A 72,089-nucleotide genomic window follows, 5' to 3' on the forward strand; every position below is an offset into this window, starting at 1 on the left:
TGAATAGGAAGTAGATTATGAGTTGCAAGATGAGCGTGCATGCGGCGGACTAGAATCCGTTCCAATATTTTGCAAAGGCAACTGGTGAGGTGAATAGGGCGATAAGACTGTACGTCAGATGGAGGATTTTTATGTTTGGGAAAAAGCAGAACTTTTGAGAATTTCCAATCGATTGGAAAAAATCCACTGCGCAAGATGAAAGTATATATGGTGCTGAAAAAAAGTAGAAAAGCAGGTGATGCATGCTTGATGAGAACATAGGTAACAGAATCAAAGCCTGGGGCAGTGTTCCGTTTACCGAGCAATGTTTGGCGAATATCGTCTGGTTGAATCGGAGTAGTAAGTTGATTATTGGCTTGTAAAGAGTGAGTGATAGATGGGCGCAGAGAAGCAGAGGTTGGATCTGTACGTCGGTTTATTGAATTTTGTAGGCGCTGCGGTGTATGCTAACCTGGGAGAGATGTAAAAATATCTTGAAAAAATGAAGCAAACGTATTAGCTTTGTCCATATCAGTAATGAATGCCTAATTATTTTGGACAATGGGGTATGGTGTGCGGAATACTGTTCCGGTGAGTTGATGGAATTTGCGCCAATACTTACTGGGGTGTGATTCACTTGCAAGTGTACTGCAAGTTTGAATCCAATGTCGTTTCTTATATGCAACAATATAATTGTGCGTAATTCTAAGATATTATCGATTAAGTCGACCGTCTCCTTTAGTCTAACCGGCATAACGGTGGGACGTAAAACTCAAACATTCCGTTCCATTCCATTCGATGTAGTCGAAGCGCTTCAAGATTACCAGTAGCGAGATACTAACGATGTGCTCGATGAGAAGCAGATATGAAAGGTAAATAGTGCGGAGGCAATTTTGGTTTATGTAATTGTATTTCTGTTGTTGGAATGGAACGGTGTGCTGCATCTTGAATAGATTCAGTAAGCGCAGCTATTGTGTTATCAAGATCATATTGTGTAGTAGGCATGAGTAGGGTTTTAGTAGCATTGTCCAGATCGGTGGATATTGTTCCCAATTAGCTCGTTTGTAGCAGAATACTTTCTGAGGAGGTAGCTTAGGTTAAGAGCGAGGACAGCAGTAAAGTGCAAGTTTGATAGGCACATGATCGCTACCAATGGAATGAAGCACATCGATTTGTATACCCTGAGAAAGAGATGTTAATGTGATTACAACATCAGGAGTAGTATTGCTGGTGGGGCGTGTAGGTTTCGGTAACACATGGAACTTCGCAACTGTTTGAATGTGAAGAAAGTCAAGAAAGTTAGTTTGTCCCGCTGTGACCGGCTGTGAATGTTTAGATCCGCCATGATAATGTAGTGCCGAAAGGTAGAATCGATGTATTGAAAGAAGTCGTAGTTGATTGTTTTGCTTGGATGAAAATATATATGGTGACGAAGGTGACCGTGCGGCCTCGAAAATAAATAGTCGTAACATTATGCTCAGGAAAGTAGAGTGTGAGCGGAAGTGGAACCGTGACTGCTCTATAAGGAAGGCGTTGGCTAACACCTATAGCTGTACCTCCGTAAACTCTTGGACCAGATGAAGCATTATCTCGAAGTAAGTGATATTTCGGAAAGTAACAGTTCAGGTGTGGTGCGAGGTACATTTCGTTAAGTGCAAAGGCTGCAATTTGTTCTTCTTGAAGAAGTTGTGTAAAGAGCACATGATGTGTTAAGAATGATCGAATTAAGGAAAAGTAAGTTATAAGCCATAATGATACGTATTATACTAGTGTATGTAGAAGTACCCATATTAAACTTAGACTTCGAGTGGTTGAATTTGAAAGTGAACTGTAGGCCCGGAATATGTAGCATGAAGTTGTAAGTTAAACAATAATTTGCATACATGATATGATTCAGGATATGATTGCGATCAAAAGGATGAATATTTTGTAGGGAAATAGTGAAGAAGCGTAATAGGTCTTCAACAGTTATTGGATGGCGCAGCGAATTTGCTGGTGGTGTTGGAGTGTCAACAGAGCGTATGGGTACAAATTCTGGTTTCGCTGGATCAGGTTTAGGCTTAGCTTTACACTTGTAACTATCGGTAGGGTGTTCCTCAGAACATCGAACGTAATGTGGTGGTTCCTTAAGATTAGGGCAGCTTTTTGTAGGATGTTCAAGTGAACAATAGCCACATTTGATGGTGTTCTGACACTCAAATGTCGAATGGAAATAGTATTGTTGGCATTTCACGCATCTAACAGACAGAGGTGCTGGTGTGCGAGATGGTTCCACCTTGTAACGACGCCGGTATATATGTGCACCGTGGAGAAGTTGGTCGATCAGTCGTTTTTGACCAGTAAGAACGCGGACTAAGTATGTTGGACCCTGGTTATTCTTGATACGTATACAATGCTTGACAGGTAGTCCTTCTTGATGTAATTCGGAGTAAATTTCCTCGTCAGTGAATTCAGGTTTCACGCCATGTATGACGACTGATAACATTGGAGAACGCCGTGGTGAGGGTGGTGTTTTTCGTCTGCTTGAACTTAAAGTTGATATTTTTGCTTTCAATCCAAAAATTTCGAAAATAGCCTTGTTGCGGACATGTATGGCAAAGTTCGGATTTGTCAATTTCAGGATGATGCCCCGGCGCGTCTTAATGATTTCTCGTATTTCTGGACGATGAACATACTTTACTAGTTGAAAGACAGCGCGCACTCTGTCGTAATTTTAATCGTAATGAATTAATAGGAAGTTATAGATTGTTTCTTGGTGTAATATTGATAGATTTCAAGTGGAAGTGGATGCCCAATCCATATTGGTGCTGACATTAGCAGCAATAGGATCTGCTGTTGGTGTAAGCCGTTGTTTCTTCGGATCTAATGTTTGTTCGCCGTTAGAAAGAGATCTGGATCGAATTCGTTGTCCAGTAGTTACACAGTTTAATAAGTGCTAGGAAAGAGATGGTAGTTTGTACTAGCCGTGTAGTGCCGGTAGCAACACGTGGTTGCGTTTTTGGGGACCGTGTGGGCCAATGTTCAATGGAGTCGCTTGAACAAGATTCGATAGTCCGGAAGCATTGCTAGGGTCCACCATAGGGATGAGAAGTCCTAGGGCCAAAGCACAAACGAATATGAGAGAAAATGAAAAGATGATTACTTTAATGAAGTTAAAGACAAGATGTAAATGAAGAAGATGAAAAAGATGTTAGATGAAGTTCAGAAAACAAGACATTCTCCGAAAGTGAAATCTTTCGTCAGACCCCTAAGTGTCGTAATTGTGCTATGCTCGCAAGTACGTATGTTATACGTAGTCCTCGCTGGCACAGTAACTGGCTCAAGAGAGGTTAGGTTTCTTAGTAACGTGTGTAACACCAAAGACATCTCCTTTCAAGCATATCAGAAGTAACTCGTAATTGTCAGTGAGAATTTTAATTTTGGAGTTTATTGTTTGCAATGAGCAAAGCTTAAGACAGTATATTTGACATTTTTACCAAGTAATAAATAACGTAACATGTTCTGCTTTAATCGGTCACGAAAATAGTTTTGTAAGCCTACGAACTGTCTGACAATAGTTACATGAGTATAGTGCTGCCACCTGTTAGTCTTTTATCGTAGCTCAGCGGACGTTGCCGAGTTCTCACAATCATTAAGCGATTATTCGTCGAAAAGTCTCTATAACACCGCCTGGTGGAAAAGACGACAAACAATAGTTTAAACATATGAGAGTAATCGTAGTTTTACTTGAACGTATAAATTTGTACCCACTTGTTACTCGCCTAGGTTACACCTCGCTTCGGGTCATATGATAACCACAACAAATGACGTTCACCACGAGAAGAGTGAAGAATTGTGGGTAATGCAAAGCCGATCCGTTCCCGCCACACGACCATAAGCAGGGACATCTGCCACGATCAGCGTATGGTCTGAAGGCCGCATCCGTCGCAGTACCGCGTTCGCGGCTACCCCGGCAAAACCGTAATCGGTCCGCCAGTGGTGCAGTTACTCACCCGACTAGATGTCTCACGCCTCGTTCCCACTCGAAATCCGATTATATACAGCCATAGCAGCGATCGGCTCGACGATATGCGTCAGACAATTGCTCATGGGGATGGTGTGGTCACGGTTTTCGTGGTATGGTCTTGGTCCTCTTGTTTTAGTGCCGGGAAACATGAATGCCGATGCATACCAAACGGTCCTGGACAATTACGTGCTATCGACACTGTGGGCACAATTCAGTATTGGTCCATATCTGTTTCAGCAAGACATCACGTCCACGTCATACTGCAGGTGTTATAAACACGTGGTTCGAGGACATGTCTGTGCAAAAACTTGTTTGGCCACCCGAAGTCCTAATATTCTTCCCCTTTGGACAATATTATCAGTTACTTCTTTCCTTCTTCTAATCCTAATATCATTAGATAGCTATTCGATAATGTTGCATCGTTTGGCCTAATCCTCGTTTCGCCTAAACGATTATCTGACACTTTTATGACAGATAAAAGATGATGTATGACCGCCATTTTAGCGAAATAAGGATACACGTTTGGCCTAATCCTCGTTTTTCCTAAAATGGCGAGCTATAAAAAAGTCGTGGAGATAAAACCGGAGGGAAATTTTTCGAAAAAAAAAATATTCCCTACTGTGTGAAGAACTGAGAAGTACAAATTCTCGTTATTCGATATACTTTTAACGAAGGCGTCACACACCATGTGCGTGGGTTTTCTCGGGGTTTTCCCGTTTCCTTGCACTTTCTTCATTCCCCGTTTCCTTGCACTTTCTTCATTCCCCGTTTCCTTGATTTCTCATTATCATCGTCTCCTTTAGCCTAGTCGACATACCCGTGGGACGTAAAACTTAAAGATTTCATTTCATTTCATTTAGCGAAGATATTGAGTCCTCTGGACTTTCTTCATTAAATTCTCAAGTTTATTGATAGATGCTATGACTATGTGTAGTACGAATCTTTTCTTCTGCATATCAGAAATGCAAATTTGATAATTGTATATATATCTATATATATCTATCTATATTAGTGGTGGGCACAAAAACCGGTTTTTCGGTTTTCGGTTTTTAGAAAAACCGAAACCGGTTTTTGAAAATTTTCAAAAAACCGAAACCGGTTTCGGTTTTCTCCAAAACCGGTTCGGTTTTTTACCTGGTCCGGTTTCGGTTTTCTTCAAAACCGATTCCGTTTTCTTTTCAAAATGTGTTCTATTTCTGACCAGAATGGTGTTTCGTTGTTCTCCGGAAACCGAATCCATTTCCACAGAAATAGTTTTATGTTTTCGAAAAGTTTTCACCGAAACCAGTTTCGGTGAAAAACCGTACCGGTTTTGGAGAAAACCGAAATGTCGGTTTTTCGGGTTTCGGTTTTTATAAAAACCGGTTTTGCCCATCCCTAATCTTATATATAAAAGAGAACGTACAAAATCCTTTGTTCCCTCATCACGCTAATACGGCTGAACCAATTTCTTTTATTTTTGGGGGGTTATTAGGATTTGGACCCTAGATGGTTTTTATCATATCACTTTAATTTTTAATTACCAGTGTCTTGAGATAATTGACCATTCAAGTGTCCATAACGTACAAATCCTTTGTTAGTTATTCATCATAGGTAAAAATAAACGTATTTATATGCAACCCGCATGACCGTGTCACTCGGTGGGTTAACATAAATGACAGGCGATATAATGTTAACATTTACTGCAATCTACTATGGTTTTTATCATATCACTTGAAAGCGACAACTTCCGGGGTGACCGCAGCGAAGCGGGGCGGGTTAACATAAATGACAGGCGATATAATGTTAACATTTACTGCAATCTTCTATGGTTTTTATCATATCACTTGAAAGCGAAAAAGTAAAAATTATCTAAGTAACAAAGTTTATTGCGTTCCGGGGTGACCGCAGCGAAGCGGGGTGAACGCTGCTAGTCTATATATATAAAAGAGAACGCACAAATCCTTTGTTACCTCATCACGCTAATACGGCTGAACCAATTTCTTTTATTTTTGGGGGGTTATTAGGATTTGGACCCTAGATGGTTTTTATCATATCACTTTAATTTTTAATTACCAGTGTCTTGAGATAATTGACCATTCAAGTGTCCATAACGTACAAATCCTTTGTTAGTTATTCATCATAGGTAAAAATAAACGTATTTATATGCAACCCGCATGACCGTGTCACTCGGCGGGTTAACATAAATGACAGGCGATATAATGTTAACATTTACTGCAATCTACTATGGTTTTTATCATATCACTTGAAAGCGACAACTTCCGGGGTGACCGCAGCGAAGCGGGGCGGGTTAACATAAATGACAGGCGATATAATGTTAACATTTACTGCAATCTTCTATGGTTTTTATCATATCACTTGAAAGCGAAAAAGTAAAAATTATCTAAGTAACAAAGTTTATTGCGTTCCGGGGTGACCGCAGCGAAGCGGGGTGAACGCTGCTAGTCTATCTATCTATCTATCTATCTATCTATATCTATATCTATATCTATATATATATATATATATATATATATATATAGATAGATAGATAGATAGATAGATAGATAGATAGATAGATAGATAGATAGATAGATATAGATATAGTATAATTACATTAAAAGGAAAACTTAATTCTGGCTGTAATTAGTTAAAAGTTTTCAGCATGTTATTTGGTGAAACTCTTTGAATTATGGTGAATAACTTGAATGAAAAAAAATAGATACACTATATTAAGAAAGGAAAAGTTATGCCGTAAAAATTTTATTAAGGAGGCACGGTTGCTCAGTGATAGGGCGCTTACATATCGTATAAGGCTTCCATAGTTCGATTACGACCCATACGAGTGTGTGCTGAACAACAGGGTTCACCTGGGTTTTCTCAAGGTGTTTCCTTAGTCTCATTCAGGGACGTAGCCAGAGTTCTGAGTTTGGGGGGGCCACATTTGCAAATGAAATAAACCATATATATATATATATATATATATATATATATATATATATATATTATATTGTGTACTCACGATAATTCGCTGAATCGGATGGCGCGGCAACCGCGGATAATCAACACGAAAACATCGTATGGAGAACTCACCAGTAAATTGTTTGAAGTTAAACTTTAACTACTCTTTAGGGGGTTAGAAAAGAAAAGTGAACCTCTCCTACGAAATGCGATAATGAAACAATAATTTAAAAACTATGTATTAGTAGTGTTGTTTACTTATGCAAGGACATCCAACTAGAACATTAAAAAACGCAATACTTCATATAATTACTTTTTGATACATTTATATATACTGTACATTTTTGCCTTGTAGCTTTATATACTTTGTAGCTTGATAAAAATAGTTACAAATAATATAGTAACAAGTAATAGGTAACAGGTAATACAGTAACTACCCTAAAAAAAGTGATATGATTTTCATGAGGTTCCCTAAACTGAACACACAGGCTCTCAGGACATATTTTTGCGTTAAAATGTAATATTCTACATAGTTAAAGAAACACTATAGCCTATACTAGACTAATAAACTTCAATATTTCAACTGACTATTATGTAAATTTAATAACCATTAACAAACTTTAGCATTTATTAAAGCTCTTGACTTCCTTTATATATTAGTACATTTTTATTGTTCACAAAATCGTTAACGTCTTCCGTGCGTCTCAAACATATGAATATTAAAGAGGCCTACAACACTTGAACGTCCGTAAGCTAAAAAAATCTAATCAACGAAGTACATATACAATAGTAATTGGTAAAATAATGGTTTAATGTTACACCACCACTTTTTATGCTGTTCTTGCATCCACCTGACAATGTTGTGCCGCATTGCATTTACAAACTACCTGCTGGACACAAACTGTAGCGCATCTGCGACGACTTTCTGAATAGGCCTATGTCAATAATTTTATCTTCTTCAAGCTTAGAGGCTATCTCTTGTTCTATTTCAAGTGCGGCTAATGCTGATGTTCTGTCCTGACCAGACTTATAACGAAGATATTATTTGATCAGTGGCGTATTTAGGGACTCTGGGCTTAAGCCTTCCCAAGAAATTTTATTTACTATATTAAATAAATGACATATCTTGCAGAATTTTAATATTTCCAGGACTAAAGTTAGCAAAGTCCCCGAAACAAATCGTAAATACGCCACTGGATTTGAGAGTTTTATGCACGCTGAAAGAACACTCACAAGAAGCTGATAACACAGGTAGCGTCAAGGCTATTTCCAGCAAATTCGTAATTTGGGGGAAAATTGCCTTGGGCAGAACAGCTCGCAAGTCCGAGATATTTGTAATTTCTTTCTCCATAAGAGATACTACGTAATTTTTACAATAACGAATTCATATTCAGGAAAATCTATTTCGAATTGCATAGCACACTCTTCCATTGCCTCCTTCATCAAGAACAGTTTTGTTTTAAGATGACATGCTTGAATACCACCAATTACAGATATATTTTCCTTGCAGAATTTTCTGACGAACGTGTTCACAATGTTGTCATCATTCTCCTAAATTTTCGTAAATAACTATAAAGATGGTCATAAATTTTCCAAATAAGTACAGATAACGATCACTAAAGTTCATAATTGACTGTTTAAAATCATGTTGGCCCTAATTGATATATCACGTGAGTACCTTTCCATTTCAAAAAATATCACATATTTCAAAATGACAGATTGCAAAATAGCGGCGGAGGTTTCTGATCTACTTTGCCCATTTTTCTCTTTTCAATATGTGAAAGTATCACTGTTTGAATTGTCTATCTTTCACTATTTTTACAATTCAACAGTTTATTTGATATATTTCTATAACATAACATACCCTTCTCCCACCAAATTTGACCCCCTCCGTTCCTTATGGCGCTCAGCCACTATAATTTTGCACATAAAAATATTTCCACATACTCTATCAGGTGCACTAAGTCTCATCCTGCATCTCAACTCATCCATTTGGACCCTTTACTTGTTAGTCGGTTATAAAAAGTGCATTCGTATAGATTTTTAGCCCTTGGTACCTCAAGGCGACTATAAGGCTGGAATCACTATGGGCTGGAAGAACCTAGCAATGTTAAAAATGACGACTCCCAGCCCCAAAGTTACTGATCTTAAACTCACATTACCGTTCACTTAATGTTTAAGAAATAGCCTATAAATGGGTTTTAAAAATAACCTTTTTTTAGAAGTATGAATAATTTCAGTTTACTATGGATAATTTTTTCATTTATTGTCGGATAAAAACAATTTGTAACATAATTTTAAATGAATATTTGAGGGGGCCAAACCAAGATTTGGGGGGGCCAGTGCCCCCCGTGCCCCTCCCTAGCTACGTCCCTGGTCTCATTTCTCGAATTTTTCCATAATCATTTACTGTTATTAATCATCCATCTCACTTAGGCCAAAGGAAATAATCGTGAGACGTACAATTGTAAATTTTATTTAATTCCTTTAAAAATGCTATTAAACAATCTGATGACTGCTAGCAGAACAAAAGTTTAAGGTTGCAGCTTATATCGTCACAATTGATGATAACTCTTGCACTGCATGAAAGGCCTTCAGTTTGGTTAGTATCATTTTGTTATCCTTGAATAGCCTACTTTTCCAACTTGCCGTATTGTTTTTTCAGGGGTGACTCTATAACGAAGTCGCAAAGTCACGTGCCTTCCTAATAATGCGTAAAAACAATATAAAATAATTATCAACATTTGTTCCTGTATAAGAGTGAAAAGCGACGGAACAAGAAATTCGGTATTTTAATATGGAGTTTGCAAACCTGATTGATGATCTCCATTACAGAAATTAGCAACATAGCATCGCGAGGCTTGATACTACGCGATACTACTCTGTTCACGTGTTCCAGCCTGGTACTTTCTCTCGTTAGCCTGCTTCAAAGAAGACCCCTTTAATTGCCGAATCTTACGTACAATGTATTCACTCTCTTAACGTGACTAAGAAACGTACTTTCTACTTATCTCATTGCGACTGGTGGGATGGTGAAGCCTCTCAGTTCTGTGCAGCTTTTCTCGCACCATACGATGAAGATGGCTTGAAAGACCTGCTTGTCACAAATAAAAAATAAAAAAAAAAGACTCATTGTTTAAAGGGCGAGAAGACGCCACAGTACAGTTTAGTAACATTCTTTGCTACGATAATATACAAATTGTCATGAAGGAAAAAAATATATTTCCTTAATGCACTTTACAATATCGGGATTTAATATTACATGACCTACTATGTTAACATAACTTCTTTTCAATTATTTCACGGCACGAATGAATATTATGCAACTACATTTTGACTTGATTTACCTCTGAAATATTACCGTAAAGGCGAGCATGCGAAGTCACAGACAAAGATATAAATGATCGACTTATAATTCAAATAAATAAATATAAAATATCAATAAGTATAGAATAGTCAATTGTCAAGTCATGCAGGGTACGTTTAGGGCAATTCGGTCCCCACTAGACTTGCGAATTTCATATACATTATGGAGCTTTCTTGATGTATGAGTGCCAGTGTTAGATTCCTTGTACGGACACATTTGATTCAGATTATCCTTGGTAATTGAAAATGGATAGTCGAATGAGATTTTATTTGTTTTACAAACGATCAAAATCGAAGGCATACTTGAATTCCAAAGCACCATGAAAAAAATTATTATCGTGCCCCTGTTTCACAAGTTAATAAATATTATAAACATATGAGAAATCAAGCTAGTTAACTTTTCGTCGTTACTTTGTATATTTGCAACCGTTTCAAATTATTCCCTTAATAACTATGAATTTGTAATGAGTACGCAATAAAATGACTTTTACAGAATCTATTCAGAATTTCAAATTGAAGAATGTTTTAAGCAGAGTGGGTAACATGAATTATTTTCCACATTTTAAATACACATCTTGAATTCTTTCTGATGAGTATAGTATTTAAAATTAAGTTAAATAATTCTGTATGTAGAACATATCCTGGATATGTGATTATGTAATCTCAAATTCGTTGTTATTTATTTATTTTTGTAGTGCTTGTAGTTCCCATCTGAATTTCAAGAATTCCTGCAAAGTAAAAAAAAAATAAATAAATAAATAAATAAAAATACTTGGTCATCTACAAATTACCGTAGTTTTGTTGCAAATGCTGGAAGATTACACGTTAACTCCCTTATCGTGCTTCTGACTTGTTTATAATCTCCATTGTGGAAAGATGTTGCAATTCTTAATGCGTATATCTCTACAACATAATATTCGCATCCTGATTTGTTCAACCAATCCACAAATTCATTAATCGATATATGCCAAATAGCTTCAAAGATAAGTTTGTAATCTCTGATTGTACGGTTATACATTTTACCTTTTATTATATTTGACGATGTGACTTCTGAGAAAATTTAACTTTTAATCCAACAGTTTTCCAGCCCCATACCAGCAAACTGTAGGCCTAGAGCTGACAAGTACACCAGAATCATGTGAAATCCACCAAGTCTAACTATCACACCACAGATTTCCTCTTTATTCTACCATACTAACTCATTTGCATTGCAGTAAATAGCCTAACCAAATGTTACAACGGTGTGCTGCTGGTCCAAATATTGTGAAACCAACTTACATCTCATTATAGCTGTCCAAATCGTATCATAATCTGAAGCTGGTGCTGGCAGAATTGGACAAAACCCAACTTTAGTCACTGGAGTGTCATCGTCGCTAAAACATGAAATAAATTATAATTAACACTATGGTATTGCACTTTCACCTTCATTGGCCTCAAATGTTTCTGTATTATATATTTCTTACTTTTTAATGCATTGTGGATGTTTCAACCTTTAATTTTCTATCCACGTATACCAATATTTCAGTTGAATTTAAGTATTATATGAATTTTGGAGCCGCCATTTTTGAACCAATATGGCGACCTACACACCCACTTATTATGTTGGCAACAATACTTTTCTAAGTGCTAGATGCAACAACTTACAGAAAATAACTGTTGCCGCTTTTGGAAATGAATTTCCTACGGATTCATTTTCTGTGCAATTTTATCAATTTTGTTCCGCCCCCCCCCCCCCCCTATAATGTGCGGTGTGGAAATTTAGTAACACTATCATAGTATGTAAGGTTTAAATGTTGATGTCGGTATTACCCCAACAACCTATCGGTCTTTCCCATAGAATTGGGGAAGAACGACACTTCTTCATCGTTCATTTCCATTGTGCCTCCACAGCTACAAATTGCCTTTGTGTAACATATATTGCACCTGTCAACTATATAGGGTATCCAACATACAATGCAACCCGGAGTTTGGGATAGTAGAACTTTTGAACCTGAAGTGATACACGAATAATGGTTATACCAAAATGAAGCTTTGTTCATGCATATACCTTTAAACTAGGAAGCAACGATTGAAGTACACCAGGAACCACACAGTGTTGCCAGATGTAACCGAAGGTGCAATTTTTTTTTTTTTTTTTTTGCAAAATATATAAATTGACTCATAACTCATACGTATGGATGTTCTGTCGTTAATTTTCAGTTTGTTTAGTTTAAGTACAGTAAAACCTGTGAACTTGGCCACCTCTCTAAGTTGGTCACCTGCTTATCTTGGCCTGGTTCGTGTTAAACCTTCATTTTCCCATAAGAATTCGTTACTTATTACTTTGTAAGTTGGCCACCTGTCTATCTTGGAAGTTGGCCACATTAAAGCAATGTTTACCCTATGATGATAATGATAAATTTACCTGCGTATCTTGGCCACGCAATGGGGGCGCGGTGGCTCAGTGGTAGAGCGTTCACCTCCAGTGCTTGGGGTCCCTGGTTCGATCCCAGCGCGCGCCATGTGGACTTTGTGCTGGATAAACACCGTGCTCGTGGGTTTCCTCGGGGTTCCCCCGTTTCCTCCCACTTTCTTCATTCCAACATTTCGCTCATCTCTCATCATCACCGTCTCCTTTAGCCTAACTGGCATAATCGTGGACGTAAAACTTAAAGATTTCATTTTTTTTCTTGGCCACGCAAAATACCGTTTTGTTATTTTTCTGAACTCTTTTAATTCCGGAAAATTCTCAAGGTTGAAGCTACCATGTCAATTGTCAACTATTGGCACCTGACGGCTTGGTAGCAGAGATCATGAAATACGAATTCCCTTAAGATTTTCTCAAAACATATTTTGCTCCGAGGGAAACACTTGTAGCTCATTAACAAGAGGTAATTAATTACAAAATTAGAACGTGCATATGTGCCAAAAAGAATAAAAGAAGTACGTTGAGAATGAACCTTCTTGTTTACCTCAATCAGGTTGGTGGGCAACATGGAAATTTTAAAACTTTTCTTTCGCTTCGGAGAGCTGTTTTATACTTTGATAAGGCCTCTTCTTCGTAACTGCATCTAGATATTATATCCTTGATCTTCCTCCTCCTGGTTTATATAATAACTGATTTGCAATTTTTTCAAAAGGTATCTACAGAAAATATTTGTTACTCTCGAATAAAAGTCATATAAACTGCACATAAATCGTTCAATTTATAATTTTGCTTTTCTTGTTATCAATCTGAATAACTCAGTGTGCTACAATATCAATTTTAATAAACTGTCTACATACATGTTATGGTTGTTTGTGTTGTGTTTTCAATCCGAAAAACTGTGTACCAAACTAGTTTTCAGGAAGATGTATATTAAACATATTCTAGTATTTTTTCTAGTAGTCTACTGTACATTGTTATGGTTATTCTATATACATTATTTAAAAGTAGCTATCGTGGCATTGCTTATTAAAATTTTACAATCAAGTAATACTAGAAATTCTATTTTAAAAATACATTCATGACACTTATTTTCTGTAAGTTGGCCACCTGTCTAAGTTGGGCACTTTTCAATTGAACCGATGGTGGCCAACATAGTCAGATTTCACTGTAGCTTGGAAACTATGGAACAGAAAAAAGAATTTTTCATTTCCACCGATAACTAATCGGATGAGGCCTCTGTAAGGGGGAACTAGGGAAATCGTAGTTTTCATAAATTAACACTCTGAATTGGCAACTTTGCTGATGTTTCAGTGCATCAAAAGGTGTGTTAAGGATCTGTCTACATTATGCAGTTCCTGAAAACAATGAAAAACAAACTTTGAAATTATCATAATAAAATGTTTACTTACATGCACCTGTCAACACTGCTACTACCAGAAATGAGTTACCAGCTGTACAGCGGATGCTGGGAGTGGCCCTGTTTTGATTCAAACACTGGTTCACACGTTTCACCAGGTTAGCAGCAACTTTCCGAAGATTAGAAGTGTTAATGTTCTCAATGGTACTGCGAATGTTCGTTTCCAGGTCTTGAATAGTTCGAGAATTGTTCTTGTATACCTCTTGCTTTAAATAGCCCCATAGAAATGAATAACAGTGTTGCCGGGTGCATGTAAGTAAAAATGTTATCATGATAATTTCAAAGTTCGTTTTTAATTGTTTTCAGAAATTGCGTAATGTAGATAGATCCTTAACACACCTTTTGATGCACTGAAACATCAGCAAAGTTGCCAATTCAGAGTGTTCATTTATAAAAACTACGATTTTCCTAGTTCCCCTTTACAGAGATCTCATCACCGTGTGGACTTTATGGTAGACAAACAACGTGCTCGTAGGTTTTCTCGGGGTTCTCCCGTTTCCTCCCACTTTCTTCATTCCACCATTTCACTCATCTCTCATCATCACTGTCTCCTTTAGCCTAACCGGCATAAACGTGGGACGTAAAACTTAAAGATTTCATTTTCATTTCTTTTTCTCGTTTTACAATTACTGTTTTATAGTTAACTTTCAGTTCGCTTTCATGTAATGTATTCGATTGAAATTGTTTACAATTTAAAGTATTAACAAAACAGTAACATTAATACCTCTAACTATGAATTTCAGTAAGATGACCTAACAATCTTGACCTTAAACACAAAAAATGGATTAAACAATGTATAAAAGTACTTTCGTTTACTTGTATGCATCCTAAGCTTTCATTTGATTTCTCACATGACTACATTCTAATTAACTTGTATTACGTAATTTGTCATTATGTACGCCATTTTTGAACCAACATGGCGTCCACCCTACCAATTGCTGAGGTTGGCAACATTACTTTTCTAGCTCTTCCTACTAATGTCTATCATGATAAAATAGTTGCCACTTTTGGCAATGAAAATCCTACGGGGTAACACATTTCTATATTTGGTTACCATACTATTACTGTTCGTAAAGTAGTTCATAGACTTGAAATAAACACGGGAATCTGTAAGTTTAGGAATGTAGAATACCTTTATTTACAGCTCCGGAAAATATTTAAAAATGTCACTGAGTTACAAGTGAGGGAAAGAAATAATCACAAAATTCGTTCAGTTACAAGAAATATATGAAACAAGAATTTCATTTTAAAAACAATGTACTAAGTGTGAGCTAGTGCAGAGAGCAAAAAAAAATTCTGTACTTCATGATAAACTAGTTGTTAATTTATGTTAATCGTATGTTACCAAAGTGTGGTTATAGATTAAAATATTAGTGTTAGCTCCATATACAGGAAAAAGCAAACATTGTACTCATATTTCTCTGAGATTTCACATTGTTGATACACAAAGAAGGGATCGCCTGGATGAAGAATACAGTCCTCGTTAAACCGATGAAAATATTTTGTGCATTGAACTCAATCAGCGGAGTTGTTTTTGCCGTAAACTAACATCGGCAGATAACACAATAATTTTCTTTTTGAGTTTTCTCGCTTTACAGTACCACATCTCAATTCCTTAGATGAACCCATACCCATATAATATAATTAACTTTTCTTCTAGTGCGTGTTCATCTTCTTCAGTAAATGTTGTATGTTCACCAAAATGTTTCTTGCAGTTAACTTTCAATAACCTGTCACGTAATGTATCCGAGGGGCTTGAAAACCTCTTGAAGCAGTAGCAAGTAGCATTGCATTCTTTACGGCCTCTATGGCTACTGACATTTTGTTCAAATTCCAGGGGGATCTCATGCAATGGAAAAAGGATGCAAATTTTTTTTTTCTATTGCTAATACTAATGTAGTATTTTTGATATATAGTTATTAAAAATCAACGAAAGAGGGAAACAAGCATCTGTAAGTGTCGAAAGTACCCCGAATTTATATGTTGCACTTAACTATGTTTTCTGCAAGTTAGAAACACTGCACAACGATGAACCAACTACCTGTGATTGGACAACTATATGTTTTCCACAATACAACAATACAACTTTTACTTCTAAACAAGAGCTAAACAAAACATACTCAAATTTTACAGTGACCCTTCACATCTCACATATCTCTTACACCTTACCTCATAAACTTAGACCTTTCTCGTCAAATTATTCTACTCATTGTTAAACTTTTACAGATATACATTCCATACACCCCACAGTTTCACTTAGTATTGATTACGCCAACTCCTTCACTCCGAGGTAGAATTGACAGCGCTTTAAGCTTAGAAGTGTCGGTATTTCCCAACTGTCGGTCATCCCCTGAATAACTATATATATATATATATATATATATATATATATATATATATATATATATATATATATATATATATATATATATATATATATATATATAGGTGTTAGTATTTTTAATGACATAAAGGTTATTTTCAAATAATCTGAAACAATTTTCTTCTGGAAAATTTTGTTCTCGCATCTTTAGTCATCCGATTTGATTAATTACTTTTGTAAGTAATGCACTATTCATTTTTAAACATCATTATTCAATTTCTAATCTCTTTAATTGAAACACAGAATTCTGAGAGTCCTGAAGTATTTGCATGTTGAATAAGTGGCGTGGTGTAATAAATAACTCTGAGATTAAAATATGCGGTGAAGTATGCTAAATTGTATCTATTTGTTTCATCGAATAAGTAAACTGATTAGAACAGAACTTGCTTGTGCCATTGTCTGAAATACTGTAGTACAGTGATGCCAATGAAATATCCGATTTCATTTCTGGTGGTAAACTCACCTCAGCAACGCAACACAGGACTAGACTAAGGTCACGTATCTAACGTCACAACCTCTGTACACGTCCAACAGATAGGCTGGATTACCCAATTAGCCAGGAGATAGTGTGTTGTTGAACATACAGTAGTTTATGCAAGTGTAGCATGGGGAACACAATTACAAGCTAATTTCTTTAGAATTCAAACGCGGATATTCTGCACAACAAGACGCAAAATCCAGTAACATTGCATTTTGGTCATGAATAGCGAATAAACGCGCCATTGGCTGTTGGTTTATCAAATTTCGTTCCGGTGACATAACCTTAAAATATGAGCGCTGAAAACACAGAACATCATGTTCGAATTTGCACCTCGGGATTTGCCCTCGGAAGAGTGATCCTGCCGTTGCAGACGAGCTAGCCATACGGTACTCCATACCACTATTCATCCAGGTTCCGTGCAATCAGTACTGTGAAAAAGTTCGGTTCATGTGCACCACATAACTTGCACACTCCCAACAAGAATCACCGTCTGAAGGTGTATAGTTCTTTGAGTGTAAGGAAGGTTTCCTACATTTAATTATCACTTCAGATGAAAAATGGACCTCTGCGATAACTGTAAATGTCACAACAATAATTGAATCTGATCAGTGACGTGGACGGTTTCCTAAACTATCTGCCACCTACGGAAGATGTTGTTGATATTTTAGTGCCATCATGTCTTTTTCCGACAAGGTGAAACCATCCCTGCTGAACAATATGAAATAGAGCCCAAATTTTCCCTATGTATCCAGCAATGGTCAAAAAATGTGGTGTCCATTATAGGGCACGACAAAAGTCGCACGGAGGACGGCACTATCGTAATTTGTAGGACGGAACCATTTCACACTATCTGTATTCCTTTCTCTCTCTCTCTCTCTCTCTCTCTCTCTCTCTCTCTATCTATCTATCTATCTATCTATCTATCTATTTATATCTTTGTTTACCACCTCTTCCGGTATCTCTATCACTTTTGAGATGAGGGAAGACCTTGTCCGATCATCGGGAAGTGCAATATGCGGTTGACGATTTCTTCGCATCGAATATTCCAAATTTGTTTCGCAACGAAACGCGATCACTTGCTAAGCGATGCCAAAAGCATGTGGTTACAGACAGCAACCATTTTTGATTAAGCAGGTGTTGCTGTTTTCATTTTTCTTTTACCTTTGAAAATAACGTGTTTGTGCCGGACATTTCTTTCGTAACAACCTAATAGATAAAAACATTGAATTCCATGCTGCTTACGTATAGGAATAGAAGCTTTGAATATAATTTTAGAGGCATTAATGGCGAGTTCCATTCATCGATATAAAATTACAAAGATACTACTAGACAGTAAAATCATCAGTGTGGCTCATTTTCGTCTTCTGAAGTGTGAAAAGATCTGCAGTTATTTGGTGTTCACTTTAAGCGTTGAATACATGTTGATTTTCAATAAAAATCATGGAACCACCGTGGCGTAGTGGTAGAGCGTTTACCTATGGTTCATGGGGTCCTTGGTTAGATCTGAGCTTGCGCCAAGTGAACTTCGTGATGGACAAACACCGTGTGCGTGGGTTTTCTCGAGCGTCTCTCGTTTCTTCACGTTTCCTTCATTCCACCATTTCATTCATTTCTCATCATCACCATCTCCTTTAGCCTAGCCGATATAATCATGGGATGTAAAACTTAAAGATTTCATTTCATTTTTCTAATGAAAATCGTGTTTTAAACATATTTGACGTTATCAAAATCCAAATACGGTCTCTCAGCTTCCAGTCTACAAACAAAATTATTGTAGTTAATGTACCATGAAGAAGTTAACATTGAGACAATATGAGAAGTGAACCTTTGAGTTTACTTGTACTGAAATCAATAAATCTACATTGTTCATTAACACTATGCATATACTTTGAAGAACTCAGTATTTTCAAGTATAATTCATCTATTATAATTTAATTTGACAATTTAATAATCTAATTTTAAGTTTTCAACCAGTCAGTTTTTATCATGTCAGAGCCCTTTTCTGCGATCATAATAGTAGGAGCATTAGTGTGGGCACTTACTGTATAAGGCATGATAGAGGCATCAATAACTCGTAATCTCTCAATACCATACACTCTAAGCTTAGGATTCACAACGGCAGTAGTGTCATTAGAAGGACCCATTTTGCATGTCCCTACGTAATGATGGAAGGAACCTGTGTAATGTTGTATTATACATTTCCAGTAATCATATGTACCGTATTTATGGTTAGTACAACCTTCAAGGGGTTCTGTTACCAGTCGAGCACCAATTTTTCTGAAGGCCTTAGTTTTCTCAAGCTGAACACCTATATTTATTGCGTGTATTATCATCTGGATATCTCGTGGGTTGTCAAAATAATTAGCGTATATTAGAGGATGATCCCAAGGATTTTTAGACCTTAATCGAATTGTTCCTCGACTATGTGGTTGCAAATCTATAGGTCGTACATTAATATGGTTGTAATAAGCAAGAGCTTCATTGGGTTCTTCAGCAGCAATTGAACTGTTTTTGACCACTTCGGTAGTTGCATCAAAACGAAATTCGATATTAGGGGTATAATCTGGCAAATCACGTTCTTTCTTATGAAGGAAAGCCAGAACATACCCGATTCCTGTCGATGAGTAGGGTCCTATATGCTTCATATGATAGTTATATTGATCACAAGCTTTGATTTCTTTAGGTATTGGATACGAAGCAGTCTTGTTCAGAGAATATACTAATCCTCCTATCTTAACGTGGTCTTGAAGGTTGTTACCTACTGGAAGATCACGAATAACGGGTATACGATGATCTCGGAGATGGTCTTTGGGTCCAATGCCTGACAGCATCAGTAGCTGCGGAGATCGTACTGCGCCTGCAGAAAGTATAACTTCCTTTCTTGCGAGTACTTTGTAACTTTTTCCTCCTTTATGAAATTGAACCCCTATAGCTTTCTTTTTCTTTTTATTAATAAGGATCTTAGTGACAAAGGAATTAATGGAGATATGTAAATTATTCCTACTTGCAATAGGCCTTAGAAATGACTTTGCTGTACTGTAACGTTCCCCATTGGCACTGGTAGTTTGTCCAAGCATCACACCAATTTGGCTTTCACCATTGATATCTCTATTCGGAAGTCCCATCTCTTCAAAAGCTTCTACTAATGCCGCTGCGTTACAATCAATATATGGGAAACGCTCAACAGGTTGGTAACCTCCTTTAGCATGATAGGGAGAATTCGCAAATTCTTCATTTCTGTTGTCCTCAGATTTTAAGAAATATGGAAAAATGTCTTTGTAATTCCATCCCTTATTTCCCAAAGCTTCCCATCTGTCATAATCAAATTTGTTTCCTCGTGTATAAACCATGTTGTTAATAGTGCTACTTCCTCCAACTACTTTTCCACTATGCCATGGACATGTTTGATTTCCTCGTGAAAGACAAACATTCTTCTGAAATTCCGTTCTATACTTCCAATCGATGCTTGATCCTAAAAGAAAGCATTGCTTTGCAGGGATTTCAGCTTCATACGGTTGATTTCCACCCGCTTCTAAAAGTAAAACTTTCCACTCAGGGATTTCGGTGAGTCTGTTGGTAACAACAGATCCTGCACTTCCTGCACCTACTACGATGAAGTCATATTCGTCTTCGAAACGCGTAGTGTCTTTGAGAGAATCTTTCTTAAATTTTCCTATCTTCTCTTCTTTGATAGCTATGTAAGGTATGCCTGGAGCATCTTCACATGAAGCATCATAACCATTCAAATTACAGTGTTCAAATGAAGTTTGGATATAGCGCTGAGAAGAGTTCTGTATAGAAGTGTCTGTAATTAAACAAAAAGAAAAAATCATTTAAATGATTGAAGTCTGTTTAAAATAAATTAAACTGATTAATAAATATAAATTAATAATGATGATAGCAATTATATGAAGCAATAGGATATTTACATTTAATGTTAATACATTACAGGTGGTCTGTGGCCTGTGCTCATTTATAAGTATTCAATACTGTCATATTTGGTCATTTTATTTAAATGACTCTTGAGCGTGTTTATATACATTTATGTTTATTTAAGTGACTTCTATTTTTGTTTTCAAAAAAGTTTTATTACGTAAATCAGTTTGTGTAACTTATTATTATTATTGTTATTAGTCGATGATACAAAGCGTATAGAGTGTGTATAAAATGCATATATACTGACATAAAATAAGGCTCTTTTATTTTCTTTCTAAATACGTAAAGATTCACAATACTTGTCTTGTAACGGTATTAGCTACCAGCAGGGTAATGTAACGAAAATTTCCAACACAAATGGCCCCGTCATGGTTTAAGAGTCCGCAGTATCTCAATTTTTTATGTGCTGGGTCATATTATGTGTTGCAACGGTTTAATAGGGTAGCCCCTAAGTGTTCATTATGGGTTGTATATAACAGTAGCTCCGAAAGTTGGGTCCGCGGACCACTGGAGTTCCGCGGGTCCGCGACGCCTCAAAATTGAAATGTGTTGTAATAAAAGTGAACTCACAGCTGTTAAGCAAGAGGTATTTTTTTCGGTTACTAAAAAGAAATCAATTAATAGTTATAGCTACGTTAGAAAATGTAAATGTTTTCCTACTTCACTAAATTTCTGCTCTGTGAGTATGAAGAGCTGCCCAAAAAGGCATTACGACATTTGATGTCTTTCCCCTGCCACTTACTTATGTGAGCATACTTTCCTGTTCTTTGCAGTGTTAAAACCTTAAAGCGAAATTGCCTTAATGTGGAATCGGACCTAAGATTGATGGTGACAAAACTTCAATGCAATGCAATTTCAGATTTCAATGCAATAATGGAAAAACAGAAAGAATTTCATTCCTCACATGAATTATCCCATATTTGAAAGCATTGTTTATCATGTGGATTTCCTTTTAAAAAATGATTTTCAGGCTTGAAAGTTACTGTATTTTCAATTGAAATATAATTCACTAGGAATCATATATCTTTAGAATAAATTAATTTTTTGCATTATTTAACTTAATCTTTTTCTTGTGCATGAGGCCATTCTATCTCAAATCGACCAAAGTATAAGCATTTTAAAATTTCATGGTTTCAGATTTTGATATTATTTTGTACATTGAAAGACATATTTGAGAATAGTTATTTTACAAAACAAAACTTTTCCAGCCCTCGTAGGTAACTAGTAATTAATTACGCAATTGGCTTCAAGGTCACGACTCAAACACGGCTTTATTTTATTTATTTATTTATTTTTTTTTTTGCATTTTATTGTTTATTTCAATAACCATAAGTGCTATGAAGCTTAAAAAAACTTATCCGCATGTAATTTTGCCCATAGATTCCAAATCTGCAATCAAATCTAATGAATATTGTATAGGTGTAGAGTTATAGCAGCATTTAGGTCCCAAGTTCAGACCCCGGAATGAGTATGTGGTGAAAGCTGAGCATGTGTGAAATTTTAGCACAAGGTAAAGAAATACCTATATTTTGTGTGCACCAAATTTGGTTTTGGATATTTGACGCTAAGGTCCCCAAAAATCTGAATGTCTTTTGCCTCTTAACGAGCTTCTGAAATAATGATAAAGGCTATTTGATGCTGTATAACTTTTATTACAACTATTCCACACAGTAGCCTACAATCATTGGCGCCCGCAGGGGGGCAGGTCCCCCCTGGCTCACGAAAATGTATATGTAATATAGCAAACCACACATATTAAATACCAGACGTAATATAGCAAAGGGGGCGCGGTGGCTCAGTGGTAGAGCATTCACCTCTGGTTCTTGGGATCCCTGGTTCGATCCCAGCTCGCACCGTGTGGACTTTGTGGTGGACAAACATCGTGCTTGTGGAGTTTCTCGGGGTTCTCCCGTTTCCTTCCACTTTCTTCATTCCACCATTTCATTCATTACTCACCGTCTCCTTTAGCCTAACCGGCATAATCGTGGGACGTAAAACTTCAAAGATTTCATTTCATTTTTCAATATAGCAACCATGGAATAGTTTCCCCTAAAAAAATTTCTTTGGGTGCCCCTGCCTGCAATTATAGGAAAAAATAACAGTTGCCTTATCTATTAAAATCAGTGTTGTGCAATGTATCAATGTTTACTGAAATTCTTGAATAAATCGTTAATTTTATTAACAGTCTCATGTGACACACTATATGATCTTTCACTAGCCGTGATAGAAATGTGATTTATTGCATCAATAAGAATGTGACCAGCTGGCATCCATACGATATCATCGGTTTGAAACCAGTGAAAGTAGAATCGAGCTCTGCAAGGTGTAAGAACTTTGTGTTGTAGTCCTGATATCCCTCAGAATATTCCAGCACCATCCCAATCCACCATTTGCAGTGATAGACACACGCTATAAATTTTCCTGGATCCAAGACTTTTACTTCAGATGTCTTCTGTTTGTGCTTTTGTATCTACCCAAACTCTATGTAGCTTTTCCATTGATGTAGAGGAAATTAGTCCAATTTTTAAACTTATTTCACTATTAGGAATGAAAGCATGATTATTTCTTGTTCCAGGTATTGTTTTCATAGGGATAAACCTATTTTCTTGAGTCGTGCGATGCTGCTGAACATCTTCATTTGATACAAAAAAATATCTAATGGATGTGATATTGCCCACAGCCCCTTAATGAAATTGCTGTGCATTTAATATTTAGTTCGCAGTTGTACTCTGTAAACTCGCACGAGTAACTAAACGTTTTGTCGTTCCACCTATGCCCTCGCAAACAATTTTACCATGTGAAGTGACAAAGAAATGCCACTCTCATATAAGACCAAAATCTGATTTGTGCATACAAATGTTCTTGAAATTTTTACAATTTTTATATTGAGTCCCAAAGCCATCACTGAAATATATGACATGTTTAAGGAATGGTAGCTCCGTTTTTAAATTTGCCAAGAATTCATGTGCGGCCACACTGTCATATTTCAAATGGTCACTGATTACGCGATCACCTTCCAAGGCTCTTCTGGGTGATTTCCATGGTTCATTAACCTGAAAGAGCCATTTGAAGAATGTATTAATCCCTTGCAGGTTCATTACTACTGAAAATTTTACTACATATTCAAAGTTTTATTTTGGCCCATAGATTCAAACACCCAAAACCAAATTTGGTACACACAAAATATAGGTATTTCTTCACCTTGTGCTAAAATTTCACATATGTATAGCTTTCACCACATGCTCATTCCAGGTCCTGAACCTGGGACTTATATGATGCTATAACTTTACACCTATACAATATTCATTAATTTTGATTGCCGATTTGAAATCTACAGGCAAAATTAGATGCGGAAGAAAATTTCTAGCTTCATAGCACTTATGGTTATTGAAATAAACAATAAAATGCAAAAAGAGATATGTTTGAGTTGTTACCTTGAAGCTAATTGTGTAATTAATTACTAGTTACCTACGAGGGCTGGAAAAGTTTTATTTTGGGGAAAAAAACATTCTCAAACACGTCTTTCAATATACAAAAAAAATATCAAAATTTGAAATTATGAATTTTTTATCATTGGTTGATTTGGAATAGAATGACCCAGTGGTAATTCTAATTAGTATATATTTTTAATACCACGGTGAAATTTCAGGTAGCATTGCAAGGAATCCCGCAGATCACTTTCCGAATGAACAGGGGGTCCGCATTACCGGAAAGTTTGAGAACCACTGGTATAGAGGGATTATCAAAATATCAAATAATTTCATAGAAGAGCAAAAGGCGTGTCTATTATGTAAAAAAAAAGAAAAAGAAAAAAAGAAATATAAATGCAGTTAACGATTATTAAACCAATCCAAGACTTAACATCTATGACGTTCGTTACCACTCTACCCAGTTAAGGAATTTTGGATTAATATATTTTCAATTTTTTTCACTATTGTACAAATACCTTTAAATCTAATATATATTTTCAATATTCCATCCTTGATTTATTTTATTAGAACTAACATTTGCAAGGTATGTGGCTGCCTTTATGATCAGAGCTGTACCATTTTAAACTAATTCAGAAAATAATTTGTTACAGCGAAGGACTGAGATTTTAATTACGAAAGTTTGCTTTTTTTTTTTTTTTTTTTTTTTTTTTTTGCTGCCGACAACGTTTAGAGGTGATTCCTGACACCAAGATAAGATAAAAAGTATAGATCAACCTAGGTACAAATGCTTCCTTTCGGAATTATAGGCTGCCGAAAACATGAAAAAATGAACTTTAAAGGTCCAAAGCTTCAAACCTAGGGGACCTACCGTAGTTGGGTCAAGACTTCACTTAAGTAATATGTACCCTTGTTTCAGAATCCTAAGGTACTCACGCAACAATATTTATATAGAGGGAGTTTCGGTATGGGCATTTAATTTGAATTACTCACCAACTATCTCTATAAAATTGTTGGACATGGATATTTGGATAGGGCATATAATAGTTCCTAAGTGAAGTCTTAACCCGACTACGGTAGATCTCATAGTTTTGTAGCTATGAACCTTTAAATTTCATTTCTGTATGTTTTCGGCAGTCTATAACTCCGAAAGTAAGCATTTGTGCACCCAGGTTGGTCTATACTTTTCGTTTTATTTTGGTGTCAGGAATCACCTCCCAAACGTGGTTGCTGTTGTTTTGAAACACCCTGTATGCATATATACTATAGCACTGTTGAAGTGGGAGAGACTCAATAGGCACCAAATAAACATTGATAATTCCAGAAATATCTAATACTTGGAAAAGTCATATGTGTTTTTCTCTCTACCTGGTCATATGTTTTATCCGAAAATTATTTTTGCGGATGGGTCACCGTAGTTAATGTATCACCACTGCCGAGTAGGCGTGTTTGTCAACAAATACTTTTGTACAGACATCACAAGCATTCATATTTATATCGTAGATTTGTGTTTAAAATGTTAATCATTTGTCTTTCTTTCATGGACGATATACATGGAAAGTTCTATATCGTGGCTTGAAATGAATATTTCAATTGGTTAAAGAAAAATCAATTTGTTTGTTATATCATTTGTAAATAGGAAAACTAATTTTACTTTGAAAAAGAGGTGGCAAGCAAAGGTTTATTAAGTAGACGGTATCTGCCAAGTACTATTTACTTACTTTTGAAAAAAAATAAACTTGAAAATATTATTAATGCTTATAATATAAATGTAAAATATTGCCAATATTATGCGTAAAAATATATGTATTGGTATAATTCGCTATACGTGATATGAAATGTAATTTTCTTGTAATATTAGCGTTTCCAAGTTATAAATCTATTCTATACATATAAATGTACATTTTTTGTGTTTCTCTAGTGCCTATAAATGTCTAATTTGTGATCATTTTTGTTGTTTCCGCGAACGAACAAAGGAAATATGCTTATTTAATATCTCCAGATTTAGTGAAAGGACTTGTAGCCGGAAGCTACAGTATTTTACCCATACAGATTCTTGAAAAAATGTGTGGTTTGGAGAAGTTGTCCCACTTGAATGGTGATAATACATATTTCTCTTTGCTTGGCACTTATTTGTTCTTCTCTTCTACAAATTATTCTATCCCTTCTCATTGCTTGTTTAGAATGGCGAAGTGACAAGTTTGAATTGGAATATAGGCAACAGATTGGCTATATATGTTCTAGCCTTTTTTCCCTCGTTGATATATATATAGTTTTGTATGATATTTTAATGTTTTTATGTTGATAAAACTTGGATAATCTTAAAAAAATTATGATGATGTTTGATCTGGCTAACCTGTAGATGAATGAAGATTCTGTCCGTTGTAGCTGATAAAACATGAAGATATTTCTTGAAAATTTTGTAAGTGATGTCATCAATATTTCTTCATACTCGTACTATAGGCCTATCTTCTGGTCTGCTGCTTGTGAGGTGATGGCTGTTTCCATTGTATAATTTGACCAACTGTGCGTTCCAGTACTTATTTTGCGATTTTTTCGATGATCTTCTAGAAGTGTCCAGTTGTAAACTTGATTTGTCCTTTCTCCTTTGGTGTAGGTTCTTCTGCTTGAGAAAGTTTCTGGTTTTGTAATTGATTTCTTGTTTTGTGAGAGAAGGGTACATTTATGCTATGTGTGTCTTCATCCTCTTCCGAAATGATGCTCCAGAGAGCTGTGAGCTAGTCCTCGAAAGGGCCACTGTAAAGATCTTCAGTGGTGAGAAGTACTGTTGAAGTGTTTTCTTCGTTATTGTTTTTATGACAGTTTCTGGCTCCTATTCGGTATCCATTGTTCCCACAGATGGAATAGTATCTTTCCGCAAAATTTGTTCACAATCTCCTTTTTCTTTGTCACCACAACAGTTTTCATTTGTGCTCATTGGATGGGAGTATCTGCAACAGTTCCAACGGAAAGTTGCTCAAGGTATTACTTCTGGAGTGATATACTGTTTAAGTCATATTAAATACATACACTCTCCGTTTTCAATTATTGCTTATTTGGACTATATTCTTTGGCAACCGTCAGATAGGGCTGTTCCGATAATCGAGTAATCGATAACAATTCGATAAAATTTCAAAACCGTTTCATCGATAAAGAATTTTAATTTTATCGAATTATCGAACTTTCGAGACTCCCGAAATGTTCGAGACTCTCGAAATATTCGGGACTCTCGAAGTGATCGAGACTCCCGAAATGATCAAGACTCTCGAAATGTTTGAGACTCCCGAAATGTTTGAGACTCCCGACATGTTCGGGACTCCCGACATGTTCGGGACTCCCGACATGTTCGGGACTCTCGAAGTGTTCGAGGCACTCGAAATGTAAGAAACATTAGACAACTTCGAGACACTCGAACTGTTCGAGAGTCTCGAATTGTTTTAAAGCAGCAAATACAGAAATATATCAATATGATCGCATTTGTCGGGTCGCTTGAATATTTTGAAAAGTTCGGGATTATCGGAGTGTTCGGAAGAAACAATGTATTCGAATTTATCATAGTTGTATATAATATGTATTACATATATACAGGGTGTTCATTTTAAAACTTCTCTCCTTAGCAATGAAGTGAAAGAAAAGTTTTTTCCCCGCAGATCTGTATAAGGTTTAAGCAGTCTGTCAGAAAAGAGAAAAAGGAAAAGAAAACTTGCATCGCCTAAATGGAATTGGAATCCAAGACACCATTAGTCTACTAATACGAGTATTCACTTTGCCGATTGCGCCAATAACGGGACAGGCAAAAAAATAATTTTACACATGATTTCGAGGGTTTAATTTAAAGTTCTGTATAGAGACAGCTACTGATATAGGTAGAGGTAAGGAAATTACATAAGGTTGAAGACTTAAAAAACTCCCGTATCGAAAATTTACTATCCGGCGCTCGGATGCTTTCGAGTATTTGAGATTCTCGTGAAACAAACCTTGAGAATTTTGGGTACAAAGCTCTCTATTACAGGCCGTCCTGTCTGTCTGTTTGTATGTGGCATCCGACGATAAATTTGGGTTGCCATATTTTGAAATTAGAAGAGCGAGGGATTCTAAACCGTAAGTACTGATGTGAACTAGTGTATTAAAAATACTGACGATCCTCTTGACAATTTTTTTAGTGATTTCTTTGTTAAGTGACACTTCCAATGTACTTTTCTAACAAAACTAAAGTAAAGCAAATTTAGTTTTTGCCTTTAATGTTTTATAAAGTTCAACAAATGTGAGTCTCGAATTGTAAAGTAAGTATTACAGTAAGATATCTCTAATAAGGATATCAAGTTGTTTTTTTAAAAAAAAAGCGATATATGGCAAATGCTCATACGGTTTTCTCTCTAAAAAAAATACAAAACAATTTCTAAACTTTTATCATAAGAAAGCTAAAACATATTTAGGAATCTTGGTCCATCTCTTATAAAATTTCTAATCATTTTCAAAGATTACTACTTGAAATCATACTAACATACGAAATTACCACAGTTTCATAATATATGAAATACAGTATAAACATTTTAAAAGAAAAAAATGCTAATAATGAATCTAATCTAAACAAAATGCTAAGGATACCGTAGTTCAATTTGCAATCATTTCTGAATATATAAAGACTAGTTGAACATATAGATTACGTAACAACATAGACTTGTTCAGTTGAACTGCACAGAATGTTATCAAAGAAATACGCACCCATGAGATCATATATTAGTATTCATGGGTTGAACCAAAATGTTGTATGATTATGCCAAATGTTTTTACATTTTTCATTCCCTTTAACTGTTTTAAAAAAAAAAATCTCGATTGCATAATATATCATAAAATTCTACGCATGATACGTCTTTCATATTGTACAAAACCAGTGGTAATAATTTGGCAGTTTCTACATTCATCTTGTTTCTGTCATCTGTCCATTCGCGATTGAGATTGACAAAGAAATCTAGCGGTTTACGTTGAATATAACAACACTTTATCAACAAAGTAGTCTTAGATTTTTCTCCAATCCAAAAAAAGCGGGTGGTTTTACGTGATTAAGAGATGATTAAGCGGGAGACGAATATAAGACCTGAAAATCAAGTAGTATCCGCTAAAATCAGGTAATATGGCAACCCTATTTCAGGAATCGCCTCCCAAACGTTTGCGGTGTTGTTTTGAAACACACTGTATAAAATAATGCACCATGTTGTTCTGAATTGAACTCTTACGTTTTTAAAACATACATTATTTGTCCAGGAAGCAATCTGCCTCCACCAAACGATGCTTCTGGATCCGTTAGTGTGTAAATTCATCATAATGTATATACAAACCGACTGTATAGAACATATGCTACACTGTATATTCACTGTCGAGGAAATAGATTTATTTCCGTTTTTCATCTTCAACACACATCATTCTTAAAAATATCCAGAAATTATGATAATCCTGCCCCGGGGGATTTTGAATACACGGAGGGTGAAAGTAGCAAAAATACTGGTAAGCCACGGTGAACATGATCAGAGATATGTTTGCGGGGGAATATTCCTCCTGAACAACCCCCTAAAATCACCACTGATTTGACTAACATTTATTTTACTGAAAGGCTAAAGGGGGAGTCTGCGCCCAAAGCATCAACATATCTGATTGCGGCAATGTGTGAACTAGTGGCCATTAACCCTTTCAAGTTTTTTGGTAATTTTCGACCGCTATTTAGTTCCGGTTGTTTTTTTATTTTCCAAGAGAGGAGGCATTCAAGAAAGACTTGGAAGGGTCTATACGCTTCCGAGCGTCAGAACGTAGGCGGCTATGACGTCATCAATTTACAAATTCCCTTTTTTCTCCTGAGGTCTAACTTCAACATTTTTTGTTGAGCTTTTCTTTAAACCTAGAATCATAACATTTTCCATAAACAATCAGTGGACCCATTAGCTTTTATGAGATTTTTTTCCGGATCTCTTCGTCAACATAGAAGGGGGGTTCAGAGGGACAAAAGGGTAAAAAAGGATTATTTTTGACCAAAAATCCCACTTTTGCGATTTTTGCTCAGCTCGGCTACATGATAGGGACATTTGAGTGGTACTTTCTGAAAACCAACTCGATCCTGAAGAGAACAACGTATGAATCATCATCCTACGATAATTAGGGACACGTCAGGAAATTTTTGGAATTTGTATAGTATCCTTGGAAAATTTCGGAAATATTCGCAGAAGAGGAAAATATCCCCCCCCCCTTAGTATTGAAGATAGGAGATTGGCATTTGGTAATTACTACCATAAGTAATATTTTTTAAAGTTATTTCCAGATCTCTATGCTAATCCAGGGCCGCGCCAGATTGCCCAAAAACGGGGAAAAAGGGGGTTTTCTGCAAAAATCACTATTTTCCTTACTTGTAACCTCCTTAGGAACATCCTAGGGAGATGAGGGTAATACAATCTGGACGCCTGCTCTATTCTAAAGAGAATGGCGTATGAATCGTGATCCCACGATAATTAGGGACGTGTCAAGAAATTTTTGAAATGTATATAGTATATTTGGGAAATTCTGGAAATATTCTCAGAAGAGGAAAATATTTTTCCCGTCCTTAGTATTGAAGATAGGAGATTGGTATTCGGCACAAGTAATTAGTACACTACGTAATATTTTAGAAAGTGATTTCCAGATCTCTATGTTTACCCAGGGCCGCACCAGGGGGAACCAAAACTGAAAAAAGGGATCTTTCAGCAAAAAATCCCTATTTTACTCAATTTTTCCCTCCTTAGGGACGTCCGAGGGACATGAAGGCAATACAATCTGGACGCACGCTCTATTCTAAGAGAATGGTGTATGAATCGAGATCCTACGATAATTAAGGATGTGTCAAGAAATTTTTGAAATTCATATAGGGTATTCTGGGACATTCTGGGAATATTCGCGGAAGAGGAAAATAATTTTTCTCGTCCTTAGTGTTAAAGATAGGAGATTGGTATTTGGCAAAAGCAATTAGTACGCTACGTAGTATTTTCGAAAGTGATTTCTGGATCTCTATGTTTACCCAGGGCCGCGCCAGAGGGCTCCAAACCGGGAAAAAAAAAGGGATTTTTCAGCAAAAATCAGCATTTTCCTCAATGTTTCCCTCCTTAGGGATGTCCGAGGGACACTCGGGTGATACCATCTGAAAGGCTATTCCATTCTGAACAAAACGACGTATGAACCATAATTTTACGATCATTAGAGACGTGTCAGAATTTTTTTTTTTTAATTTGTAGGGTGCATTTTAGGGAATTTTTGGGCGTTTTTTTTGATGCTCTCTCAACATGGGTAAAAAGAATTCCCGCCGTTATTATTCAAGACAGGAAATTCGAATTTGTCACAAGTAATTAGTACACTACGTAGTATTTTTCCAAATTTTTGGAGATTTGTGCGCAGACCCGGTAGAGCCTTAGGGGGCCCCAAACTTTGAAGAAGTTTTTTTGGGCAAAAATCCCGATTTTCCCTCAAATAATCTCCTTCTGGTACATCATAGGGACATACAAGTGGTACCGTTTGAAAGGCTGTTCCATTCTGAGACAAACGAGGTATGAACCATGATCCTAGGGTAAATAGGGATGACTGTCGCTGCTTATCTGAGACTCAAGAAAAACGCCGAAAAAGGCAAGAATTTAAAAGGGTTAACAGAAACCAAACACGACAGAAGATAACAAACACATTTGGCTTAGCTACAACATTTTAGCACCGTACGCGATTAATATGGTTGAGGTGTTAGGCGTATACTATATCGTATGAAGAGCAAATTACCCTATTTGTACGTTTAAGACCGTATGACTGACAGCAAATAACAAACAAGAGATAAAATTCAGGAAGAAATTGAACTTCCTGTGTGTGTGTGTATGTGTGTGTCGGACGAAAAAGCAATCCCTTTTTGTACGCTTTCCTTTCTCCTCACAAATACAACTTTGCAATAACTTATCAGATGAAAAAAAAAGTTGTTTGACTAGTTTGGCTGCAAGAAGGAATCATTGAAGAGGTGAAGAATACTACTTTTGATAATACCCGAAACTTCGATAATACTCGAACTTTCGATACTACCCGAAACTTCGATAATACTCGAAATGTCGATAATACCCGAAACTTCGATAATACTCGAAATTTCGATAATACCCGAAACTTCGATAATACTCGAAATTTCGATAATACCCGAAACTTCGATAATACTCGAAATGTCGATAATACCCGAACTTTCAATAATACCCGAAACTTCGATAATTTCAAATACTCGAACGGTTTCGAGTAACCAATGACAATTCGATAAATTTTAACTCTCGAAGTTCGATAGGTCCTCAGCCTTATCGAACACCCCTACCGTGAGATTGATTTAGTGTCTTCTTTACTTGTTCTGAACCTGGATCTCCTCAAAAAATAGATCTGCAAAAATAGTTGAAGTTCAACTTTTGTAACTTCTATATTGGTGGGTACACCGGTAACAATACATGTACAGATTGCTCTCTTCTTTAGTATGTTGGTCAATGACTTCGTAATGTAATCCAGAAAATTGGTTGGAAACTAAAATCCATTGGCCGGAACTGTTTTAGGAAACAAAATTTATCTTCACTGTTTTTTAAGATAATACTGAGAACTGTTTTGGTCTTCATTTCCCAGGAAATGTCAGGAACATGTTCTTGAGACGAATTTAGTGAACAGCTTAAGCAGTGGGGCAATTGAAATAGATCGTGTTTCGGACAGTGTAACAAAATTCTAACAACTATATAGAAAGAAGAAAGCCATTATTTATCAAAAATAGTTCGATAGCTAAGAAAATGAAAAGGTAATTACATAAGCCTTTTGGTCCCATTACGTTGCCTGGATTTACACACACTCCGTGTACACACTCTTGAAGTGTAAAAAGGTTAGAAAATGTGATCAATATTTAATCAAAATTTTCTACATAAAACCTAATAAGGCCTATGAATTTTAGAACAGCTAAAATAAACACACAAGAAAATAATTGTCGCAATTATCATACCAGTATACTCGTAAGATCATTTTAGGCCGAGTTACAAAAATTTTTACATCCTGTTTCGTTGTATAGTCTTATTAAAACGTCCCTTGCTACCCACTGTTCTAAAAAAGATACTTTATATTTTCATTTATACATAGAAGTAAATTCATTAAATTAATGAAAATAGATAGGAAGGATTTAAAAATTTCGAGCTGGAATGCTCCGACAATGAGGGTTCACATATTTGAACATCCATAATAATTAAACTACCTAGGTATATAAGATTAAGAATTTGCTAACTACTACTTCACCCATTAATAAGTTTAAATTATGTTCATTGTTGAGCCTGTATTGTCGCATGGCACCTATACTGTAGTTTTCATTTGATAAAGGTGGAATTGAATCATGGTAGAGGTGGAGATGAAATTTCAAATCAGTTTCGATGTCAATGAATCGAATAATGAGTTCTGTTGTATTTTCTAAATTTGTAATATCAACAATTGGTGAAAATGATAATGATGATTGCTGTAAAGTATGGAGTGTGCTTTTTTAAAGGGGTCAGGTGCACCAAATCTGTTAATTCTTGCTATACCAGGCAGTAATTCACATCTCGAACGAATGTTTAGTATTATGAAAGCTTTATGATCAGATGATAGAATCAAAACTATGATTGTTGAAATAATGAAATTTGTCTTCCGATAAACTTGAAAATGTGTAAACATACTTACAGAAGATTCTAGAATATAGAATTTTCTTGGAAGTAGTGGAGGACCTGTGAAAAATAGCAATAAAAAGGCAGGCGTCTACATCACTAATTTATGCATATTTAGTTCGCTGCAGATACTTTGTTTTGTAATAATTGTAGTGCTAGCAGTTAATAATAGTGGTTTTGAGTGTTAGAAATGACCGTAAAAATAAAATAGACATGCAGAGATCATCAGTTCCAAATTTGGGTTTATTTCACAAACTCACTGGTTTCTGGTCTTGCTTTCAATTCAATCTAGTAACCCTATTAAGTATATATGGACCACTATAACTAATATGCAGATTTCTGACAATAGTATTATTCACTCCCAGTAACTTAATAGGGAAAGAATTTAATTGCAAAAATATTAAGTGGTTAAATTCACCATCTCCCTCAGAATTTCGTACCCTGTTTTGCTCCACATCAGAGATCCCCTTGAAAGACCATTTTAGCATCAAAATATCTTACTACAGTAAAAATTCAATGAAGGCGTTTTCTTCTGTGCTTAGCTTCTTTTCCCGGCTGGAATTGTTGCGTCTGCGTAAAACTCGTCAGTTCTCTCAGAAAATCGCAACTGCATTAATCAAGGAAACTAATATTCAGATCTATAGGATTCCTACATATTCAGAACTCATGAAACGCTCAAGAGAGCCGTGGAAGACAGGGATCAAATTGTAGAAACATTTTTAGAAAGATATTTAGTTTAAAAAAAAAAAGTTACAATTGTAGGGCATATGGCTTGAAACTCATATGTTAAACCGCATGTTTATTGTCGTAAAGTACTTTAAAACAATAGTGACACTTAAAAAATGAATATAAATGTTGATAAATTTTAGTTAATATTTTAAAGATTTGTCCTAAATTGCATGTACCGACGTTAAAATAATTTTGAAAATTCTATTTTATAATAGACTATTATTATTGTTTAAGAGATAAAACAATTCAGTGATGAGACATGTATCAATCGATAGGAACACAAGTATATAGCTGCGTGTAGATTCTTATGCGTAGAGACGAAACTTTCTCCCAGACATTAATGTGATATGTGCGAAACGTTAAGAAAATGCATATATGTTTCAGGGAACCTCAAACGTTTTGTTTCAGAACCAGAAATCAGAACCAGAAAATCGTGAATTTTTGCGAAATTCTGATAAATGCGAATGAGAACGAAAAAGTGGAGTTCTTGTTAATTATTGCTAATAATAACTAAAAAGCGCATTTCCAGTGTTATTTAACTTTAAAAAAATGTTGCATTTGCGAAAAAAGCTCTGCGAGTTAATATGATTTAGAAACTGTTTCACTTCATAAAGATGTAGACATCAACAAAACTGAGCTGTTGTTTAAATCCTTGACTGTGTTTTGTGTGGTGAAAAGGAGGATAAAGAAGTTGACATTGTATCATTGTTAAACGTTTAAAAGTTAACCACATGTCTTTTCCTGTCAGCTCGTTACGTTCGATATGATTTCCTGTCTCGAGTGGTGATGACAGTTAAAGGATAACATACAGCAAGACATTACCAATTCTTCTTTTAAGTTTGTTCTCCTAAGTATTACGTTAGAGGAATTGTTTAAATTTTTGCATTAGTTTCTATATTTCAGTAAATACGTTAGTTAGAATGTGCATCTAATCAAGGTATATCCACATTTTGATATTAGATATACACCTTACTACTAAAAACATACAGTTTACAAGTTCCATATTAAAAAAAAAAAAAAAACTTGTGCTACATTAAAAAATAAATGTGACATAAAAGAGAAAATTCTGATAATTAATGCTACAAATTATCAAAATTATTGCGAAAAAGTTCTCTCTCTACTCATGCTTACTTTTCTAGAAAATTGAGAAAAGTTAATTTTTAATTTCATGGCTCTAGGAAATACTATGATATATATATATATATATATATATATATATATATATATATATATATATATATATATATATATATATATATATATATATATATATATATATATATATATATATATGTGTGTGTGTGTGTGTGTGTGTGTGTGTGTGTGTGTTTGTCAGGATTGGATAAAAAGTAAAGTCAACAATTTTATATTTTTTCCTGTTTTTCCTGACTTTATGCACGAAAGAATACCTGTCACATTCTTTCATTGTAGTCATCTCTAGTCCCTATCATCTTCTGCCACACACGTGGAAGGTATCGTACATCGTTAACGCGTCATCTTTCTCGATGCATCGCAGTGACCATCATATGGCACGAACGGTGGCTTCTCTTGTGTTGTTGCGCTTCCCACGAAATGTTTTCTTCAATTTGGCGAAAAGTACGTCATCATGTCCATGAAAGCTCACCTCATGTTCCCTTATCAACTACAGAACTCTTGTAGTGCTAAGACACAGCTATCTGATATGAGAACAATGTTGCTACTACTTTGTATTCAATATATACATAAGGAAGTTTCATTAATAAAATAATCAAATTTCAGTAGTGTATGTGTTTAATGTGTATTCAAGAACTGTGTTCTGGTAATAACCATACAATTTAATTGATGGAAATAATATTCGGGAGATGAACTGTAATTGAATCCAAGGAAGCCTTTATAGTACCACATTTTCTTATCTAAATGTAATCTAACTTTCTGATGCTTAGCCTCTTCGGACGGTGTTATTTACCTCTGACATCTTGACTTCTTAGCCGATTGATCTCTATAGGGAATTATGTTTTTTGAATTGTTTTTCTTCGAAATAAGCAAGGATTTCAATAGTTCGATTTTTATTATTTTCTTCTTGAAGTCTATACACATTTCCCTTGCTTTATGAAAATGAAATTCTAAATCAGATTTAGTTGTACATTTATTACATATAAATCATAATTTGTAAATCAGATTTAGTTGTACATTTATTACATATAAATCATAATTTATAAATCAGATTTAGTTTTACATTTATTACATATAAATCATAATTTGTAAATCATATTTAGTTTTACATTTATTACATATAAATCATAATTTGTAAATCAGATTTAGTTTTACATTTATTACATATAAATCATAATTTATAAATCAGATTTAGTTTTACATTTATTACATATAAATCATAATTTGTAAATCAGATTTAGTTTAGGTACTATTGCATGTGCAGGTACTATTTCATGAACAATAAAATATAAATGCAATATTTTCAAAGCAAGGGATATTTCACAAAACTTGAAGTAAAAATCAGTACAACTAAAGCATCAAAATCGCTGTTCATATCAAAGAAAGAAAAAGGGAAGAGAAAAGCAGGTTAAGATAAAACAATATACATGGATGTAAACAAACTTACATCTTTATAACGCAAGGTATGTTATCACACTGTAGCTCGTGTCAGAGGATTGCCAGGTGACCTCATTTTCCCTAGCATGTCCTATTTTTCAGATCTGAGAAATGGTTCGAGCGGGTTTTTCGGAAACTGGAAAAATGTTCTGTTTTTGTAGCTACATTGTAAATAATTGTTAACGTTAATATTGTTGCAGTGTTCGGTTTTCAAGCAAATGAAAGACAACACACCCAGTTGTAAGCGTGAACCACCTTCTTCCCCACAAAGTAATTAATATTTCTGTCATTGGTATTGTTAAAGTTAAGTTGTATAAATTATGTTTCCTCGCTATATCATTAACAAAAAAAAAAAAAAAAAAAAAAAGTCATATGGTTTAATGCACCACAAATTTTAATACACCCAGTACAGTATTATAGAATACAGTGGCTCACAAAATTAGAAATTCGTTAACGGTTTAAACCATATTTATGTACAATGCTGTTTGTGACAATTGCAACACCAGAAAAAGTACCTGGCATGGAAAGGAAAGATAGGTGTGTGGAATAAAATATAATGCCAAGGGTGTCCACATGAAACCTCCCTGATTACAAATATTAATTGCATGGAAACTATTAGTGCCAGATAATAACGGTTTGCGGCATCTTGAAGAGCATCCCATACAGAGCTGTGTTGTTGATTATTAATTGTTATTTGTTGCAGGTGTTCAGTAACGAAGTTTATATGAATTTTTGTTGGTGACAACAGCATAAGGGAGAGCGCAGTGTGTGGTGTGGTTGGCTGAGACTAAATCACCAATTACCGTGCAATGGAAATTCTTGAACGGATCTAGGATGTTCCCGATTACATGATGAGAAGGATTTTCAGTGATGAGGCAACCTTCCACGCATCAGGCAAGATGAATCGTCGCAATGTGCTCATTTGGGGTTCCAAACCCGAAGTTGTTCGTGAATATGTCAAGGGTAGCGAGAAAGTGAATGTGTGTTGTGCTTTGGAACGCAACAGAATTATCGGACCATTTTTCTTCATGGAATACACAATAACTCGTTCCGTTTATCTGGACGTGCTTGAAGATTTTGCTTTTCCACAGCTACCAACTTTGCAACCAAACGCGATATTCCAACAGGATGGTGCCCCACCGCACTGGCGTTTATATGTTCATAGGGCTTTAGACGGAACGCTTCCACAGCGATGGAATGGACGCGATGGACCCACTAGTTGGCCACCGCAATCTCCCGACATAACCCTTATGGATTTCTTCCTATGGGGGCTATGTCAAAGATAGAGTCTACGCCACATCTGTACATGATTTTTCTGCTTTTTGGCACAACATTGATGAAAACAGTAAATCGATCACACTGGACATGCTACACAACACATAGCGGGAGATTGAATATCGACTGGACATTCTGAGAGCTACTAACGGGGCCCATATAGAAATGCATATATAGGCAAAAAAAAAAAAAAAAAAAGTTTGAGTTGCTCTCAAGATGCCGCAAACCGTTATTCCCTGGCACTAATAGTTTCCGTGCAATTAATCAGGGAGGTTTCATGATCTTGAACGCTGGTCAACATGTTTCCTATTCGGTTACCCACACACATCTTTAAATCCTTCTCTAAACCGCTTTCTTGCACTATTTCTCCGAATATAGAACAAAGGATTCAGCTAGAACTGCATTTGCTCCGAGCAGCTGAATATTATATTTGTTCATATGTCGTACAAATGCTGTGAATTCGAAGACATACCTTCTCGTATTGCAATTTTCGCAAGCAGCATTGTACATTAGGGTGGATCGAAAAAAATCAAAAGTTGTTCAATTAAATAGCAGTATTTGTCAAAAGTTGGGTATTGACTAGTACAACATTCGTGAATTTTTTCATAATTTTTGTACTTCATCTTCATTCCCCGCAGGGGCGTCAAAATTTTGCATTTTGTTATGAAAATTTGAATTTTTTAAAAATATTGAATTTTTTAAAAAAGTTACCCAATGAAATCGAACTAGGTGCCAAAAGTTTTGTATTGACTAATGCAACATTCGTGCATTTTTTTCATAATTTTTGTACTTCACCTTCATTCCCCACAAGGTCCTTACAATTTTGCAATTTTTATGAAAATTTGAATTTTTTAAAAATATTGAATTTTTTTAAAGCTGCCCAATGAAATCGAACTAGGTGACAAAAGTTGTATAATTAATAGATTGCTACACCTTTTATGATTTAAAAAATATTTTGCATGTTCATTCCCCGCAAGGGCCTGAAATTTTGCAGTTTTTATGGTAAATTTTGATATTCCACTTAAAATATTAAAAAAGTTTTAAAATCCGCCAAATCACTTCACATTTGCTTAAAAAAGATTTGTGTTCGCCACCATAACACCTATGGTTTTGAAATAATTTTTGTGCTTTATCTTATTACCTGCAGAGGCTTTAAAATTTTGGAATTTATCCAGTAAATCTCAAAATTCATTGAAGACGCTGACAATTTTCAAGATTTGTCAAATAGTATCCTATTAGATTTTAAGCCTTCTGCCTGACTAGCATAATTTCGATGATTTTTAAAAATATTTTTCCTTCATCTTCGTTACCTCCAACAAGTTTTAAAGTGCAGTTTCACAATAATATCTAAAAACACATTGAGCATAATACTATAAAGATACATTATGTAAATTTAATAATTTTGCATTGAAATTATTTTTTATATGTACCTTTTTGCTGATTCCCACCAACACCCAGAACTCAGCACAAGGAGATGGCTGCATATAGATTTCCTCCCATCCTCCCATCCCATCCACCCTATTTTTGGAAATTATCTCTTTAACTCGTTGGATTTCGAATGTGAGCACAATTGACATATCCAAAAGTCTTTCTCTGATAAATTCATCTCGAGCTAACACATCACATACGTCAGACGAAGCTTCGATAACGCTTTTAATGCACCTCTCGACTGCTTCGGTGTGACATTGCAAGTGGAAAACAGGCAGAAAGACAGATGACCCTCCTGTTAAACATTTCTGTAGATCCTCCTGCGATAAATATCTCATCAGGGGTGACTCAGTTACTTCGCGTTCCTGCCAGTTGATTAGGTCAATGCAATCATGAGCAATAAAGTGTATTGCTGGAATACTGAACTTGCGTACAGGAGGTGTTTGGTTTGAGCTTTTGACCTTGCGTCAAGGATTCTACGCATAACTAGTTCTCGAATATGCTTTCGATCATGGGCGAGCATAGATACCAGTAAATTCTCCGGATGGCGAAGAAACTCTTGGCTTAATTGTCCTATCTACAATGAGCTTTAGTTCATTGCTTAAATACCGTGAAAAGGCTATAATACGATATAAGTTCACAGGGGCATCCTTGATAACAGGGTTACATTTAATGTGAAATCACATTGGAGTATGCACTTTCATGATGATTGTAACGAGCTCCCTCAAGTTCGAAGATGGGTCAATAGTGCACTGAGAAAAAAAAATGTAGGTGGCATACTTAAAAACGTAGGTTACATTCGTAATTCCTGTAGTTTCTGGACTTAACGTACAACCGTATATAGCATCCTGCAGCAAACGTATAGCTGAAAAAGTATGTATTATACGTACTGTCTACATAAGTGCAATGACGTCATTCGTGTGACGTCATCTACAGTAACAAGTATATACGGAGGTAATATCTAGCTTTGTGACGTCAGGATCGTATGTAGCATGTGGGTTAATAATGACGACACTCACTGACTATCGGGACGGAGCGTAATTTCAAGAAGTATGCAATATACGTTCTGTACGTGTGTTTCTTGCGTTCAACCCCGAGACAGCATCTATATTGTACTTGTGCCCCGTACGTACGACTAGATACAGTGTACGTATTGTACCTATGTATTATACAGATTTTCCTTATGTCGCACACAGCTTGTCCCGATACAGCATACAGAATATCCGTATGCACCATACAGAGTGCACATATGCAGCTTACAGACTGTCTGCATGCGGCATATAGATTACACGTATGTCGCGTACAGGCTGGCCATATGTAATGTATGGACTGGATGTATGTAGCTTGTAGATTGTCCATATGAAATATACGGATTTTACCTGTATCGCATACGTATTGCCTTGTTGTAATATATGAATTGGACATATTCAGGATCTAGATTGTACGTATAGTGCACCATTATTGAAGTGCTGCAACATACTGAGAAATGCATGATACATTCTTCTGTAATGTTGCCACATATTGTTTTTCTCTGTATGGAAACAAAAATAGCTTAAAATATGGTTGATCTCCTTTGTGCCAATAATAATAATAAAACTAAAAATACTACACTTTTCAAATCTTAGTTTGGAGCAGTGAAACTGCCCAGAGAAATGTATTTATCTGCAGGGTGTAAGTTTGGACTTCCTGCTAATTCTTTGGAAAGCTACTGCAAAGCCAAGTGTTGAAAAGTGGCACAAGAGTTAATTTTAAAATTATTGGCACAAAGGAGGGTAACCATACGTTAAACTATTTTAGTTTTCATACAGAGTAAATCAATATGTGACAATATTACTGTAAGAATTTATCATACCTTTTGCAATAACTTAGTTGCAGCACTTCAATAATAATGCAAAATGCACAGCCATGTACAATCCTATGTTCAAACTAAAAAAAGACTCACTTGTCAGGTACAGTCATTTATTAAGCCGTTATCATCCATTGCTTGTACAGTCACGAAAGAAAATATTCTTCAGTTGACAAAATTTGTTTTCCTAAAAACTCAACAATAAATTAACCTATCAGAGTACCGACTTTGGCAGGTTGTCAAGTTATAACTATTCGAAGAATAACAACAAAAAGATCCAAATTAATTAATTTGTTGCCGAGCTATTGGCAAAAGAAAATTTGTCAACTGTCAAATACTTTCTTTTCCGTGTGTACTATATAAAGACGACTTTACCTCATTCTTTTCCTTAATAATATCCTCTTCCAAAATGCAGAAGTTGTTACCACAAGAGGCGTGAACAGGATTTTCCAGAAATAACTTCTCTGAACATTTTAATTAACAGATAAGTTATTTTTTAAATGAAGCTATAATTAAAAACATGGTGTCAGCTGAAAACGTTTTTCCTCACAAGATGATTCCTAAACAGTACTCCCCATTAAAAATGCAACTTCAAGGAGACAGGGCAGCTACGCCAAAGTTCCCAAGCCGATATCTAATAATAAGTGTCGAATATGCTTAACCCTTAACATACCAAGCGGGGTACTCTAGGGACCCCAGAGAGTGATATTTGGTGATACTGCCGCAATTATAAGAATCAATTTATTCTCGATTTTTATATGTATCCTGCAACCCTTTGAGATATCAATTACATGATTAGATCAACGATGCGTTTCTTTAAAAAATACAAAAAATAAAAACACACTTTAAAATGTAAAAACTCCATTGTTAAACCTGTGTTTCAGATTTACGAACACACAAGTATGAAATTGTATGAAGAACTGAATAGTGTTCAAATATACATAATATTTGACGTCAACAATGTTCATTTAACTTAAGTATGCTTCTAGACATCCAAAAAATAATAGTTGGAGTAACCCTCTGCAATACTATGTTGAGAAATTAAAATAATACTTGGGGTCCCCAGAAGACTCCAGCTTAGTAAACAACTTTGACGACTTAGGCTTGCTACGTTAAGGGTTAAACTTACCGCTGTATTCGCTGTGTGACAACGTGGTGATAGCAGAGCAGAACTGACCCAACATTGACAACCAGAACGACTGTAACACAGCGAGACATCGAGAGGATGTTCTCTTCTGGTATGGTAAGCCATGCGTCTTACGATCCAATGCCACAGCTCATCAACTGTAGCTGGCGGAGTTCACAGGTATGAGAAGCTGTGCAGCCATCGACCAAACATATTTATCCTTCCCTGCTCTACACATTCTGCAAATTTGGACTTTCCTGGATGTATCCTTCTTAGTTCAACATTTTAAGTAACGAGCAGTGTAATAGTCTCATACATTATTTAAAGAAAGAGCGATGATTCTCAGAATTACTCGGAAGTTTCTAGTTTACAATTGTATACATATATAGATAGATAGATAGATAGATAGATAGATAGATAGATAGATAGATAGATATAGATATAGATATAGCTATATAGATAGATAGATGTACAATAATTTAAAACGGTTATATCAAAGTTTGCATTCAGAGCACAAAAAGAAGTATAGCTCTCGGAACATTGATTTTAGCCAGATAATACCACTAGTAAACTCAACCACACTCAGTACCGTTAGTTGCTTGGTATTGTCTATGAGGCAAAGATCATCGTATCTCATTGCGTGTAGATTTTTGTATTTGTTTAACACTAAAAATTGTTTGTCGCTAACCGAACCCAGTAACATATATATACCGACAGGACGTACGTTAGTCACAAGGTTACATGAGTGAAACACTAAATTATTCGATTGACACTTGCGGCCTTGTCAACACTAGAGAAAGGTACAAAGTGATTAAATAAATACGAAACACAGTACATACAAAATATAACGATGTATGAAGTCTCCTTTTCATACGATTTGGAGAAAGGATACATCTGTAGAGAGCAACATAAATGATTTCTTTGGATAATTTGGATTAGTCCAGAATTCGAATAAAAATAATTTTGAAATTCGTTAAGTCCAACATTTTTTCTTTCTTTCTTCGGATTCTCAATAAAGTTGACTACTGAAAAGCTGAGTTACAGATTTTATGTTAAAACATATTCACTATACCATTGCCTTATTCACAGAACAATACATTAGTTATTAATGTATGACTGAAATAATAGTGCTTCGTGCAGATTTACTTTATCCAATCGGAATTGCACAATGATAAAAAAAAATGTTGCAAGGTATAATGTTCTTATTTACAGAGAAAAAGAGTTGAAAAGACAACGCTAACAAATATTTTCTTTAAACAGACATGCATTTATTCTAATTTATGGAAGAAAGAAATAATTTGCGGAGCAGTATATTTATTAAGGTTACATATTTGTACAAAATAATGTAAATACAATCGGGTCTGTCTTCAGAAAGGACGTGCTTTTAGCCACAAATTACACTGCTTCTTTTCGCTGTCTTTCATGCAGAATCCTGGTTTTGTTTTGATACATGAAATACCTGAAACAAAAATCCAAAAATATTTAAAATGTTACATTTTAAAATATTTAACATTTTTTTTAGATTAAATGGACAAAATCTGTTCGGTCAGGTATGGACTTTTGGGTTTCTGGTAGAAAAATGATGAATTAAAAAAAAAGTGTTTGTTGATGCTGAACAACTCGAAATGTATTACTATGCAAAAGTAAGTGGGTACCCACTGGCGTTCGAGGTACCATGGGGTACCTAATATGTCTGCATTTTTAGATATGTGGAAATATATGTCTCTAAAATGTAAAGAACTGATATCTGTTTAGTACAGAAAACCGCAACTCGGTAAGCCTTATGGATACCGAGGTATGGGAAAATAAAGGACAACACCATAGAAGTGTGAGTTTTGCGTACTAGATTGTGCAGTTTCGAAAACGTAATTACTGAGGGCTAACAACAACTTCAAAAGTAGTTTCAATTCAATACACTACACACACGTCCTTATGGGGGTTTTCGGGTACTATGGCATTCGCAGACCTCCCATTTCTAAACATTCTAAAATATATCTTAATAAACTTATAAAGAACGTTACAGGTGTGTGTTTACCGAAACCGCAAGTCGGTATGTTTAACAGTTACCGAAATATGGTGAAATAAATAGGAACACCATAGGTATGTGGGGCTTCCATACTTGACAGTAGTTTAGAAAATTAATGAAAATATGACTAATGGCTATCAAGATATTGTCAAATAAAGGGAGGACCCACACAGTTATGGGGTTTTCGTGTTAGGTGGTGAAATTTCCGAAACCGATCATGAAATCTGAATAAGCACCAGTAGCAATTTCATCCTAAAGTAACTGAGTATTTCCATGGGGTTTTAGAACATCATGGGTCTAAAAAGATTAAGTTTTAAAAGCTTTGAAAAATATAATTTGACATTTGTAAAGAGTATTAGAAAAGAGAATAGAGTTACCCAAAACTTCCAGCCAGTACATCTTACAGCTAGAGAGACACGTGAAATAAAAGAGTATTAGATCTTGAAATTTCATAAAACAACTTTTGATCTTAATAAAAGTTAAATAAGATGGTACTTATATGGGTTAAGTGAGTACCTCACACTCGTCAGGGCAATTCCGATCGAAAGATTAATTCAGCTCGAAGTTTTCTTCGGGTAAATCCAAGCGTGATAATTCCTAGCGTACAAAAAGAATGAAAATTCTTTGTCAATATCTAATATAGCAACCGAGATATAAGTAATTATGTATTTTACGACGTCGTAAAAATGGAGACCCACATGGATTTGTACTGTTGAGTCTTTGCTGTAAGAAGAAGAAATTTCAGAAAACTACCGTATACACCTTAATAGACAATTAAATGGGTGGAGGCACGGTGGCTTAGTGGTAGAGTGCGTACCTTTGGTGTATTGGGTCCCTGGTTTGATCCGTGTCCAAGTCAGTTTGTAGTCGACATTGTATTCGTGGGTATTCTCGGGGTACTCCCGTTTCCTCCCACCTTTACACTCCATCAATTCTATCATCAGCATTCACTTGCCTTAATTTCATTTTAAAATTAAATGGGCAGTTAAGTGTGATCGTATCTCTGGGAATTAAGAGAATACTCCAGTGTAGTTTCTGCAAAACATACTAGGTACACACCCCACCACTAAGTTACTGTGTCCTCACTGATTTAATTGCATATTAAGGTATATACAGTAGGTTTTTGAATTTCTTTCTTATAGCAAAGACCCAGAAGTACAAATCCTTAAAGATCTCTATTTTTACGTCATAAAATAAATGACTCGTTATATTTTGGTTACTATATTAGATATTCACAGGGAATTTTCACTCTTTTACACAGCTCGATTAACCTTTGGAACTGCCTGAAGAAAACCTAGAACTAATCTTTCCATCGAAATTGTACTGAGGTACTTACTTAACCCATAGAAATACCATCTTATTTAATTTTGTTGGGACCAATAATTTTTCCGAAGTTTCAACATCTCATACTCTTTTATTTCACGGTGTTTCCCTATATGTTAGATGTACTAGCTGCAAGTTTTAGGTAAATACATATTTCTAATACTCTTTACAAATGTCAAGTTATATTTTCAAAAGCTTTTAAAATTTAATCTTGGTAGACTGTAAGATGTTCTAACACCCCATGGAAATATCTAATTACTTGAAGATGGAATTGCTACTGGTGTTTATTAACTTTCCATGACCGGTTTCGGAAATTTTATCATCTAATACGAAAATCCCATACCTGTATTGGTCCTCTCTTTATTTGACAATATCTTGATAGCCGTTAGTCATATTTGAATTCATTTTCCAAATTGTACCTTCAAGTAGCAAGCCCCACAACCATATCGTGTCGCTCTTTATTTTCCCATATCTCGGTATCCGTAAGGCTTACCGAGTTGCAGTTTTCGGTAAACAAATATCAGTTCTTTACATTTTAGACACATGTATTTCCATATATCTAAAATGCAGAAATTAGGTACCGCATAGTACCCCTCTACCCCATTGGGGTACCCACTTACTTTTGCATACCAGGGCAAGAACACCAGTAGTCGTTACTTTAAGGTTGAAAACATACTCTTTTGTCTCTTCTGTGAGCACCGTGAATCGGTCGGAGCTTTACCATAGTTGGAAAGAGACACTGATCCTTCCTATATGACCATGTAGTCAGAATTCAAAATCTAATAGCCGTTGAAGGAAAAACAATATTTTAAAATCCCTTGTATTGCACCGGTAGTAGTCATCTCAAAATCGAAATGTTCCAGTGGTAGTTAGGGTTTTGTACCAGTGTTCGTCACTCAAATAACTTGACATAATTTATTCAGAAACGCACTGTTTATCAGTTTAAAATTAAGAATAGAGTATAAAGTACTAATCTTAATAACTGTGCATCACTTTTGGCACTCAAGAAAGAAAATAAAAAAGTTTTTACATACTTTTTAAAGCAATTTCAGTAAGAAAAATGTTAACTGAATTCAAAAGTTAACTGTATATTATTTTAACGTTAAGAGTACAATATTAATTACTATGTTTAATAACTATAGTGACTTTAAGCACTCAAGAATGAAAATAAACATGTTTGTACATACATTTTTAATACAATTTGAGAAACAAAATAAGTTAACCGAATTCAAAACTTAATTATATATCACCTTAAGATTAAGAATGGACTATAAAATACTGAGGTTAATAATAATGCATTACTGAAGAATGAAAACAAAAATGTTTTTAACTACCTATATTGTATTTACATGTTGTTATTTCTCATTAACATGCTTTTTGATAACGCACGATATGGGCTAGGGGTACGCACGAGAAATGATTTGAGACTGTCACCTCTCGCAAAGGTGTCGCGAAAGTTGTCTCGTCTCGAAAACTGTATCTGTTTCTATTGGAAGAGCTATGTCTCGTCTCGAATTTCGTAACAAAAATTCGTTACACATGCAGTTTTGTGTAAAAAGTGAAATGTATAAATACAGGAGAGAAAACATTGCAAACAAACATTATGTTAGTATGTTGAACATACTTTTTTGTATGTGGTGCAAAATATCTTCATCTATTTTTGCACCAAAGTTTATATGAAATGAAATCTTTGAGTTTTACGCTCCACGCTTTTGCCGGGTATGCTAAAGGAGACTATAATCATGAGAATGAATGAAATAGTAGAATGAAAACTGTGAGAGAAAACGGGAAAACCCCGAGAAAACCACACACAGTGTTTGTCCAACACAAAGCCCATTTGGCACGTGCTGGGATCGATCCAGGAACTCCATGCAGGAGAGGTGAACGCTCCATCACTGAGCTACCACGTCCTCAAAAACACAACCTCAGAATATACTTCATATAGAGTAGAAATGAAATGAAATCTTTGAGTTTTACGTCCCACGATTATGCCGGTTAGGCTAAAGGAGACGGTGATGATGAGTAATGAATGAAATGGTGGAATGAAGAAAGTGGGAGGAAACGGGACAACCCCGAGAAAACCCACGCACACGGTGTTTGTCCACCACAAAGTTCACTTGGCGGGGACTGGGATCGAACCCAGGACCCCAAGCACCAGAGGTGAACGCTCCACCACTGAGCCACCGCGACCCCTCATATAGAGTAGAAGTAACAAGATGTTAAAAAAAAAAATGGCCCGTCTGGAGGACATGTAAGCTAAACACCAATACAATTGTTACAGATTTATTTACTTGCACTGTTTAGGCTGAACATCGCAATACCAATATCATTATGTCACATCCTTAACTATGCTAACTACAACGTAGACCTGCTTTGCTTCGTAATGTCCAAATAGTTGATTATTGTGCTCGAAAGCAGGCAAGTAGCATACAAATTTATGATGTTGAAGGCGTTATTTTTCACAGCTATGGAGAAAATACATGAAAACGAAAAATAAAAATAAATCTTTGTTTTACTTCCTACGGTTATGCTATGTATGCTGACAGTCACAAATGAGTATTGAAAATTGATGATCTTGGAATACGATTTGGTGGAATAATGAGGGGGGGGGGAATAGACATTGATTAAATATAAAATTGAAAAGAAATAAGGGCCTGACGCTCAAATATTTATCTATCTGGCAGCCATCTTGATCCCTCTAAAATATCATGAAGTACTTGATTGATTCTAAACCCAATAATAGTAATAGTAATAGTAATTATAACAATAAACACAGAATATACCTAGATATAATTTACGCACCTTGAAGTGTAGAAATTAATGATTGCAATCCTCAGCATTCCAATAGTTCTTTGGTTTCTCCAAATGAAGATTCGGACATCGGTTTTCTTCTCAAGCAATAATGGGGTACAATAATCAGTTGCAGTCCAAAGCAAAGTCACTAAGTTAAGCATGAATATAAAAGATTTTGTGTTAAATATTTCAATGTAAATTTCATGAAATAGAATTCATTAGTTAGTTACATACAAACTCTTACGCATGTAAGTCAGAATCTACTTGTAATAACTTGTAAATTTAAACAAACTAAATTATACTACAGTTATAGAGACATCAAACATATATTCCATAAGATATATAGGGTGTCTCAAAAGTCCCCTGACATAAAGTAACTCGATTATTATCAGAGTTACAACAAAATGTAATTGGGAAACCGTCTCCAAATATGATGTTTCCAATGTAAGTTGAAGGAATTTTCAAAATCGGATGAGCCGTTTGGCTGTACACTCTTTATGCGTCCAATGTTAAATGAAAATGCAACGTTGCCATTTACCTGGACCCACAACATAAGTGAATGAAGTTACTGATTTTTACGCTAACATGTCGATGGCTAGCCCCCATTTCAAACAGTAACTTCATTCACATATGTTGTGGGTCCAGGTAAATGTAACATTGCATTTTCATTCCACATTGGGCGCATAAAGAGTACAGCCCAAACGGCCCCTCCGATTTAAAAAGTGTTCACTTTAGATTGAAAACAACATGTTTAGAAATGGTTTTTCCTCTTACGTTTTGTTGTAACGTCAGAGGACTTTCGAAACACCCTGTATACATCATACGAAGTTCCTTTCTAAATTCTACACGGGTGTAGTTTAATTGAATGTGAGATGGGTGATACACATTAGGCCGTTTGGAAATACTCTCACAGACGGCCGCCATTTTGGATTAAATTTGTTTGTTATAAACTGGTGGGTAATGTGATATATATATGGCCACGGGCTAGAATTTTCTCAGTATGTCAAATATGCAATCAGATTCCATGGAGCTTAATTTGGTGAAAAGTTATTGCCAATTGAACGTTGTATTTACCTCTTTCTTCTAGATGTAGAACCATACCGTTAGCACGTGAGGAATGCATCGAAATATTCAAACTGTGGAGCGGGAGGAGTGCCTGTACAGTGGTTACCGATTGCAAACAGAATCATCCACAATGTGACTGTGTTACATGTTGCAGTGTCACAGTAATTAACTACATTTGAGGAGACGGGCACATTCGTGGACATACGTCGTAGCGGACGATCGTAGAGAGCTACAGATGAAGCAACGCCTACGGCAGTGCTGACTTCTTTCTCGATGTGGCCCCAGAGGAGCACACGTCATTTATTAATGCAATGTGGGTTGAGTCATAGGGTCTGCGCGTGTATAAGTGCATCCGCACAAGGTGCAAATGAAGCAACATCTCCACGAGAACGATGTTGATCGCCAAGTGCAGTGAGTAATTATGGTTAACATTTTTATGCAAATACTCTTTTCAGATGAAGCTGACCTCTACGTAAATGGGAAGGTTAATAGGCAGAACATGCACAATTGGTCACCTGACAACCCCGCGTGCAAGACCCCTCCAACATGACCAGCGCAAAGAAAATTAATTATGTTGTTGGCAGACAAATGAGGAATACGTCTAATCAGTCACTTTTTCATTCCATAAAATTAACTGCGGAATAATACCTCACGCTCGTACAGGGATAGATATTGCGAGCTGCGATGCCCGAGGATGGTACATTCTCGCAGTTTTTTCAACACCATGGCGCTTTCTTCATTATGGATTCGTATTGCGTCACTACTTGAACAATTCTCTAGAACATGGGTTGATCGACGAGAGGCAGTTGAATCGCTGCTCGATCACCGGACCTAACGCTGTTCAATTTCTAGCTAAGTGGAAAAGTTAAGGCTATGGTTTGTGCAGTAAATATTCATAATTTTTATCATCTAGAACAAAGTATCGCCATCGTCTGTGCACAAATTTGACCCTATATCCTACTTTGTGTCCACAGCAATTGGAAGAAGCTTCTGCAAATGTTTATTGCTCAGTAGGAACATGTGGAACATATACTATAACCAGGGGTAAAAGTGGACCTGAAAAGGTGGGGGGACGGTAGGTAGCGGCATCACTCCACGCCGTTCCTCCTGCCTATCTCTGCCCATTGTACCATTTTAGGATCTGGAGGACGCCCTACATATTTTTCGAGGTGGGGAACTGCGTCCCCCGCGTTCCCCCTCGCTTTTACCCCTGACTATAACAGGGAAATGTGTTCGAAGTGGGAAAAATCAGAGGCGGTGTGTTTTATTACGATTTTGACTCGACATATCGGCTATCTAAATGTTCAAATGCAGTGAGGTGTGAAGCCTACAAGATTGGATTTCTATTTACATAATGTCTGAAAACCACTGGAAAGCTTCTTTTAGTTACGGAGAAAAAACGGAGAGACTGATCCATCCATCGTGAACAACTTTCTGGAAAAAAATAAATAAAAATAGCCCTTACCTTGTATCAGAGAATTATACACGAAAGTGCTCAAAAACCGACTTTTAATATTAACAATTTCCAGCGGGAAAACTCCTGGACCACACACTCGAATGAGGGGTATTTCAAACTCCCGTAAGATCTGCCCCCACAGCAATCCCCTAAATCCGCCCATGCTCAAAACACGACGCTTATAAGAATTCAGACAAGACGACACATACATGCATACGAAAGAAACAATTCAACACGGCACATCAAAATATAAACTAGATGAACTTCTTTGAAAACACCTCATTTTACAAACAAAAGGTAGAAAAAGGTAAAAATGTCAGTATTGTCAACTTAGAATCTACATAAGAAATAAAATCTTTTTATGTGCAAAGCTATTCGTCAATACGTATAAAAAAAGGATTTATTAATGGTATTTAGCATTTATTCTTCCGTGAAGGTATATCTTGATCACTAAAAAACCAGAAACGGTATGTCTCTATCACTGGGGGGGGGGGGAACAGAAGGGTATGACATACCACTACATATAGTCTCACTTGGTTCACTGCCAATAACATTTCACCAGAATAAGTTACATGATATCTGATTGCATATTTGACATCCTCAGAACATTTTAGTGCATGGCCATGTATCACACTACCCACTTATCGTCCGTATTACAATTTCGAATCTAAGATGGCGACCGTCCGCGTGATGTAATCCGAAAGTATCCCTCTGGGCCTAATGTGTATCTCTTATCTCGCAGTCAATGTAACTACATCCATGTAGTTTTCAGAAAGGATGACAAGGGACTTCTGATGCATCCTGTATATAATAGTTGTATCAATAATGACGGGTATACCGGCTAGGCTAAAGGAGACGCTGATGATTATATAATGAATGAAATGGTGGAATGAAGAAAGTGGAAGGAAACGGGAGAACCCCGAGAAAACCCACTCACACGGTGTTTGTCCACCACAAAGTTTACTTGGCGCGAGCTGGGATCAAACCAAAGACCCCAAACACCAGAGGTGAACGCTCTACCACTGAGCCATCGAGGCCCGACAGGAATATTTGTTGAAGTCTACTGTCTTCTTCAGTACCAAGGTTACACAAAAATGAGCCTATGGTTTTGATGGAATTCGAACCAACATTATATGTATACTCTCTCAGTGAGAATCAAAGCTGGCACCAAGTTTACATATGCGCGCGCATTGTATTTTACTTATATAGCTCACAGAGCTATGTGCGAGCAAGCAAGGCACGTGCCCCGGCCGTGTGGTTGGAGGGGCTACTAAAAGAGAGGTTATATATTAGTACTTTTCCATTTTGGTGTTTAATACTTTTCATCAGAGTGCGAAATCATGAAATCAAAGTGGGGGGAGACTGAAGGACTGAAGAGAGCGAGAGAGAGGGGGAAAAAAAGCTGCGCAGTCTTACATTCGGATGCTTGGCACGAAGAAAAACATTGCAAGCAATTTTGAAAAAAAAAAAGAAAGAAAGAAAGAAAGAAAAAAACTTAAATAATGTGATATATTTTGTAGGCTTTGGATATGTATGTTTTAGTTGGCATCAACAATTATTGGTGTGTTTTTGTCACAATTGACAGTTTAGCGAGAGACTAGGCTAACTGACAATTTTAACTTTCTGAAAGAAAAGGAAACAAATGAAAACAGCACGTTACAAAGGATACGACTGATATTCATAGTTTGGCTTAGTATACAACAGGGGTGGATCCAGGATGGACTACTGGGGGGCGGTGGGTTGTAATGCCACTACTTACAAGATAGAGCTACTTTTAAGAGATTCAACTCTGGGTGGGTTTTATTTTATATTAAAATACACAAAGTTTCCTCTTCTTGGGGGAGATAGACCCTCCCTGGATCCGCACCTGTCTCAGGACAAGCCACACAGACAAGTGGTTGAGGCAAAGGTCAATTAATGACATTAGTATGCTGTTCCGTCAAAATCTCAATCTTGACCTGGATGTAAGTTAGCCTGGTCTCTCACTGAACAACTCAATTGAATGTTTCATATGTAAATTAGGCACTTCTACATCACAAACAGTAAATATAACCTACCTTATTCTACGTTTCTACAACTGATTGTAACTTTAAAGGTTCTCGTGAAGATTAGCTGGCGGAGGTTACCTAACATAGCCATGAGTTATCAAATTAATAGTTGTGCTTCGTGGGTGATGATAATGATCCTGAGGTTAGATGTTAAATTGGACTCGAGAGCGGAACAAGGGCTGATCTTATTCGTGTCTCAGACGGGGCGTGGAATGGAACGAATATGAAAATAAGGTTGCTGTAATAGTTTTTCATAGGGTTTGTAAGATTTTCGAAACACTTGGAAATTTTTTTTATCAAGACTTGACATTTTTTTAAGATAAAAATCAAGACTTGGCAATTTCAAGTTTCATCCCCCTCCCAATCTTGTAATGCTCACTACGCCGCTGTAAGCAATACATATTTTCGACAATATTCGTTGTTCATCTGTTTCCGCTGGGTTCCAACGTGGTGAGCTGCATATGGGACTTTTAATAGTGTTATTATAATGAGAAAGAATTGCAAATTATGTTGATGTTCCTAAAAGAGGGAAATTGAAAGAGAAATTAAATTAAAAATAAATAAGGGAGAGAAAAGTAATTACCTGAAAATAAAAATAAAGTCTTTGAGTTTAATGTCCCACGATTATGCTGTTAGGCAAGGGAGTCGGTGATTAAAGCAAGTTAATGATTATGGAATATTTGGTGAAATGAGAAAGTGGGAGGAAACCAAGTCCCCGAGAAAACCTACGAGCACGTATATGAAAATGAAGTAAAACATACACTGGACTATGCTTTCTTTGTCTAGCAGAGTCATAGTTTGGAATCGAAAATGTGTTTTGAATTTTTGTATTTAGAGATGGAGAGTGTAAGTAACGAAATCACTTAATACATCCATTAAGATTTCGGAAAGCGAAATCTAAATTTAGGTAAGCTAACTCCATGTATTAACTGCTTGCATCCGCTTCGTACATTGTTCGAAGGGTCACGAAACAAATCACCTCATTTAGTCTACACATACCTAGTACTAGCGTTAATTACCTGCTTCGTTGGGTGAAAATAAGAAAACCAGTAATACATGTATGTTACGTTAGTCAGTCACTTTTTTTACTATTACGAAACGCTCTCTCATATCGGTTATTTTCGATCATTTGTAAGATCCGTCTCCCCTCTTTCCCTCCCCAAGTTGCTTGGATGAATTTTGATTTAAATAGTATCGGAAGTGTCACTGTCCATTTCTGCGCCCCCGAAAACAATGGATTTAGATTAGGATTAGTTCACTTAACTTAGTAAGCCTACACAGCTTTGGCGCGGCTCGACTTGTTGAAAAGCAATCCAAAATCTAAACAAATATATCGATGTCACTGGGGTTTAGTAAAGTGTATCGTAAGTCAAGAAGATTGAGAATCACTGCCTCGATTATTCACTTCAATTAATCATCAAACTCCTTTAACCTGAAGTACATAATCGTGGAATGTTTAACTAATATTATAATTTTATGGCATCTAGAAAATGCACATATCGTACATTACGTTACATTACCATTCAATCGCAATAGGTTATTACAGACGTGTGGTTGGCTTGAAGCTTAGCATCCTATTCAGCGCCAAGACTGTGTACGACCTACACCTACAGCATAATATGGAATCCTACTCGCATGATCTTCGACCAAGATTTGAATCAACGGGAGGATGAAGATTTTCCCTCTCGTCAAGTAATTTCCCCAACTCGCCAAAGAATTTCTCCCTTGCCGGGAAAATATTTCCCTCATTTCATATTTTACATATTATATACTATATATATATATATATATATATATATATATATATATATATATATATATATATATATATATCTTGCATCACTGAGAAATAAAATGCTTGGATTGTATATCTGAAAAGTCGCCCCCTCCCCGCAGGCACGTAGCCACGATTTCGCAATACGGGAGGTCCGTGACGAAATACTGTGGTTATCACACCAGGGGTTCGATCAATCTAAACTATTTTACTGACAACATATCCATATTGATTTGTTAGGACAATAAAATGAGGATATGTTAGTAAGTATTTTAATTAAAGAATTATGAAGAAATCTTGCGTAAAAGAATAGAAAAAAGTATTGACAAAGACATAGTCTTCCGACGTCATTCGAACTCGGTTCTTCTCGTCTTCTTTCTATTTCTCTTATCTTAGTTCAATGCCGTCAAGGATAGTAACGAGATCTCTTTCGGGAGTAAAGACATCCTATAAAATGGATTAGTGTTGCCGCGAAATTCAAAATGGTTCATATTATTGGTAATTCTGGGCATTGCTTAAGTTCTGACAGGCTATCTGAAAGAACCGGTTTATCGATCGTCATTTGTAGTCCATAGGGTTACTGGCGCAAATCCCGTGGGGATGAGGACATGTCCCCTCCAATCTTAGAACTGGGGGGGGACTTTCCCCTCAATAATCCGATTTGAAATGCGTTTTTTGGAGAGAAATGTGATGATTTGTGTCCGATTGCCACAAAGGAAAGTAAGATGAAATTGATGTCCCCACCTCAGAATAAGCCTTAAATCTGCCCGCCTCACAATTTTGAAGACAACTCTGCTCCCCTGATCCTCCGCAGCATTGTTTTTCAACTTCATAATTTGAACATCCTTAAAAAAAATTATGAGAACTGTCTTACCCGTCCCTCCCAATGTTGAAGACAGATTTGCGCCGCTGCATACGGTTAACATGGAGCTAGATGGAATTCGGAATGTTCCGTTACAATAATATCCAATTTCAACTTGATCCGCCCCCCCCCTCTCCCGTTTCCTCCACACAAAGCTCCTCGTAAGAAAGAGTAACCAAAACGCTTATTGTAGCTTTATATTTTTGAGGCTGTTTCATCTGTTTCTTTCTGTTTCATCTTTCCTTAATATTTTTCATTTCTGGATCCGAAGGGGGGGGGGTCTGGACCCACCCCTTGGCTACGTGCCTGCTTCCCGTAAAAAGCATCATTCGAACCCTGAATCAAACAACTCCATCTGTAAAGCAGTGCTGAGTTGATTTTAATATCCTTTTCTGCAACGAGGCTGTATGAGACGTGGACTTACTGATTAACATGGACTCCGAACCACTCCCGCCAGGAATCGAACGCGGGTCTCCCACACCAAAGGCGCGTACGCTAACCGCTTAGCCATGAAGGAGCTCATATCTATAGCAGTGTAAGCAACAACAACAACAAAAAGAAACACACACACATACTAGAAGTTTGCGCAATTGGGGATCAAAACATTCTCAATGAAGTATGAGAAATAGTAAACGTCAAAGTGGGCTTCTGCTTATTCTTTACTTCATTAATACTTAATTCCTTCTAGAAATAGTGAAACAATACTATGAAGACACAGTACTTAAACATAATCGAAAGAATAAGACAAGGAAACAGAGTAATTTCCGACTAATTAAACTAGTCATATATACTATACCTAACTGTTACATTGTATTTCTTACCATATTACGAAAGCGATATAACTTTTTTACCAGCCATAGAAGCTGGACGCAATCCAATACTGCAATTTAGACACTGTAACGAAAGCTGCAAGTCAAACGCCTGACACTCCGCCTGCCTGAAACTCTTCAAATAACTGTGTAATAGCTGTTTCAAGCGGCCTACAACTTATGACCTTGAGACTATGTGCTAGTAACCAAATTAATGCCAAGGTACGATAAAACACAACAACTTGCCACAATGACGTCAACACAAGGAAAAAAAGAAAAACATCTAATTTTTGGTTCGAAAATTATGAAACAATAATAATAATAATGTAATTCTCAGGAACTCAAACATTAGTTAACTAGAGAACATAACAAGCAAAACAAAACAAAACAAAACAAAACAAAAAGAATCTTAAACGTGAGCTCTCCCTGACTGCTGTTTTTAAATTTCAGTGAGGCTGTAAAATATGTTTTGTTTTATTGTTAAAAAACAAAAAGAAAAAGAAAAATAAAGAAAGAAAGGAAATAAATTTTGTTGCAAATATCCTAGTAAAAATAGGTTTCCTAAACACAAGTGGCTCCGCGTAGCATAGTTGTAACGCTCTCGCCTTCGGTACGAGCGGACCCAGGTTCGATTCCGGTAGGGGCACTCGGTCGAAAAAGTATCAAAAGCTTTTAAGTCCAGACATCCTGAATGAGGCTTTCTTGGGTTTTCCTCATTTCATACCAGGCAAATGCCGGGTGGTACCCAACATATAGGTCCCAGGCCGTTTGCTTCCTTCCCTTTCCCCGGATAGTGTGCTCACCGAGGGACGTCATAACTCACATGTGACGGGCTAACAAGGTCATTGATGCCGAAAGCCCAGAAATCTAAATCCTAAATCTTCACTACACAAGAAAATGTTCGCGCTGAAAACGGTTTCTTAGCAATTATGTTAAGCAGTCCTGTAGTAAATCTCCATCAAGTAATAAACCGTCACATATAAAAAGGAAAGAATAAACACATAACATTCATTTTGCGTACCTTGAAATGTAAAAAGTTACAAAACATTAATATTCAAAGATTTCTCAAAATTCAGATTAACCCATTTCTTTCTCCTCAACCATTAACGAGTTACAATAGTAAGAATTGTAGTCATAAATCACATTACTTGTTTAGTACTATATTAAAGCAACTTATACTAAAGGAATATATAATTAATGGAATATTTAACTAAAGTGATAATTTACTATTGCACTTACCCAGGCTTTTCTTTCCTTCCGCTATTCTTTTCCGTTTGTAAACAACCTCGTTTATAAACCAGCTCGCAAGCATACGACAGTTGTTTCATGACGTCATCTATGGTGCAAGAAAGAGGTGTCTATAGGCGGTCAGGACCTCACACACAGATGGACGTATATAACATATAGCTGAAGTATTTAACATACGTATACGTATATAAAATACGGAAGATTGTTAGATGTCAGACAGCCTGCAGCGACATGATATAACATCCAAGCGCGTTAAAGGCAGTAGCTGTGTAGCATATGGATAAAGTACGCTCCGTACAGATTTCCTTAGTAAACATAACGAATCCTTGTATTTGTACAATATACCGCTGTCCGGATAATGAATTTTTCTCAGTGTGCTAATGTACACTCTAAGCACTACGTTAGTACTAGTAATCTATCTTGCAGGGGATAATTTTCAAGGACTTCTTGATGCAAGATTTAGTGAACACTCACCAGCAGAGATTGCTTTGCAAATATCCCCCATATATCTTTGGTCAACGATTGGTAAATCCTCACACTTGGTTAAACTTTTTCCTATTGTTGCGAGAATTTTTGAAGACCCCTTGTTCCGCCATCTAATTACTATAGAATGTGCCTTAGAATATACCATAAAAACTGCAAAATTCCAGGCCCTTGCGAGAAATGAAGATGCAAATTATTTTAAAAATCGCGAATGGTGTAGTTAATCTAGTAATTATGCAACTTTTGTTACCTAGTTCGATTTTATTGAGCAACTTTTAAAAAATCAATATTTTTTAAACATTCAAATTTTGATAAAAATTTCAAAAGTTTAAGACCCTTAAAGGGAATGAAGATAAAGTACAAAAGTTATGGAAAGTTCACGAATGTTGCACTAGTTAATACAAAACTTTTGACACCTAGTTCTATTTCATTGGGTAGCTTTTTTTTTAAAAAAAACAATATTTTCAAAAAAGAATCAAATATTGATAAAAATTGCAAACTTTTGAGGCCCTTGCGGGAAATAAAGATGTACAAAAATTATGAAAAAATTCACGAATGTTGTACTAGTTAATACACAGCTTTTGACACCTAGTGCTATTTAATTGGACAACTTTTAATTTTTTAGATCCACCCTATTTGACATTGGACAGGGATGCCAGGTATTCTTTGTGTTAAGCAAACTAAGAAAAATATAATCTACTCTTCGCATATGGAATTCTATATTGTTGTACTTACAAGAGTATGAGGACGATTCTTCTATTGAAGTTATTACATCTGGCTTCATGAAGAACAGAATGGCACACAAGCATATAAACATCGTTACTTCGTGAACTGCCTATAGTTGAGAATCTTCCGTTCTTAGTAACTTTATTATTAATATTATTTCTACAGGTATAATGTTATAGCATTGTGTTCATTTTTGATTGGTTTCTTTTAAGGATGTGCTTTTGCTCTTCTTTTGCTGAAAATGAACTAGCGATCCAAGAAATTTTCGTAAGAAAGGAAGTGACTGAACAATTGAAGCATATACTTTAGTGTTCAGGCAGAACAATTACGTGTATTTAGAAACAATGTTGTTTGTGTAACTTTTGTAACATGAATTATAAGGCTTAACGTCTATTGCAATCTACGTCATGTATTCTACAAGCAGTGCTAGCAGCAGTTTTGAAAAAAATGAAAGTCACATTACGCATCAGTTCCTACTGAACAGGTTTACCGTAGTATTTCATGGACATTGTTGTGTTGTGTTGTGCAGCGGTTGTTAATTGAGCAAGCATTCAATTAAGAATAACAGTATTTAGTGGAAAAACGAATGAAAGAAAAAGCGAATGAATGTTTGTGAACATTTGTAACATACAAGTCATTATATTTCCGTGTTATTTCCAAATTACAGTTTCGTTTACGCAAATTATTTAGTTGTATTAAGGAAGTTCAGTTTTCTGATAATTGACCTTGTAATCATTGGTCATCCACTTTTATTTTAAAAGCCATATTTTTCCTTTCACACGTGCAGAGGAACTTTGTATAATATGTGTGGGAATCAACTTCCGAATAGGAATTAAAAAGACGTAGGTTTTATTTGTTTTTCGCTTATAATCGATTTCTTTGAAGAAAAATAAATCTAAAATCATTATGAAACGCTTGGAAATAATGTTCAAAAATCAACTTCACATCTAGCACTGTCACTTACCTTCTCTGTGCCCTAGTGCAGGAGATTATTGTACCCCCTTCCCCAGTCAACGAGTTATTTTGAAGATGTAACAGTTGAAGCTTGTAGCACTATAGACATCCCTATATCATCTATATAATTATTAGCCTTCCTGAATTGATTTCTTTATATATCTCGGCACCCAGTTAGCTCTGTGAAGCCTTCTGTCCTCGGGTTCACTTGCTGCAGGGAAGACTAGTCCTCTTCTTTTAGGGACTGTGAACAATGTTGCCAACAACCTCTGAAGAAAATAGTCTAGATAGCCTTCAGAAATAAGCTTTTTTACGCAAGAAATAGCTAGATTTTGAATGCTAAACTATAACTCACATTTTAAAACCTTTTCTTTGTATGTGTAGATTATAACTGAGTTATAGTAAAATTTGAAATGTTGAATTTTATTCGCTGAAGACTAACAAGCAACATACATGACTTTAAATTACAATAAAAATCCATGAACAACTCATTTTATTTTGTAGAAGTCATTAGCCATTTTATCAGTTGAATTTAGATAAGTAATCATCGATAACGTCGCAGCTTGCCGAGGCGCTGGAACTAGATGCACCTCTTTGGATTGTGGATTGGTTGTGTTTGTGTATACTGCCGTTGGCCCAATTTTCACTAGTATTTCTGTCTTTGTGACTACATCACTCTTGAACCAGCCAATCGATCTCAATCAAATTTTCAACATAGGTGAGGTTCGGACATTTTATTTATTTATTTATTTATTTATTTATTTTTTGTCATATTAGCTACTTTGACGATAGAACAGAGGAGAAGGAGGGGAGTGAACAAAAATCAATAAAACTGAATAACTCTTGAGCCACCCATCCGATCTCAATCACATTTTCAATATAGATAAGGTGCGGACCTCAGATTGGTTTCTGTTATATCACTTTGACGGTGCAACTTAAGGGAGGGGGAGGGAAGATATATTTTAAAATGATCGAAAATGGCCGATATTAGAGAGCGCTTTAGTAATGGTAAAAGGTGACTAACGAAACATTTTTTTAAAATTTAATCCAACGAAGTGGGTAATTGATGCTAGTAATCCATATTCACAAATGAGACTGATTTTGTACAGTTATTTCAAATAACTTGGAGTTTGATGTCATCTTGTATTTCTAATATATGTCAAAAGTATTTATTTAAATTTAGTTTACAGAAAAGATATAGACAATTGAGTCGTTTTCAATTTTCACTCAAATTATGCTAAAATATTAAGAGTTTTGATTATTATAATTATTATTTTAATTTTTTCTTTCTTTTTGGTGAATATTGCTAAACATCATCATCATCATCATAGCTATTCTGCCATTATTGGCAGCTTACTTGCTGCAACTGAGAAACTTCGATGTACGGTGGTCCTCATCTAGTCTCTTTCTTTTTTAATACTGTACCTTCCTTCAACTACAGTCTCCTTCGCTCCTTCCCTCTTTTTCCTTCCACCAAACCCTCTAGCACGTCCTCCTCATCCAATATCCCAACTAGTTCCTCTTTCTCCTCTTATCAATATCTAAAATTATTCTTATTTTCCTTTATTGGTAATATTTCTAACACCTTCTCATTCGTTTTCAGTTCAACACAGCTAATTCTCTCCTTTTTTCTCCATGCTCACGTTTCAAAAGTGCAGTTTGTTCATACCATTTGCGTAATGTCTATGTTTCTGCACCATAGAGTACATATTGGAATCAGTAAAACAAAATTTCAATATTTAATTGGAAGTTTGTTTAATACAAGAATTAGGTAATCGTGGTTGAAAAGAAAAACCTGACACCTTTAGAGTGTAAAAATAATTTTGCAGTTCATGGTATAGCAATAATCTGTGCCGTGTTGATTTTCTTTCATGTATCTCAGGAGTAGCCTCCTCAGTTTGGGAACCAGTGGACTGTTGGATCTGTTAAAAAATGTAAAAAGATTACGAAACGTTGTGATTTATCTTCAAGTAGTGGAGCGTGGACACCCTTAAAAAATAAAAGTCATCGCCTATGTTGTACACAGTAAAAAATGGTTGTGTTAATTCAACTCAATTTTAACACAAGGCAGTGGTTCCAGCGTGATTACCACTATGCGGTGTTAGTTCAACACAGGCCCCGTGGTGTTGGCGTTAAAAAAGGGGGTGTGTTACGTCTTTAACACACAACCGGTGTTGAGTCGTGCCGTAAGTGTTAATGAACCACAAAATTACTCCTTCAAAATCTGTTAAATCGCCTATGTGCGTAATGTGTTTACATTAGTGATGTGAGGTGGAAAATTTTCATTGGAAAATTTTCCATTTCGGAAAATTTTCCGCTATATTTTTCCGGAAAATTTTCCGGTCTAAAAAAAACAGTAATCAAGTAACAGTTCCTCAGCAATCATAAAATTGGTTGAATTCATGTATAGAAATGTTAAAAAGTGAAAGATCGTTTAAAGAATCTGAAAATTTTCATGGCTCAGACAATTTTCAGTACTATGTAGGAACAAATGAAACAATTTTTCATGAATCGAAATATTTTCTCATATATGGAAAAATAGAACAACTTTTTATGAGTCGGAAAATTTTCATCATTTTGAAGCAAAAAATAAAACAACTTTTTGTGAATCGGAAAGTTCTATTGCTCTGTAGAAACAAGTGAAAGGAATTTTCATAGATCGGAAAATTTTCATCACGATGTAGAAACAAGTGGATAAAACTTTTCATAATTCGGAGAATTTTGTATATTATGTATAGTGATGTCAGGTGGAAAATTTTCCACTATATTTAACTGCACATAGAGCTACAAAATTGAATTTCTGTAGGAAAAGTTAGTCATCAACAAATTATAATTTTCCAATTAGCTTTTGGGAACCGGGAAATTTTGTAATATTTCAAGTTGTGAAGTAAAATTTTACACAGTGTTTCTCACTCTCTTCCTCTGTGAGCTCTTTCGTTGCTAAGCGGTTAGCATACGCGCCTTTTGCATGTAAGACCTGGCTTCGATTCCCAGCGGGATCTCATGTAGTTCGGATTCCACGTTAATTAGTTGGTCCCGTCTTATATAGTCTTGCTGCGAAAAGGGACGTTAAACTCAAAATCAACTCAATTCAACTCCTCTCTCTCTCTCTCTTTGTGTGTGTGTGTGTGTGTGTGTATGTATGTGTGTGTGTGTGTGTGTGTGTGTGTGCGCAAAGTGCAGAGAACATACATCGAGTTCGTAAAGTACAAATATCCCATTCTATTATTTAAAATTTAAAAACATAGTCCACTTATTCCTGCATCGTTGTTTAGCCATAAAATTTATTAGTAATAAATATTGTCTTAAAAAGTTTCAAGAAGTGAAAATCTAACTATTCTTCATTTTAAGAAAGTTTCAAAAACTTCAATGCGTTCTTCCCTCCGAATCCACCTTTGATCTTACAATATTATATTTCGTCAGTTTAATACACATAAGACAGTTTTCTCATAGCTTTACTACTTTTATAGATTTACATACTGCAATATTTATAAATAAGTAGATATAATATAAAGTGCCTGCTGTAAATTTTTGACTACCCAAAATTCGAGTTTAAGTAACTCATGAAAGTAAATACTGACCATTTTCTGGAAGCTAATAAGGAAGCTGATTATTGTAGTTGTTCTTCCAATAAAATAATAAATTGGAACATAAAAAGCAGCACTATTAGCGCTGCGTTCTACATACACAATAATAGTAGTTTTACAATACAAATATCTGCTCTAAGATGATTATACAAAATTCCAGTATTGAAATTATGATTTTCGAGTGTTAAACACAATAAAATCATTTTTTCTTATTTTCTGTTACAAAAATAATCTTCATAAGGAACTTTTATGTAGTTATTTCATTACATAGGCAGACTGACATGTGAAATTTTCTGTTTTTGAAATTGATAAATTCACAAAGATTTCTTTTCAATTTCTTGTTACATTTTACGTATTGGAATGGGATATTTGTTCTCTACGAACTCGATGTTCGTTCCCTGCACTTTACACACACACACACACACAGAGAGAGAGAAACAATGTGTATTTTTACTTCCCAACTTGAAATAGAAAATTTTCTGGTTTCAGAAAGTAATTGGAAAATGATAATTTGTTGCTCTCTAACTTTCCTCTACAGGAATTGAATTTTATAGCTGAATGTGCAGTTAAATACAGTGGAAATTTTTCCACCTAACATCACTATACATAATATACAAAATTCTCCGGAGAAAAGTTTTTTCACTTGTTTCTACATCGTGATGAAAATTTTCCGATTCATGAAAATTCCTTTCACTTGTTTCTACAGAGCAATAAATCTTTCCGATTCACAAAAAGTTGTTTTACTTTTTGCTTCAAAATGATGAACATTTTCCGACTCATAAAAAGTTCTTCAATTTTTCCATACAAGACAGAAAACATTTCGATTCATGGAAAATTGTTTGACTTGTTCCTACATAGTACGGAAAATTGTCTAAGCCACGAAATTTTTCAGACTCTTTAAACGATCTTTTACTTTTCAACATTTCTATACATAATTTCAATCATTTTTTTGAATACTGAGGAACTGTTACTTCATGACTGATATTTGTTAAGAACAGAAAATTTTTCGGAAAAATAAAGCAGAAAATTTTCCACCTCACATTACGGCTAAACACGATGTAGGAATAAGTGGAGTATGTTTTTATGAATCGGAAAATTTTTCGGAAATTTTTCATCACTGGTTTACATTATGCTGTCTAGGAAAACACTTAAAACAAGTGAAAAAAATTACTCCAGTGGCGGGGGAGGGGGGAAGGCACGAACCACTATCTTTCGATTACTAGCCGCGTGCTCTTCCGACTTGGTCACTAATGCGATGAAGAAAACGTCGTTTGTAGAATGATAAATGGTGAGGTCTTTTGAGCTTGGCTAATCCGAGTGCTCCTTTAAGCCGCTTATATTCGATGATAACCGTTCGGGATAAGATAAAATCTGCTCGCCATGTAATTTTATGACAAAATGACGACTGTCTATTTACTTTATTTTATAGTTCTTCCATATTAACTTTCAAATGATTGGCGACAGAAATGCCATCTAATAAAGTTGATGCGTTTGTTGCTTCTAGTACACAATCGCTTAGAAAAAGAAGCAATAAATGCATCAAATGTGGGAGATGAAATTTTGCGTATACCTGGATTTGTTTAAGTATTTCTTTCTACTGTGTTTGTTTGTAGCTTCAATTCATAAGCCTTTATAATTAGATGCCCAACATATTTGGCAATCACGCAGAAAACAAAACCGAAGCTTCTACACTTATGTTAATTTAACACACAGGTTGTGTGTCATTTCAACTACCGGCATTTGGCACACAACTCCAAATGAAGAGTGAGTTTTTCTAACCATTTGTTTGTGTTATATTTTAACACAATCGTGTTAACACATACGCATTTCGTTGAAATAACACAACAATTTTTTTACAGTGTACACTATTATCATACTTACATGAAGGTAGACTATGTTACATTTAGAAACATACATTGTATTTCTGTTATTATCGGCACACTGTAAAATTTATTATCCCTTATGTCCAGAGTAATAATTATCTATGAAAAGTATAAGATCTTTTAAAAGCAAGACTTGGAAGACTCTTGCAAGCAAGACCAAGACCAAGACCAAGACCAAGTGCAAGACTGGATGTGCAAGACCAAGACCAAGACCACCTCGGTCTTGGTCTTGGTCTTGCATTTGCTCATCATTAATTAGTGTATTCCTCAAGCCTGTAGCAGAACGTTAGGCTTGTGACAAGGAAATTTATTGTGCTGAAAGATGCCATTCCCAGCTGGAACCATGGCCAGAGATGAAAGATCAGCAGTGATCTGCCGATAGCTATGAGTCGTTACGGCGCCTATCGCATGCACTACGGGGACATGGATGACCATGTGGAACTTCACTAAGCAATAATGGAGTCACCACCAGCCTGTCGTAGTCTTACTGTGCGTGTCTCGAGCAATGATTATCCTGGGAAACGACAGATTCTGATCCGGTTATTAGTACGTTAAAGGCAGATCGCGATTCATCGGACCATGCAACATACCATCAAACCATTGTACCATTGTTCGGCGGTCCAACGAGATGGACGCGTGCCTATTTCAGTTGTAATCAATGATACCATGTGTTTAACATTGGTACACGTGTGAGATGTCGGCAGGGGAGGCTCATATCTAACAGTGTACGGTGAATTGTGTTTTCAAACACACTCGTGCTTGGTCCACTGTTAAAATTTATTGTTAATTGTGCCACAGTTTGCGCCCTATCCTGTTATACCAACCTCGATAGTGGGCGTGTGGTCGCCCTATCCCTCGTGATTTGGTAGTGGTTTCCTTTTCCCTCCTTTGAAGATCACTAACTCAGCTCGCAAATGCCCGGCAAGTCGCGTTATCAACGAGATGCTCGTTCCCAGCCCCATCGGCATCTAAATGTGACCTCTTTCAATCTGTGATATATCGACGACTTTTGTCATTATAGCTATGTACGTACATGCATCACACTGACGGATTGAGTGAGATCCTATCACCATTGAGCCATCGAGTCTGTTGCGCCTCATGCTTCTTACGTCAGCCCAACTACTTAGTTCTTTAAGTAGCTGGTGGACATAATGTTTAAGCTGATCAATGAATGTCAAACTTAGAGGGTTCAGTTACTCCATATTAGAGAAGCATCAAATGACGTCTCTGTGCAAAGGGCAAGCCCAGTTTCACCAGTGATTGCACATCGAATAATCTATACGTGTTACAATTATTATTGCAATTATATATCTTCTTATCAATATACAAAAAAAGTTATATCCATCTTCCGCAGTTAAGGCATGTGTGTTGATCAGTCATACGTTACTTCAAGGGCATAGGCTACGTCTAAGGACTATAAATCTGGCATAAATAAAGTATGCTTATCATGGATTTCTTCTTTCTTAGTAACAAAATCAGTAAGAAACAGCAAGATATGGAATATGATCCTTTTTAAGATTCTTTTCCAGCGTCCCAAGAGTAAGTTTCATCTCTGATCTTATCCTTTTATTACAATTGGATGTTATAAATCCATAACGTTCAGGTTCAGTTTCAGTATAAAGCTCGCACAATTCGAAAGTCTCAATATAAAAATAAACTAACTCCTTTATATATATATATATATAATTTGACTTCATAATTTAATAATTAACACATAACACATTCATTTCTCACAAATTAAAGTGACTTATTGCAGAACTCTTTTATAAGTGTTCTTTTTTTTTCTCCAAGTGATGAAAGTGGTGTATCAGGAAAATTGGTAACGGCAAAAGAAATCAGATAGCTTCTAAATTTTACAAGGTTTTCATCGAATGATACGTCACGATCAACTTTCTGTATTGTGAAAAATTTAACTACTTGATGATTAATTACGTCTTTTTTTTCACCTAAGAATAAACATCATACGAAAAGTGAAAAAAATAAATCATTCATAAGACGTGTTCAGTATTAACTAACTTGTTCAAATATTTTCGTTTTCTGTTAATAGATGGCAGTAACGTTTACATTTTCACAGAGTAAATGAAAGTTGTATGAGAAATGCTAAACCAGGGATGCAAATAAGCAACAAAGTTTTACTCGCCCAAGAAAAAAAAATTACTAGCCCACATCCCACAATAGAAATAATTTACTTATCTTCGGTATGATATTAAATACTCGTCCGTACCGATGAACCACTCGCCCGCACCGATGAACCACTTGCCCCGGGCGAGTGGACGAGCGGTTATTTGCATACCTGTGCTAAGCCATTGTCCAGTTGATAACGGAACAGTCAATGAAGAACGCTAAATAAGGATGTCCGAAATAATTCCTAGATACTCCTCAAACTAACTGCTATGGCATTCATTACGGGAGACTTTCAGCAATAGAAACAAAAAAAAAAAAAAAAGTATAACCAGTTGAAAATTTAATAGCTTGAATTTCTGTAGCTTTGTATATGTGTGTTGGGTATATTACCGTATTATCTGGAAACGAACTTTTTTATGGCCTTAAAATGGAGTACACCTTATAAAATAAAGTTAGAGAATGTTGTGCTCCATTTTTTTCAAAGCCTTATGCACTGATTTAACTTCCAAGATCTTCGTCGTGCGCACTCCCTTTGGTACCGGTACTTCAAGAACTGTTGGAGCTATAACATACCTGCAATGTTCATAAGCTACATACTATATTGTTAAATATTTTTATTTTTAAACTATTGTCATTCTTTTCTTTCCTTCCCCCCCAATTTTTTTTTTTTTTTTTTTTTTTTTTTTTAGAGTACGTCTTACACAACGGTGCGTCTTATACAATTGAAAATAAGGCACACTCATGTCCAAAATTATTGTCGTATGTTTATAAATATGTTGTAGTAGGAATAAAATTTGATAACGAATTCGCCCCGTATTTCTTATAATGTTAGTGTGTGTATAATCGGCAAACACATGTATGTGGCAAATTTCATGTCAAAAGAGCAGTAAATAAGAACAATAAACCGAAAATAAGACTTTCTTATCCATTTGACAACATTTTGTTTTACTCATTCTAATTTTCGTATTTATAATTCTTTTCCTATGAAATTTACCACAAGTATACCTTTCCCGATTATACACATAGTATTAGTATTAAAAGTACCCTGCAAAATCGTTATCAAATTATATTCCTATAAGAAGACAGTTATAGATATGACAATCATTTTGGGCATGACATTGACTTTACGTCAATGGTTACGCAACTTGTGCAAATCTTATTTTAACTGAAATTAAAAACAAATAAACAAGAATGAATCACTTGCTTCAGTTTAACATTGCAAATGACACTTCGTATGCCTTGCTTGATGCATTTATTATGTTTTGCACTTTTCTTTTCTCTTGCTCTTATATAAACCTGAGCGATTTTCAATCGAGATGAATAGTTTTAGCATAGTGTTAGTTCTTGTAGTTGAAGAGAGGGTAGGAAAACTTCTCTTTATTCTGTCTTTTGCATCTAGTGAATGCACATAACTAGTAGTTTTTTTTTTCCTTTTAGTCAGGAAAATATTTACGTCCAAGAGAGTAATTTTTCCCATGATTACGTGGATATTGCACTAATTTATAGTCAAGTCTTCATAGGTACATTAGAGATACGGAAATAACTGTCCTAAGCCTAGGACGGAAATTGTAACGGAAGGTGCGTATATAAGCTTTCTTTGGTTCCATTAGTGAGGAGTTAGGATTTAGATTTCTGGGCTTTCGGCATCTAAGGCCATTTAGCCCGTCACGTATATGAGGGATGACGTCCCTTAGCGAGCACACTATCCGGGGAAAATGAAGGAAAAAAGGATTGGGAAAGGAAGGAAGCGACCTGGGACCTCTAAGTTAGGACTACCCGGGCATTTGCCTGGTGTGAATGAGGAAAACCCAGGAAAACTATTTCAGGGTGGCTGGCCTGAAAAAGCGTTTTACACTTTTTCGACCGAGTGCCCCCACCAGGAATCGAACCTGGAACCGCTCGCACCATTAGTGAGGAACCAAATAGGTTGTTTTGATCTCGGATGTAAAGTACTGGGTTTGATTCTCCTGAAGTAGTCTCATTTAAGAGACTACGGATAGCCTTTTTTTTTTTTTTTTTTTTTAATCTGTCTCCTATGTAAGGGAGGATTACTTCATTTTTAAGGCGAAACCTTTAATCTGACCTAACCTATCCTATTTAATGCTTAGATAGATTTGCTTTAAAAGTGATTCTTCCAATATAACGGAGACACTGAGTAGGATTAGGCCAGGATTTTAATTGAGTGAGTTAAAATCCTTTAGCAAATTAAGGAGGAAAGAGGGTGCCCTTAATGAGAGCTAACCCTCCTCCCTTCCCCAATCAGTGTTTCTCTCAGAAAACAAGTGCCGGGAAAGGAGCCACTCTAAAACTACATATTAACTGTTAGGCTTAACTAAAACTATTAATAATTGCTTTGGTCCTTATACAAAGTATTATTTTATTACTTTATCAGGCTTAACCTATTAGTCTAGGTATCGGGGCTTAAAAATTGAGTTCTAGGGGCAAATCATGTAACAATTTGGCATCCGATATATATATATATATATTTTTAATATATACTCATCACTGATCACAAAAATGCCGGCTGCCAGAAAAAAACACTTCACGGAAGGAGAGGGGGAGGAGGAGAAACCCGAAATTTTAGCTGTTTCTATATCTCCGTAACCATTGAAGCTAGAGCATCCAATTTTTTAAATCTTGTTTGTCTGTCTTCTACAATTTACCTCTAGTTCAGTTCTAAGCTAAATATAATGGTTTTCTTGTTATTTTCATTTTTACTCAGTATTGGTTGCGCGTGACGTCAATTTTTTTTAGCCATAGATTCTTTACAAGATCGAATTCAGAAAAATGTTTCCTCTAAAAGTTTCTCATCATCTTATGCTCTTTCATAAATGTATACTTATATTAGTGTAGGACCAATAGTGCCTGAGTTATAAGCGACTATTCTCTCGTATGCGAAACTGATCACGGCGCGGCCCAAGAGTTACCTTCCCACAAACATTAGATATTAATATATAATCTTATCTGCCTGCAAGTTTATAATTCCCCTTCTCCCCTTCTCCTTCCGTGAGATATTTTTTTCTGGAATTCGGCACTTTTGTGATCAGTGATGGGTATATATTCAAACAATGTCGGATGCCAAATCGTTACATGATTTACTCTTGAACTCGAAAAAGAGAGGACTTTTTTCAAGTTGATGCCTAGACCATGTTATTGAATTTATATGGAATTGCTCCTTTAAACCAAAAACCATAGTCTTGACGAAAACGTCTTACACATTTCTTAAATTACTAAGTGCCAACTTCTATATAGACATATACTACGAAAATCTACTTCAATTATACAAAACATTCTGCCTCGCAACACTCTTCAGTTTCTTTTTCAGTATCTGCACTAACTTTTAACACTTTCCGTTCATATGCTGCTAACATTAATAAAGCCTACAGCTACTTACTTTACTTTTTCTGAAGTGCATGCAACAAGGACGGTTCAATTGACGGTTATCTGTTCAAGGTTGGCAGTTACAGACATAAGGTACCACCTAATCTCTAAACATGAAAAAATAGTTTCAGCACGAGCTTTAAAACACTTGTAAAGTAGTAATATTAAAATATTTATTTATAGTATTCTGAAACTATTTATCTCCTAATGCTGCTATTATTCTAGTACGTATTAGCCTTATCTCCTCCGGGGGGATACTCTCAGAGCCCTGGGGTAGAGGTCTGCACAGGCCGAAATTTTTAGCCCGGGCCCGGCCCGGCCCGTGAATTAATAATGTGAGGACCGACCCGAGTCCGAATTATGTTTAACCATTTGCCTCAGCCCGGCCCGAGCTCATGTGATAATCAAATGACCCCGAAATAAGCCCGAATTACAGGAACTTAATAATTAACGCAAATTTGTATTTTTATTTAGAGCAACTAGATGTTTCATTTTTCGGTTGTGCTTTAAAAGTTC

The 72,089-nt window shown here is 35.8% G+C and overlaps 1 long non-coding RNA gene and 1 pseudogene across 1 annotated transcript; both read right to left on the bottom strand.

Annotated features, from left to right (window-relative positions):
• Nucleotides 1–18,937: 18,937 nt before the first annotated feature.
• On the bottom strand, nucleotides 18,938–40,397 carry LOC145660992 (glucose dehydrogenase [FAD, quinone] pseudogene; annotated as a pseudogene).
• A 3,938-nt stretch (nucleotides 40,398–44,335) lies between these two features.
• Nucleotides 44,336–57,314, bottom strand: LOC145694086 (uncharacterized). Its single transcript, XR_014132918.1, has 3 exons — nucleotides 57,200–57,314; nucleotides 49,183–49,321; nucleotides 44,336–44,490 (listed from the first exon to the last, which is right to left on the bottom strand). It is a non-coding gene; the product is annotated as an uncharacterized LOC145694086 (long non-coding RNA).
• Nucleotides 57,315–72,089: the final 14,775 nt, after the last annotated feature.

The sequence above is a fragment of the Thermobia domestica genome, chromosome 9, assembly GCF_964235325.1.
Source record: "Thermobia domestica chromosome 9, izTheDome1.hap1.1, whole genome shotgun sequence".
NCBI lineage: Eukaryota > Metazoa > Arthropoda > Insecta > Zygentoma > Lepismatidae > Thermobia > Thermobia domestica.